Source organism: Rutidosis leptorrhynchoides, chromosome 3 (assembly GCF_046630445.1).
Source record: "Rutidosis leptorrhynchoides isolate AG116_Rl617_1_P2 chromosome 3, CSIRO_AGI_Rlap_v1, whole genome shotgun sequence".
Classification (NCBI taxonomy): Eukaryota; Viridiplantae; Streptophyta; class Magnoliopsida; order Asterales; family Asteraceae; genus Rutidosis; species Rutidosis leptorrhynchoides.
In genome coordinates, this window is record NC_092335.1 from 630,311,479 (window position 1) to 630,383,567 (window position 72,089).

Consider the following 72,089-nt stretch of genomic DNA (forward strand, 5'->3'; position numbering starts at 1 on the left):
TCTGAACAAGGAAAAATAAATTTTCCATGTCAGTATGTCATAAAGCAAGCAAATAATAGGCCAACAGTTTAAATCATGTATAACAATAAGTAGCATGGCAATATCAGTAATCGTACGAAACTAGCATGCAATCGAAAGCAAGTAATAGCATGCAGTAGTGAAATCACGTAGTAGCATACGGCATATAGCAGTAACAGTAAGCAGCAGCATGCAGTAAGTTCAGCGGAAACAAGTAAACTAACAGGTTGTAGATTAGCCCTATTAGTGAATCCTACTCGGGTCGGTCTTAGACTCACTAATGCATCCTAATTCCCTACAACCAATGCTCTGATACCAAATGTGACGCCCCGTACTAAATCATCATGTACGGACCATCATCAACAGGATCATTACAAGGTTAAGTACTATATGCGCTTTAAAAACAGAGTTTGCATTCATTAATAAAAGTGACGTCATAACATACGTCAATTGTTTTACAAATCAAAAGTATGCTTCACTAAGTAGAAGCATTAAATAAGGGTACGTGACCATAATGCTCGTTACATAACATAAGTTCATAAGTAAAAAGTTTGAATGCAACATAAGTAGTCATGCGATAACAACTCTAGGCAGCGGGTTCTACAGCACGACTAGTAAGATAGCGGAAGCGACTTCAAGCACCTGAGAAAATACATGCTTAAAAAGGTCAACACGAAGGTTGGTGAGCTATAGTTTAAGTATAACAGTAATGTAAGTAGGCCACGAGATTTCAGTGCTACAACGAGCGTTTCAAAAGTATGTAAAAGTATATGCTTAACCGTGGGCACCCGGTAACTAACTTAACGTTTAATGTACCCCCTTAAAGTGCACTTGGCAAGTGCGTATAACCTCGAAGTATTAAACACTCGTTAAATGCTAGCGCTACTAGCCCGAGTGGGGATGTCAAACCCTATGGATCCATATCTAAGATTCGCGTTCATGGTTCAAAAACCAATGATTAAACGTTACCGAGCTAAAGGGAATGTTTATGCCGTTGTATAACCCACACATATATAAGTTTAAGTACTCGTTCCTAGTATGTAAAACATAAAATCCGCATGTATTCTCAGTTCCCAAAATAAGTTAAAGTAAAAAGGGAATGCTATAACTCACAATGATTAGTAGTAATGGTAAGGTAGTAGTCGGAAAGTGGTGTGCAAGTAACGGTCCAAACGTCCTCAACCTAAGTCAAATAGCACTAAGTCAATAAGTCGTCTCAAAAGGTTTACAAGTACGTAATTAAGGTCATAAGGGTCATCATCAATCATCATTAAACAAAAGGTAACAAGTAAGACTCGTTTATGAAAGTCGTTTAAAACAAAGGCTGACTTCGGTCAGTCACCACAGCCTCTACCCTTACTGAATTAAGGTGAGACCAGTGGTCATGGCTCCGTCTACGAGTCCCTTAAGTGTGGTAAAATTTACAGAAGCAAACTCGTCTTGGTTTGACCGTGGCGACGGTCTAAGTGCGAGTAGGTCAGAAATTTCTGCACAACGTTAAAGGACATGGTAACGATCGGAGGGCCATAAATCCTAAACCGTAACTCGGATTAAGACGAGTCCTATATGAAAAGTTATCTACTCGAAAAGTTCTATCTAAAAATCAAGGTTAGAACAGCCCAGGTCTACTGGTCTGTTCCAGAAGCATCAGGTCAGTAGGTTTTGGACAGAACAGTGGGTTTTGGAGAGTTCCGGTTGTCTCGGTGCTTGATGTTCATCACGGTTCTCATTCTTGATGCGTATAGCTTCAAGTGTACAACTCGTTGATGTGTTAACATCATTTTGACCAAGGTTTGTCCATCATAACTCAAGTGCAAGTGTTGTAAGTGTTTGATGAACCAAGGTTACATCAAGGCTTAGTTTCAACACTTACATGAACTTTAGGAGTAAAAACAAGTTATAAACTTAAATCAACAACTAGTAAAGTGTATGTAAGCTTTATAGCTTTTGTTTATGACAATTTAAGAAGACCATAAGCTAGATAACTTAGATCTTTCAAAGGTATTTGAAGTTGTAACTTGTAAGTTACACTTCTATGTTCTTGAAACTTATAAGTTAACTTTTAAGTTCAAGAGTATGAGATCAAGGCCAACTTGTAGTTCTTGACCAACAAACCAACAAACAAGTAATTTAAATGCATAAAGTACAGAAACAAGTTAATTAAACAAGTAGCTAGTTCAAGTGTTGCTCATACTTTAAAGATTCAACCAAAGTTGATCTTTAAGTAAAGTAAACCTTAAGTTTACTTCCATGACTTGCAAGTATGATTTTAACAACAAGAACTCATAATCTTTGAAATAAATAAAGTAGAAAGCTAACTAAACAAGAAGATGATTCATAGTTGCTCTTACTTTTAAAGATTCAACCCAAGTTGATCTTTAAGTGAAGTAACTTCAAAGTTACTTCAAGAACTACAAGTAAAGAGTTTATACAACTATGAACTTTAATATTTTGAAACAAAATATGTAGAACATAACTAGATAGATTATGTTCTTGAATGTTCTTGTTATAACAAGATAAAGATGAAGAAATCAAACTAGTAAGTTTGTTCTTGAAAGTTAGAAAGTAAGTAACATATAACTAGTAACTACATGTATTCAAACATTAAGTAAGAACAAGTAAACAAACAACAATTGATGATGATGTTTAAGGGGTAAAAGGCCACGGTTTTAGTAACCAAAAGAAGAAGAAGAAAAGTTCCTAGTAGCTTACAAGTATTAGAGAAAAAGAGAGGAAAGTTGAGAGGTTTTCAAGTGTGTGTGTTTGAAATGAAGATTGCAAGTGAACAAGTGAGTAAAAAAAAAGATTTGAATCTCTTTTGTGTACTCCTAGCCCACGGCCAGCAGCTCCCAAGGGGAGTAGAGAGTTGTTTGATGGTTACTTGGTGGAAAAGCTTACAAAAGTTGGGTAAAAGGGTGGTGTTCATGGGGATAATGAGCCAACTATATTCCAATTGAACAAACTAACTAGTTAACCTCCAAACTAATACTTACAAGTAGCAAGAGTGGGCTAATTAATCCATAATATAAGTAGGGTGGGCTTAGAAGCCCAAGTCAAAAGTCCATTATACTAATAAAGCCCAAGTGCAAGTAGTTTAACAATTAAATCCAATTAAAGCCCAAGTACTTAACTAATCACCTTAGTTAATTAAAATGATTAATAAAATTAATCATGAATGTAAATAATATCTTAAAATATTATTCGTGCAAGTTCCGGGTGTCACAAAGACGTTTCGGGCATTTAAAGTTCAAGTACGGGCAATTAAAGCAACATGTAAATGTAATAACATACATTCGTTTAATCAAGCGTATTAATAATAATAATTATTAATAAATAACGTTGGAAAAACCAGGGTCGTTACAGAATACATGCACAACTTTTATAACTATTTTACACGCTAGACACAAGTACCAACTTTAAACTACGCTATACCCGGCTATGTCCGACTAAGTCCCTAACCGACAAGTATAAACACAACTTGTCTTTGGGGTAAACTATGAACAACTTTTGGATCTACATGATCTACTAATTGGTCCCTGCGAGACCAAGCTTATGAATAACTTTTGGATCTGCGTGATCTACTAATTGGTCCATATGAGACCAAGCTTTTGAATAACTTTTGGATCTGCGTGATCTACTAATTGGTCCCTGCGAGACCAAGCTTATGAATAACTTTTGGATCTGCGTGATCTACTTTTTGGTCCCTGCAAGACCAACTTTATGAACAACTTTTGGATCTGCGAGATGTACTAATTGGTCCCTGCGAGACCAAGCTTATGAACAAAAATCTTGTGATCTAACACTATTACTGAAATCATTATTTATGACAAACCTATGAACACACTCAACCTAGTGTTGACTTTTTAAGCATGTTTATTCTCAGGCACTTAAATATTGCTTCCGATGTATATCTGCTGCTTTGATGATGTTTGCTTGCCATGCTTGGAGTCATGCATTTCATATCATATCAATTAAAGACATTTAATGCATTGTTTATTAAATACAATGTAATATATTTATCTTCCGCTGCAAAACTCAATAAAACGTCTCATATAGAGTCGTTATCGTTTATACAATTGTGATTTGATATATTTAGTGACGTTATTCTTCCAGGCCCTATCTGGAGGACGTCACAGATTGGTATCAGAGCAGTTTGTTGTAGAGAACCAGGATTTCATTTTATGTGTGCCTTATACAATTAAGTACCTTAGCAATGTAGGACTACAACTTTCCTTGACCATAGTGCCTTTACTTGTTGCCTTTAACTGATAAATGCTACACTATACTTTAGAAACTTTACTTATCTTAGAATGCCGAGTCAATCTAAGAACTCTGCTCACTTTCCTAAGTATTATCAAGTTACGCCACCGCATTTAAATACGACACCATGATTTCTGAAGTTCTTGACATTCCTATGTCATCTATCATGGTTTTGTGTATTACATATGTATTATCTGAAATATTATCCATGATTTTTGAAACTCCTATATTCGTTACTATTCATACTCAAACGTATATAACTCCCTGTTATATCACGTACTTATGTGCCTTATGCCTATATGCATCGGTTTGCGAATCGAAAAATGTCCTTGGGTTATCACAGTATAAAAAATTGAAAGTCTTAAATCGAAAGATTATCAGATTACATAGTTATCTTTTTATGATCTCGACACGTCATACTGCCATTATTGGAGTATAGACACATCATATCTTATTATATCTTATCATATCTATCTCAATAGACTTTGTCTAATACTTTTCCTAAATTTCCTCCGTAAATTACGAAAATCATGTTGCTACAAATACGTATTCAAGGAGACGAATATATCATTCAATATTCAACACCCATTTCATATCAAACCCTAATTCCAAACACATAATATGGATTCTTCGAACTCCTCGAGCTCCAATGGCAGCGTAACCGGAACAAACGAACCAATCAGACATCATCTATTCTGGATGAATTGGGGATGGGTTCATAGTCGACTTAATCAATGGAGAAGTGAAGAAGGAGATCCTTTCCACTCATCAAATTGCCCTATTGGCGAAGAACCTGAAGCACTTACCGGCGAACCAATCCGAAACACTATTTTCATCCTCATTTCCAGGATATCCCATCACGAATATATAATATCTAGAATCCTAGATCTTATTCATCCGCTAGTCCGAACCGCCAATCATCCCGGAGTAAGAGAAGAAGTCAACGAGCTTCGCGCTCGAGTAGTGGCTTTAGAAAATATGGTGCAAAACCCACGAACACCAGCAGCAGAACCAACAGCATAACCATCACCACCAGTACCATCAGCATCACCACCAACATCACCAGCTTCATCAACAACAACATCCGCATCTCACGCCTCAACATCACACTCGGTACCTCGGATATCAACATCATACGCCCCATAGATACCAAGGAATATTAGTAATAATGAGTTAAGATGTATTAACTCATTCTTCCTAAAGAATTATATATGTATACTTGATATATATATATATATATATATATATATATATATATATATATATATATATATATATATATATATATATATATATATATATATATATATGGATTGGAACAATAATAAATCTTTTCGTACTAAGCTATTACGTGTGAATCTTAACTAATATGTACTACTTGGTTAATTCATATCACTAATATGGTATGATGTACATCCTTCGTTAATGACTTAACAATCGTTAATCACTGCTTCAGCACAATAAACTCCATTTCATAATAAATCAAGTGTATTACTCAAATACATGATTGATTGTATACTTTCATTTTTGATGTACTCAAAACTTTCTAGAAAACATCATTCGTGCCTTGTAAATTTCACAAGAAATCCACGAGCACCAACATCATATACCGAGATATATCATTAACAATGAACGATGAAGTATTGATTCATAACTTCATTAAAGAAATATTTCGCGACGATTATGTAATCTCTCAAGTTTTGAAGATTATTTATTCTCGTTTCAACCGCAAATCAAATGAGTGTAATATTATATTAACTCGTTAAATCTATATATATCTGAAGGATACATATATGAACGTATATCTTCATAAAAATTGTAATTAAAAATTCTTTTGTACAAACTGTTAATTGTGAAAATATTTTAACGGGTAGGTAATACCCGAGAAATATTTATATCTCACATTATTATGTTACATTATACATTCTTCAATTCTGATTCAATAATCAGTAACTATACTACTTACATCCACATATGTATCCGTTCACTAAAGAACAACCATTTTTATACAAATTCAATTACATATTCTAATTTTGACATATCGGAATTTAAGTAAAGCTTTAGCAAGTGTTATCTTCCTAAAGATCACTACATTCATGAATTATATTCATTCGTATTCTATGATGAATTATCACATCAAACCACCGAAATTATCATTCATTACTTTTGAAATCAACAACGCCTATTCGTCAACCATTAGATCCGTTGACGATTACAATCAGCGGTTAATCATCTAAAAATAAAATTTCTTGAAACCATCTCAGATTGATAATCAATGATTCAGATTCGTTAACCTTGAGAATGCAGACGAAGCAGCAAAAGCTATAGATGGTCTTAATGGCCAAAAGTTTGATGATAAAGAATGGTATAAGCTCAGATTTAGAACTGGAAAACGGATTGAGCAAACTATGAAGGAGGCTGTGGACAAATCACAAGGACTAAACCTATACTTAAGGAATCTAGATGATTTGATTTCTGATGGAAATTACATAAGACAAATAATCTCCTTATGCATTCTAAATCCTTACAGAAGAATTTTCCTCATTATCATTCGATCTTAGAAATTCTAAGATATCATCGTATCTTTCGTTATAAATATCCTCTATATTTCTGAAGATATCTTCATAACGATGTTGTCCGCAATTAATTATCTCTTTGCGATATCTTTATTATATCATAAAGGAAACTGTATTAGTTTCTATATTCTGTAAAAAAAATTTAATGTTTTGAAGAAGTGTTGGGAATTGAAGCATGAGTTAGTATAATATAATGACGTCAAGCCAACGTGATTATATTACAGTAAGTCATGCTAAATTTTTAATGGAAGATGATGGTTCATAGACTTTATAAATCATCATTTGCGATGTTACATGACTCTTACATTCTATTTAACCTCTAAACATATCAAGAAAATATTTTTCTTGATGATTCGGTCTTTTCCGGATATTCTGGTAATTTGACAAATCAAATTGTGCTATTACCTTTCCTTTCTACTTTATATATTATGATCATTCGAAACTTCATACCTACGAATTCTGGACCATTACTTGCTTTACAAAAGCATGAAGCTCCGACATATAAGGAAAAATACAAAGCCCGATAACAACACCGAAATTACAAACCTTGTATATCAATGCGTATAGCAACATAAAGACACGGGAGAATTAAAAACACTATAACCCCAAGGTAATAGTAGAAGTAAACAGATTCCTCCGGGGGTAGATGAAAAAGAAGAAAGACAGAAGCGATAATCAGAAAAATATCCAGGATAAGAACTGGATGGAGCATTTTCACAATCTTTGGAAGTACGAATTGAGGAAGAAAGTATAGAAGTGGTGAAGATAATGAAACGAAAAAAGCTAATTTATAACGAAATTCCAGACACGGCAATCAAGGCAATTTACCGCATTTAATCAAAGAAAATCCTAATTTCCTTAATTACCGGAGAATCAAATCTTATAAAGATTTCAAAGATTTCTTTAAATCCCTTAAATTCCGGAAATCAACTTTAGCTATGTCAAAAGTTAAGGCGAACATTTAATTTTCTCATTCACTCTTTTATGATAGCTTCGTTTATACTCTTCCAATAATCAAATCGTTTTATCCATATTATTCGAAGGTGATAAAACTCTATTTTTCAACTCATATTCATCATTAAAATATTCTTGTTGTAAACAATGACGATCTCTATCAAATTTCATGACAGTGATTTCACGAACCGCTCTCTGTTTTGTCTGCCCTAATATTGTGGCATAAACGCTCACAGTTTTAAATGAGCTCAATACTATTCATAACACATTTCATGTGTTCAGTTTACTGAAATGCTTGTATAACACCAGCATCCCTTTTAAGGATAACCTAGTCAAATGACACTCTTGCTACTCCTTTAGATAACCTCCGCATTAATGATAAAATGCACTTCATAGAAGAACCTATAGAAATTATGGTTCGTATGATTTAAACGCTTGTATGATTTAAACGCTTGAAACAGAACAATATTCTATCCGTTGGAATTCACGAAAGGCCCCGAGCATACCTGGGAACGTGAAGACCAAATAAAACGGAAATATCCTCACATGTTTACAAAAAACGCCGATTGATGGCAACAACTAAATTTTGGGACGAAATTTCTTTTAACGGGTAGGTACTATGACAACCCGAAAATTTCTGACTAAACTTAAACCTAACTTTTATATGATTCCGACGATTCACGAACAATTTTATGTATATATATATATATATATATATATATATATATATATATATATATATATATATATATATATATATATATATATATATATATATATGTATATATATATATATATTAATTAAAAACGTTACGTGTTATAATAATTTCTATTATTTAAACGATTTTAAAATAAACTTTAAAATATAATTGATTTTGAAAAACTAAATATTAAATAAATATTTCAAATATATATTTTTTCAATGTAATAAATTAGAAAAAGAAAATAATACTTATCATGTAGTAAATGTAATAATAATAATAATAATAATAATAATAATAATAATAATAATAATAATAATAATAATAATAATAATAATAATAATAATAATAATAATAATAATAATAATAATAATAATAATAATGAGACTAAAAAGAATCCTAAACAAATACATCCTTATTTTGACTAAAAATAAATAAAAATTTAAAAAATGAAAGTATAAACTAGTACATCCTTATGTTGACTAAAAATAAAATTATAAATTAGTATACATATAGTCAATTTTGGTACATAAAGTATGTATTTTTATATTGAAATTTTAGGCTATAAATACTCATGAATGCAAGCATTAAACTTGCACCATTTCTCACACTTACAAAGTGTTTCTTTCTTTCTCTCCATTATCATCTTTGTTCGTACACTTCATTATTAGTATTCTTAATCAAGAATCAAACCACTAAAGGTAGTTATAAGCCTACTGAATTATAACATATTATTATTATTTATACATAAAATACTACGACGAAGTCATGAGCGGGTCATTTCAAAACGGGTTTTATGAGCGGGATAGAGCTAAGGAAAGTATAGGTTATAGCTATGGAGGTTATGGGTATTGTTCGTGAGGTCAACCTAGCATTTGTAATGTCCGTTACATCTGCGTACTTTTTCCAGCAATATTGAGTCACAATATTGATACGTGAGTGATGTTTCCATTTTCAATTATTATTATTATTACTATCGTTATTATCACCAAGGTTATGATCAAGATAACGTGCACTATATTTGAACCTCAACGCTACTTAAGGCCTAGGGTGATCCTTGGTACCATTATGGGACGCTTGTGGATCTCGAATGCCAAACATAGATTTTGGTCAAGAGATCCTGGGCCAACCGGTAACAACTGATCATTCAAGTGACTTGTATGATAGCAACGAGATTTGAGATTGTCGTACAACGTCTTGTTAAAGATTATAACCCGAACTTTCTATAATTGGAAAGTTACTAAAAGTGGAAACTTTCCATAGATAGTAACCTTTCCGAAAATGGAATTTCTTTCAGAAAACCATTATCATTGGTATAGTTACCATACTTATGTCTATTAGACAACATCTGATCTACATTCTATCTCTAGGTTGAGATCCTGGTCACTTATTTCCATTCATTTCATTCCTTTCAAGGAATACTTCAACTGCTATTTAAGGTGAGTTTTCATAGTTCCCTTTTTATCTATATTTTTGGGCTGAGAATACATGCGCTACTTTTATAACTGTTTTTATGAAATGAATACAAATACTAAAACTGATTTTTCGTGAGTTTTCATATGCTCCCTTTTACTCTTTATATTTTTGGGCTGAGAATACATGCGCTACTTTTATAACTGTTTTTATGAAATGAATACAAATACTAAAACTGATTTTTCGTGAGTCTATTTGATTCCCTTTTACTCTTTACATTTTTGGGCTGAGAATACATGCACAACTTTTATAACGGTTTTACACGCTAGACACAAGTACCAACTTTAAACTACGCTATACCCGGCTATGTCCGACTAAGTCCCTAACCGACAAGTATAAACACAACTTGTCTTTGGGGTAAACTATGAACAACTTTTGGATCTACATGATCTACTAATTGGTCCCTGCGAGACCAAGCTTATGAACAACTTTTGGATCTGCGTGATCTACTAATTGGTCCTTGTGAGACCAAGCTTATGAATAACTTTTGGATTTGCATGATCTACTAATTGGTCCATGTGAGACCAAGCTTTTGAATAACTTTTGGATCTGCGTGATCTACTAATTAGTCCCTGCGAGACCAAGCTTATGAATAACTTTTGGATCTGCGTGATCTACTTTTTGGTCCCTGCGAGACCAACTTTATGAACAACTTTTGGATCTGCGAGATCTACTAATTGGTCCCTGCGAGACCAAGCTTATGAACAAAAATCTTGTGATCTAACACTATTACTGAAATCATTATTTATGACAAACCTATGAACTCACTCAACCTAGTGTTGACTTTTTAAGCATGTTTATTCTCAGGTACTTAAATATTGCTTCCGCTGTATATCTGCTGCTTTGATGATGATTGCTTGCCATGCTTGGAGTCATGCATTTCATATCATATCAATTAAAGACATTTAATGCATTGTTCATTAAATACATTGTAATCTATTTATCTTCCGCTGCAAAACTCAATAAAACCTCTCAAATAGAGTCGTTCTCGTTTATACAATTGTGATTTGATATATTTAGTGACGTTATTCTTCCAGGCCCTATCTGGAGGACGTCACACAAGGACTATCGGTAGACTCTAGTCCAATTAGTTAGTCGTTAAAGTCCCGTTTAAGCCGTCCGTCCTCTTGTTATTCTGTGATTAGTGACCAGTGACTTAAGCTATGCTTGATGCTTATAGTGATGTCCATCTAGATATTTTCATTCACTTAACGGTGCGCTAATTCCTCCACAGTTTTTCTTTTGCAGGTTAGGTGATGCATGCTAGTTGGTTTGGGTGCTGAAGGAATTTGAAGTTATGTTAGACATAGTAGTGAACTCTGATATTTTGTATAAACAACATTACAATGGTTATGTCGTCACGTAACACATGTGTTTTGGATAATCGTATATATATATATATATATATATATATATATATATATATATATATATATATATATATATATATATATATATATATATATATATATATATATGATGTGTTTAATGACTTTCGATGTGGTTTAAAAAGAAAAACGTACGGTGTTGCATATATAAAAAAAAATCTACATTAAAAATATATTTTGTTTTAGAAAACTAGAAGTTTATTAAATGCTTTTTTACTTGTTGAAGTAAACATTTAATTTTATAGATAGGTATTAACATATGACATAGTGCACATTTTTTTATTATTTTTTAAAAAAAACTATTCCATTCGTTTCAAAATAAATGTTTTGCTTGATTTTTTAGGGTCTTTCTTTTGAAATTTTAGCTTGAAATATTTTTATTTGTGTTATATAAAATTTGATAAATTTTATATGAATAGATTTGATTTTAAAATGTGTTCTTATTGATATAATTTTTATTAAATATTATATAATACAGTGAAAAAATTTAAAGTCAAAGTATTAAAAAAAGATCATGAAAATTCAAATAAAACACTTATTTTAAGACGGATGAAATACTATGTATTAATTAGAGAGTATCAATTATCAATTATATGTACTAAAATATACACCAACATACAAATGTTGCTTGAAGTTATATAGAATGTACGTACTCGTAAAATGTAAAAAGAGAATATTACTTTTCATTTCACTCACTTCCAACAAGTTGGCCATCAATCATGGCACACGTTTTTTTTTTTTTTTTTAAGTACACACACAAATAACCACACTAATCTATAATAATAATAACACAATTTATTTAAATGTGTAAATTAACATGTAGTATAGGGACTTTTTATGTAATTTGTTGCAACTATATATATCAAGCAAATAAGCTTCATTTATATCATTTCATAAACAAAAACAAAACATATGGCTTTCACATATAATTTATCCCCTCTTAAGCCTGGCATCATTTTGCCAAGTTTTACAACTAAACCTTGTTTAGTTTCCAAACCAAATTCTTCCAACCCTATATTCTTCAACCAAGTGGCTCCATTAAATCATAAATATGTTTGTGCAACGATTGCAAATGTATCAACTGATTTAATATACAAAGATGTCAAACCGAATATTCGAAAAACAAAATTACCTGCGGGTCTTGTAGAAGAACTAATGCCAAAACATATAGCGTTTATAATGGATGGTAATCGTCGATGGGCACAAGAAAAAGGTTGGTCTCCGATGACTGGTCATACTGCCATGAGAAAGACACTCCAATCTCTTCTCCTAAAATGTAACGATTTAAAAATCAAATCCGTGTCGACTTATGCATTTTCTACTGAAAATTGGACTCGACCAATTGTAAGTATATCGATCCCTCTCTTCATAGTAATCAATTATAAGTTATTATTAGCTAATACAATATATTGTTGTGTGTTATATTCTATTTACGTTTTTTAATACAAGTTATATCAAGTGATTGTGTTATATAATAAAAAAATCTTAATAAACACAAATGTCTTAAGTTCAAACCTTACTAACAATAAATCTTGTGGTGGCAGACTGGCAGAGAAAGAGCTGGATACCATTACATGATAATCCTATTAGGCTGAATATATATGAGTAAAATTTGTCCACACCGAACATGAAAAATCTACTCCATTTTTTTCATTTTGGGTGCTGTTAAAACAATTGAAATCGAAATATTAACCTATACACTTTATTTTACAGTGTGTATTGTCATTGTAAAATAACGAATTAGAAAATAGTGATATATTTGAGATCGTAAGTATTTCATATTTATGAAGTGGTTAAGTTGTGGCTAGAAGATCAGTTTTGATGGGTTATGATCATGTGACAAGATCCCTTTAATCTTGATGGATCATGGTCACAAGTCACAACAATCCCAAAAGAGCCCATTTCTGTTAATGGATCATGAGTGAAAACAGACTCAAATCAGCCCAGGGTCAAAATATACCCAAACAGACCCAAATTAGCCCATTAATATGTTATTTACCCTAACCTTGATGAACTAGAATTCATAAATATTCCAAAATAAATAAATAACCACTATATATATATATATATATATATATATATATATATATATATATATATATATATATATATATATATATATATATATATATATATATATATATATATATATATATATATCATTTATAACTGCAGGAAGAAGTTGATTTCTTAATGGAGATGTATGAAGATTTATTGAGGACAGATGCAGAGGTGCTCTTGAGGTATAAATATTTAGTAATCACCATTTAGTTAAAATGAAAACCAGAACTATAACTAATAGATTTAAATTGTTTGAAAACGTTTTTTTTTTTTCTTGATTTTTCAGTCTTGGGTGTCAAGTAAATGTAATGGGAAGAAAATCTGATCTTTCGGAGTCATTTCAAAAGCTCTGCGTCGAAATAGATGAGAAATCAAGGTTGAATTCAGGGATGCAAGTTAACTATGCAATCAACTATAGCGGCAAATACGACATCATTCAAGCTTGTAAAAGCATTGCTGCGCAAGTTAAGGATGGTGTTCTTGTTCCTAACCAAATCAATGAAAAATGTTTTACACAAGAATTGTGTACAAAAATGAATGATTTTCCGTACCCTGATTTGGTTATACGTACAAGTGGTGAAATTAGGCTTAGTAATTTTATGTTGTGGCAAATGGCGTATAGTGAGCTTTATTTCACGAAGAAATATTTCCCCGATTTTAAGGAAAATGATCTCATTGAAGCGATCGTTGCATTTCAAGAAATTCGTAAATGACTGTAACCTGTTATTGTTTCGACGAATATGATATAATAAACAATTAGTTTCATTTGACAAATGTTGAATTGAAGTTGGTTAGCTAATATGTCTCTAAGGATATAATAAACAATTAGTTTCATTTGACAAATGTTGAATTGAAGTTGGTTAGCTAATATGTCTCTAAGTACCTGTTTACTTAGGCATTAATGAGCTTAATGTTTAAAATAGATTATTCGGTCACCCTCCTTACTTGTTTACTTGCACCTTATTCATTCACCAAAACTTAAAAGTGACTTTATCGGTCACGAACAAAAGCCTACTACTCCCCATTTAGTCATTTTATTTCCAAATTACCCATCCCCTTTTGCCTTTATTTTGCACATATTCTTCATATTTTTTTTGGGTAAGCGAGGAAACACTCCTATGAACGAGCATATTGGCTCCCCCATAGAAGGTAAAACCTCGGGTAATTAAGCCCCACGAGCGCGAGACCTGGTACCAGGTGAATTGCGCATTATGCGCACCCTCTAGTCACACTCCCTTTTGGAACAATCTGGCGTAGCCATGAATTGAACCCGGGTGGTGTGCTTCATTGGGCAACTCGGTGCATATTCTTCATATTAGTGAAAAATAAAACAAATCTATTGCTCAATCGTTGGTAAAGTGTCGACGTTTGTTTGATCGACTACTACAGTCTTTAATGAATCAAATCAACCGTACTTCTTGATGAACGAAACGCACCTCTGGTCACACTTCTTGCTCAATGGTTATGAATATTGAAAAATTGAATCGGGCTGAATCGAGGTAGAAGGAAATGAAAAAGGTTTTCATCCATATGATTTTGGTTTTTTAATATTTTGGAGGATGAATTTCTCGAATTGTTTTGTAGGAGGATGAATTTCTAGAAAGGTTTTGGTGAAAACAAATACTGATTACGGAGTATTTATATATATATAAATTGTGATAAATGGTGTCAACCTATGATTGATTGGCACCATTTGTTAATAGTAACTTTTTTTTTTCTTTTCTAAAACATGATTTGCCAACACCCCCGAACCACTAACCCAATACCATCCGGATCCCCTGACCCGCTCCACCTACCCGACCCGAATACCCGCTACTGTAGCTACATTACTTTTTTTTTCGACGAAACCAACCCGCAGCGAAAGCGCGAGCCAAAAGACTAGTTACATTTAAAATTAGGGGGAAGAAGTTTCTAGATATACATATTTGTCAAAGAAATGTTTTTCATTATCTATAATTTCTATTAAAATGATGATGTCATTATTAGACTAATTCCTTTGTTAAGAAAAAAAAATCTAGATTACTTAAATGATGTCATTAATCCTAAATATTTTATAATTAAAAAAAATTGTATTTATAGTAACTAACTTGATGATGTCATAAAAATAATTAACTATTTTAAATAAAATTATTAACATGTTAATTGTATAATATATGAAGCATTATGTACAACTTTATGATAAAATACTCTCATGACCATATGTACAATATTTGAAGCAATATGTACAACCTTATGGTAAAACATGTAACGACCCGCCTTTTTCGACTTATATTGTTTTGCTTATTACTTTCACGAAACTGCGTATTTGTGCGTACTGAGCTATATTATATTCTGGGATCTTAATTCATGTTAATTACTTTCGTTAATACCTTACAACGTGCCATTAAGTACGTAATTACTTAACTTGATCCCCGAATACTTTTACGACCGTTAGTGTCACTTGACGTTGAGAACGAGCTATGTGTTTTGGTACACGTTTAACTTTTGTCGTAATTGGAATATTACGACTACGTAATACTAATTGTTATTTTCTAATGACAATTACTTGGGCTTTTGGTTTCTTAATTAGGCTTAGTAATTTACTTATGCTCACTAGTTAGTCTTGTTGGACTTTCTACCTTGTTGGACTCAAGCCCACCCTACTCTAGCTAATGGACTATTTAATTAGCCCAATTTTAATAAGTTTATGACGCATATAAATGTAAGACAAATACCCATTTATTAGAGGGAACATACTAGCATTTTTGTTAACCATAATCACAATTGTTGCATGGGATCCCAACATAAGCACCAACTTTAAACCACCATTAACCAAAAAGCAAAAGTTGTCCCCCCTCCCCTTGTCCCCCCTAAACCCACGGTCACCACCACCTCACCACTCTATAAACACCAAGCAAATCTCACCCATTTCACACTTAATCTCATTCACATTTTACACACTGATATTACTCAAATTACTCATATCTTTAGTCGTAATATCGCGTGCTATTGTTGTTTATTTCATATGTAAACATAGTAATTCCGTTTGTATTTCATATTATTGTAATGTAGTCTAGAATCATTGTAAACTTGAAGAAATATGGAAGATTATATATAAGATACAGCTCAGAGATCGAAAACAAGACCAGAGAGCCAAAGACAGAAGGGTGCGCTCAACGCACCACAAAGTGTGCGCTCAGCGCACATTGTATAATTTTGATCAGAAGATTTCTTGGCCAAAACCAAAGTGCGCCAAGCCTAGTGCGCGCCGCGCACAGTAGTGCACTCAGCGCACAGTAGTGCGCTCAGCGCACAGTAGTGCGCTCAGCGCATCCCTCCGCGCACTTTTACCAGAAAAGCAGATTTGAACGTGCGATGTCGAGCTGTAAAGAAAAAGTGGGTTAGGTGAAGAGTTCGCTCAGCGCACCCTTACTATGCGCGCCGCGCACAGTGCTTTTCACCAACTGTTCAGCTTATTTAATTCCATTTCCAGTTTCATTTCAAGGGTACCAGTTTCCTTTATGTTCAGAGACGAAAACATACGATTCAAAGCAGTTCTTGAGCTTATCAAAGTGCATCTAAGCACTCAAATCATTGAAGAATCCAAGATCATTCAAGAGCTTCATCCAAGATTACTCCTAAAAGGTTAATCTTGTATTTACAATGAATTCTATCTTTGTTACTGTTGTGTTTAAGTTTTCAAGAATGATTGTTAGCTAGTCCATTTTATATTCATCTAGATAAATAACCGAGATGTTGAATGTTTACTATTGATTGATTGTTATTATGTACGATAGTTTGATGTTTGAATACAAGAACCATTCTTGTTAAGTTTAATCCTTTCGATTCAACTAGTTGATATGTTCATTTGATTAAGAAACATCATCTTGTTAAGTTAATGTATTAATTTACACCTAGTGACATGTGTTTATCCGTCTTTTACCAAAAGGGATAAGTTGAGTTCAAATGGTTAATTTACATAAGAATGTAAGAACGACTCTTGTAGATACTTTGGAATAGCTTAATTAGTATGTGTAATTGTCTAGGAGAATGACCAATTCCTTAGAATCTGTTATACACACTTTCAACTACCTAGTTCCATCAATTAACATGTGTTAGTGATTTGCCTTATCTAGTGACGTTTATAGGGATCATATTATAACACTTAGTTAATTATTTGGGTTGGGTGAATTGAGCATTTAACCAGACCAAGGGAATGAACTACGTTAAACCTTTAGTTGATATAGGAGTGGATCATGTACAACACACCATTGACTTGATCATTCTTCAAGTCTTCAAACTAGTTGAATTAGTTGATTACAAATAGGAGGTCTTAGATGACAAGAACATCACTTGCGTCGTGTAATCCCGTTTGAGTGTTTGCGCAAGACTACTCTTGGTGAACCAATTAATTAGTTCTCGTGCATAACCAATCAATTCGATCTTAATCCTAAATAACATTCAACATTAAGGGTAAAAAGTCTAGATGAGCATATTTCTTTAATTTGATATCAAAACTATCTTTCTATTTTCATAAACTAAAAATACCAAAAATATTGTCTTTTTAATCTTATTCATCACTTGATTCGCCCATCGTAAAAGGGCAAATCAAAATATATCTTGTACTTGTAATTTTCTTAGTTAATCACAATTTAGTTTATAATCCTAATTTGATTTAGATATTGTCCTTGGAACGATACACGGATTTTACCATTTACTATACTACTACACGATCGGGTACACTGCCCGTTAGTGTGTAGCAATCTCTAATCGGTATTTTTCCATACTATTTCATACAACAATTCATATACCACGTTTTTCATATCACACACATTTACTCTCTAATTCTCTCTAGTCTTTCTCACTCTAAAAAGTGTAAGTTTTAAATTTTCTTCTTCTTCTTTTCTTCTTCATAAAATCGACATCATCATCATCATTTAAAGGATCAAGCTTTTAGCTTTTGTTCTTGTTATATCTTGTAGATTCAAACTTTGGTTTGAATCCTTCAAGAACATGAAAGATTCAAGCTTTCTAGCTTTGAATCTCCATTACTTTGTTGGATCTAGGTTTTCTAGCTTATGATTCCTTTATTTTGTTAAAAAGATCAAAACTTGTGTTTATGATCTTCATAAAGCTTGAAGATCTAGCCTTTTGCTTTAAGGATCTTCACGAACATTAAAGATCCAAGCTTTCTAGCTTAGGGTTTCATTATTTTTTTAAAGATCTTAGCTTTTTAGCCTATGGTCTCATTACTTTCACTAGATCTTAGCTTTCTAGCTTATGGTCTCATTAATCTTGTAAAGATCCAAGCTTTCTAGCTTAGGGTTTTCTTAATACTTGAGATCTAAGTTATCATTGTAGATCTCACTTACTTGGAACCTTTTTGTGTTTGTTGTGATGATAAAGATCAAGTCTTCATCATCTCATATGATGAAAATGCATAAACTTGTGTAAAAATGACAAAGGTTGAAGCTTTATTGAGTTTATGCAATAAAGAGGCAACCTTGATGTTCAAAACTTGTAGAATGTTAGCTTTTACTCTTAGTTGTGTGTTTATGGTTGAAACTTGGTCAAAGTTATGCTAAAACATCAAAGAGTTGTACACTTGAAGCTTACACGCATCAAGGATGAGAACCGTGATGAGCATCAAGCACCAAGAAACCCACCGGAGCACTTGTTTGCTATTTTTTGGAGTCTGATCAGGCTCTTAGGACTTCTGGAAAACTGATTTTAAGATAGTTCGTTTCGAGTAGATAACTTTTCGTTTAGGCCTCGCCTAAATCTGATATACGGTTTAGGATTTATAGCCTTCCAAAAGTCACTACGCCGTTATAACGACGTGCTGAAAAATTCTGACCTACTCGCGCTTGAACCGTTGCCACGGTCAAACGACATCAAGTTAGGATCTGAAAATTGTATAGCGGTTAGAGGACTCATATACGGAGCCTTGGCCACTGACCACGCTTCTTTTCGTTTTGTATAGAGGTCGTAGCAGCTGTCCGAAATCAGCCTTTTGTTTCGATCTCTATTCTTGTTGAAAACTTACTTTATCTTTTACGTATGATGATAATGATGATGATGATGATGATACTTAAGACTTAATTTATTTACTTTTAAACTTTTGGGGACAATATACTGACTTAGTGACCTTTGACTTAGGTTGACGACCTTTCGGACCGACTTACTACCTACATACTTTTCATATCGACTTTTACTGCTTATTCACTGTGAGTTATAGCTTCCCTTTTTACTTTACTATTTTTAGAACTGAGAATACATGCGCTTTTTATGTTTTACATACTAGACATGAGTACTTAAACTTTATATATGTGTGGGTTATATAACGGCACAAAGATTCCCCTTAGCACGGTAACGTTTAATCATTGGTTTTTGAACCGGTGAACGCGAATACTAGATATGGATCCATAGGGTTTGACATCCCCACTCGGGCTAGTCGCGCTAGCATTTAACGGGTGTTTGATACTTCGAGGACATACGCACTCGCCAAGTGTACTTTTAGGGCGTGATATTTACTTTACGTTAAGTTAGTTACCGGGTGCCCACGGTTAAGCATATACTTTTCATACTGTTTTGAATATGAAATCTCGTGGTCTACATTTTGTTACTGATTACAAACAAACTATAGCTCACCAACATTCGTGTTGACCTTTTTAAGCGTGTATTTCTCAGGTGCTTAGACGTTGTTGCTTCCGTTGTTAGAATTGCTGTTTTAGTCTTGGTGTTATAGACTTGCTGTTACAGACTCGCTGTGTTAGACTTCCGCTGCATTGTTTAGAGATGTCTCAATCATGGAACTTTTATTTTGCATTCTCAACTTATGTTATTTTGAATAATGGCTTTGTAACGACCTTTGTGTCACGTCATCTTTTGTAAAACGTTATCTTTTCATGAATGCAAAACTTGTTTTAAAACATTATGTAGTATTATACCGTGTAATGAACCTGTTGTTGACGATTCGTACATGATGGTTTTGTACGGGGCGTCACAAAACACTGACCATATGTACAACATTTGAAACATTATATACAAGTTTATGATAAAACACCCCATGAACACATGTACAAACTTTGAAGCATATTGTACAGCCTTTATATAATAATTGTATTTTAGTTTTTAAAAAAATAAAATTAAAGAGACATTTGTTATTACTAATAATTATTATTATTATTATTATTATTATTATTATTATTATTATTATAAATATAAATACTCAATTTTAGAGCAAACTTTATTATTATTATTATATTATTATTATTATTCAAAACTGGGTCATCTTTACGGAATTAATTACGTTACATATGTATGCGAAATACATGTCTCAATAAAATGTTGTAATGTAGCTTTTATGACAAAAAATAATAATTGTGATGAAAATTGAAATAAGGTGGTGGGAGAATAAATGTATTCTGACCAAGTTTCTTAGTCGGAATCTGTAGTTTTACGGGTCATTAAACTAAATGACGTTAGCATTTACATTCACTTAATGCCTAAAACATATCATTAAACTGTTTCGTTGAAACAAACCCGTAATTTCACGGGTCATTTCACTAGTTGCTTTTATTTGATTTATTTTTACATAGTACGATGATGCATATAATTATAGTTACGGAGATTTTTTTTTTTGTATAAATATATAAATATAGATCTTTGAATAAGAAAATAAAATATTTTAAGTAAGGGTATATTTGTCATTTACATCATTCAGATAATTCATTCAGCAAAAAAGTAAACAACATTTTAATAGTATCAAATTATTTCATACTGCCATCTGTATCCATATACCTATCTTTACCAATAACATGACTTAACAGAAAAAAAGTAAACAGACCCTAAGATCATATATATTACATATTTTTTTATTCTATATGCTAACTGAGGTAGGACAGTTGGTCGTTCCCAACCCAAACTCACCCAAAACGGCATATCCAAAAAAGAATTAAATCCACCCCTTAAATTTTACCTCATGTACAACAACAACCCTCAAAACAAGGGGGTAAAATGTAAAAACATAAAATTATAAAAAAAAATTAAAACTAACTTCACCCAAATTTTTAACGGGCTCCATTTTCCCGCTCACTTCGAGTTAAACTTTTCCGACATCACCGTTCAACCCGGAATAATTTTACAAACACAACGCAACTAACTACGCGCGAAACGAACTGTTTTTAAAAAACGTTAAATATTTCGAGCTACTTTTATACATATACATACACGTATAATAAACAACTCAAACTAACCACCTCATATCGATGGTTCCGATCCCTTTTCTACGAGATTTTCCCGGCGTAAAAAACGCGTTGTAGATTGGGTATACTAGGTACTAACCAAGTGTTTCCAAAAAATACCCGTTGCAATGCGTTTTAAATTCTGTAAATACATAACGCTACGTTAAATATAAATATGGAACCCGAAAGGCTCTGCCGCATCACGCAGGCCGGTATTATTCTCGAAAGGCTGTGCCGCATCACGTAGGCCGGTATTTTTCTAGTTACATATATATTCATTTGGAAAATGAATGAACATGTAATCCAATTCAATTTCAATTTTGAAATTCATTTCTTTTCAATATATTAAATATTACATATCATAGTCATGGCTATAACTCAAGTCAAAGATTGGTGGAGTGTCTTTACGTGTTTGTTGGTGATCAAAGGGTATGTGTTCAAGTCTTGTTTGTACCCCTTCTTCCTTTACTTATTTATTTTATATTTCACCCTTTTAATCCTCATTTTAATTACTTTTTTATAATACACCCCTTAACCTTTAATCCTTATTTTTATTTAATTTTTCATAATAACCTCTTTAATAATTATTTTTTTAAAAATTAATCCTCCCACTCTCATTCTTTTATTTTTAAATTCTTTTTTAATGTAATCTTTCTTACAATATTTATATAACTTATTTTAAATTTTCTTGATCACTTTTTTTTATTTAAAATCTTTTTTTATCATTACAATATTTTCTCTACTCTCACACTTTACTATTAAATAAAAAAAAATATTAAATTATGTTGATTTTAATTAGTGATTTGAAACATATTGGATCTTTAAAATCTTTTTAAACTTTTTTTTTTCTCTTTATCTTTACAATATTTTATCTACTCTCACACTTTACTATTAAATAACAAGAATATTCAAATTATGTTGATTTTAATTAGTGATTTGAAACATATTGTATCTTTGATTTTGTTAGGGTTTTTAACGTTTAAGTATTTAATGTAAAACGTAAGTTGTGTACAACGAAAATCTAGCTAATTATGTTATATAAAAAAAAAAATAAGGAGTCCGTCGCCGCAGCGTACGGCTGACGTCAAAACTTGTTTAAATTAATTTAGAGTTGACTATTGACTATTCTAAAGATCAAATAGTAGTGTTAAGATTGTTTTTCAAAGACCACTCATATTATTTTATCTTATACTATCACTTCTCTCTTATATATAATAAAAATGAATAATCATTTTGAATAATTAAACCATTAAATAGTGAATTTAGCTAATTAAACCATCACCATTGTACTCTTACACTAAATATGGAAACGTTTTTATCGTTTGTGGGTAATTACGTAATTTCACTTCTACTTTTTTGTTTTTTTATTAACCTACTTATTAGCCAGAGGTCTATTCGAAAGCAATCTCTCTATTCACAGAACATTGAGAGGGAGAACTTTCTTTACTCTTGGGGTGTTTCACTAGAAATGACTTGTCTTTATTCTATGATAAGGGAAAAGATTGTCTACATCTTACCTCTCTTATACCTCACTTATATGAGATTGAGTTTTGTTGTTGTTAATTTGTTATATTTACTAAATCACTACATAAATTAAACTGATGGTATACGAAACAATAATTTTCACCACCACAAGTACATTTCAATTTTAATCCATGTTAAAAGCGGAGTATTTGTTAGTCAACCAGCCTGACTTGACAAATTTGCACCCTTATGTGTAAATTTACTGTACGACCTATTTACAAGACTGAATAATACACTCTGATTGGTCCTCTGCTATTGTTCACGTTTTTTGTTTTGCTTTTCTTTTTCAACTACAAACTTTAAGGGTGAAGAAATGTTTTCGTTGGTCAAATAATGTGGGCGACTATATCATTGATTATTGGAGTATATACTACGCATGTATTATTTGAGGTTCAAATTTTTTATTATCATTATATTAGAAAAGATGCGTAGCAAATATGTTTGATATATCTCCAAATGAAATATTCATTTAAATAGTTAATTTTGCTTGAAATCTTACGATCACATGTGATTGTCATAACAATCACATGTGATTGTTTCGCGTTTTTGATCTTAGTCAATCACATGTGATTGTCTCGCGTTTTTAATCCTAGCCATTAATTTTATTGATCAAAGAGTTGAGATTTGTCCCCTGGTTTTGAAACAAAATTAAGGATGCAAATGAATATTTCTCATATCTCCTGACATATGTTTTTATATTTATTTTTCTTTTGTATCATTTATTTATAAAGGTGATGTGACTTTTATTTTTAGAGTTTACTGGAGTATGCTTTGGTACCTCATTTTTATGTTGCAAGTAAATAATTTTATCTTAATTCTAATAACATTTTTGACAATGAGTTATATGCTAATTATTTATAACAATTAATTTTGATACATCTAAAAAATATATTATACAATTTACAAAGTAATTGAGACAAATCTGACAATTAATTTTTTACAATCCAAAAATGAATATTTATTTCGTAATTTTCGCGCAGCTTAGCACGCTAACCTCTTCTCTTGTTTGAAATCAGTTGTATACTTGTATCTATCAATTTATTTATAGTTCTATTCCTTTATCAATTATCAATTTATATTAATTTCATATTTCATATAGTACTAGTTAAAGACCCGCGATTTCACAGGTTTTATGAAATGATAAAATTTGATAGAGTATTTGTTAAAAGAATATGTTATATTAGGATGATTTAAAAAAATCTATCTTTAACATGTTTATAACTAATTCATATGACAAATAAGACTAATAATTTTTTTTATCATTACAATAGTAATTTACGAATTTCATGATAGGGCATTACAAAATACACTTTGTGTAACTTGTGATAAGTTCACATGTTTCCCCGCTCTCTTATACGAATATATACATGTCCAAAGGGTAATTTGCTTGATTGCTTTTTTTGATTTAATTTTCAAATTACATATTTAATTAGTAAAACCAATGTACAATTACAGAACACTTATGAATATATGATAATATTAGGTAATCCTAACCTAAACCCTAAACTCCATAATCTAAACCGTAAAATCTAAACCTTACACCCTAAAATCTAAACCCTACACCTTAAACCCTAAACTCTTTAAAATCATTTGATTTAAAAACTAAATCTAAACCCTAACCCTAAACCCTAACTAAACCCAAAATCTCAAAACCTAAACTCTAAACCATAAACTCTAAACCCTAAACCCTAAATCTAAACCCTAAACTTTAACCTAAACCCTAAACCCTAAATTTAAACACAAAATCCTAAACCTAAACTCTAAACCCTACAGCCTAGATATAAACCGTAAACCCTAACCTAACCCCTAAAAACTCTAAACCCTAACCCTAAACCCTAAAATATAAACCCTAAATCCTAGAATCTAAACCCTAAACCTAAACCCTAAACCCTAAATCTAAATCCAAAACCGTACACCCTAGAATCTAAACCCTAAACCCTAAATCTAAACTCTAAACCCTAAAATCTAAACCCTAAATCTAAACTCTAAACCCTAAAAGCTAAATCTAAACCCTAAACCTAAACTTTAAACCCTACACCCCAAATCTAAACCCTACACCCTAAAAACTCTAAACCCCAACCCAAAACCCTAAGCCCTAGAATCTAAACCTTAAACCTAAACTCTTAACCCTAAATCTAAATCCAAAACCCTACATATTGTAATAAATTACTTTCAATAATAACACAAATAAATAATATAACATTTCAAATGTTTAAAAATATAAATAAAAAAGCACCCATATTGACACATATAATAAGAATCTTATCGTAATAGATTAATCACTTGACTAATTATAAGTATCTAAAAACTTGACCACATAAATCATAGGTGTAAATTTTGACCCATTCACTTGATATTAAATTTATGATATTTTGTTATATTTGACAAAATCAACTGTGTAAAAGTAAAAAAATTGAACAATAAAGGGAAACTAAAACAACTTAAGAGTGAATCAATTGTTGTATTCTAAGGCGGATAATCGTAAAATCATAGCTAGTGTGCAACATCACAACATAAAATGATTAACATTTAAAAGAGTTTCAAGTGTATTTGACCCAAGCCCTTTGACCTTTACAATAACGTAACCAATTTGTCAATTTGACTATTAACCAATTAGTCAATTTGAATAGGGTTAAAGCCACTATATACTTTCTCAAATGTTCCGATGTCGTCCATATACCTATTTGCGTCCCACTGTCGTCTACAAACTTTCAAAAAATGTACCAATGACATGAAACTTTTAGAATGTGATTTCGTTAGTTTCTTCTCAGGCGATTTGTGTAACTCTGCAGCTTACAAAAACATGAAGTTGCATCGCCACATGAAAGCTCGTGCATTTGTTAATCAGTAATTGGGGCTGGTTGTTCGATCAATGAGTGATGTGTGACTTTAACGAAACACTCTCCGTCTTTGAAAATTCAGCAATTGGAAAACTGCTTGAAGAATTCATTTGGTACATAATTTGCAGAATTGACTATTTTGCCCATTGCTAAAGCTTATGCAGTTGTTCGTGCTTGCATTCAAGAACACTTTGTAACTGTTAAAAAAAGATCAAATTATCAAACGAATCATATGAATGCATAAGTTAATTAAATAGTATTTAATGAATTTTAGAAGACATTTTCTTTTGATGATTGCAAAGATAATGAACCACCAAATGGTTTTTGCAAACTTTCCATTGCTGAATTGTAGGAAGAGACAAAAGAGATATCATCTATATCATCTCATCATCTCATTGAATTAAAATAACATCTCATTGACTTTCTTAATCTTCCTCAACCCCGTCAAAAGTTTCATTGGCTCTTCCATACATAGAAATTACATAGTAGTAAAAGTGTGAGGATTCATTATTATTTAGATACATGAACTGGGCAAAATATGGATCAATTTTATTACATACTTTCTTTCTAAAATACAAGTAACTCAAATATATGGATAAATGTTCCAGAAATGTGGCTACCGGTGTATAGTTAGGTTTACGGTGAACATCACAAAGTAGTAACCTAATTTCACAGTTGAACTACTCAACTACTTAGGTAATTAACAGTCAAACTTTATTTTAAGTAGTTTAATTGCTCAATGTTTAATTATGTATTGCTTGATCATTCAGAATATAGAACATGACACATTTTAGAGCTGACACCAACCCTAATAATGAACATATACTCATCATACAATATATTTCAGTAACCAACACAAATTAGATGGTAAGATATTATCATAACAATTCACAAATTAGATGCTAAGATATTTCTAGGCAGAATTTAAAACCCATGAAAATTTGATTCAACCATTTTCATAGCGTCTTAATTTTTATTCTCTATTTCTAATTTTCAATTTTTATTTTTTAATTTTTAGTTTTTAATTTTTGTTTACTTCTTTAAAAATTTTCCTACTTATTGGCCAGAGGTCCACTCGGAAGCAATCTTTTTATCCGGCGAATAGAGAGAGGGATGACTTTCTCTACTTGTGAGAGTGTTTTTACTCTGGGTGGAGAAATGACTTGTCTTTATTCTCGGATAGGGTAAGGATTGTCTACATCCCACTTCCCCCATACACCGCTCAGGTGGTATAGGGTTTTGTTGTTGTTGTTGTTGTAATTCACATTTCTAAATAATGACGGAAATTAACAGCATATAAATAAATAAAACATACTACGTACCATGCACTGGGATACAGCCAGGGTCGTTTCAATTGATCATTAGGTTCCTGTTCACTAAAAAAAATTCATTATTGGCAACATTATGGTTCAAGAAATCAACCTCTGCTTCAATACTACAAATTCTCTGATTTAACATTATTGAATAAACAAACCTTTTGGTTTTACATCGACAACCTGCAAGCAAAGCAATTCGGAACGAAAAATACCCATTTAAAGCAACATAATGCAAAAAAGGAATACATCTAAAAAAAATTCATAAACAAACAATAAATACAATGTTAATATTCATCGAGGTTCGGGGGCAATAAATGGAAGATGAAGGGCCTGCAATGGTACATATTTATCATTCATAAGTGCGTACTACAGTAGCCACTAGATGTATTAAAAACTCTGAATGTTAGTCCACATTTGAATGTTTCCTGATATTTCCCAATCACGAGTTTAGTCTTTAAACTTTTCATCTTATGCGAACAACTATTAGGGTTTGCCAATCTTGCTTAGTTTGGTTCGGGTCAGTCCATGATTGAAAGATTGACAAGGTCTGACGATTCGGTTGACCCAGTTTTCAGCAGATATGTAGCATAATTGACAGCAAATTAAGTCTTAAACACACAGCATACTTGCACCATAAATAAAACAGCGTACAAAAGACTAAAAGAGTAAACTTGCAAGTAAAGAAAGATCAAGTATGAGACAACATTCAGCACTAATACTGCACTAGAAACAGTTATTGTGCAATCAAAAACAGCAGTAAATTTCCAGTAAAATAAACAGCAAAACACTGCAAATCAACACGTAGAATCCATCGAGTATTCAACTAAAGAAGTTTCAAACTTCAATACAAAGGTAGAAGTGAAGAACATGTTTAGGACTAGGTTGTTAGGGTTTACAAAGTCAAAAAAGGGTCTATTTTCTGAAGTTAAGCGGTAAGACCAACAAATAAATAAAAAAAAGTCTGATATTGAACAAGGTCAGGGTCAAAATGGGTGGGTCACTATTCGGGTTAGCCAGCTTCATAATCTGTTGATAATATTATCCTTGGTCATTAACACTTATTTTAACCTCAACACAATCGATTGTAACTTAAATCCCATAGTAACATGTATAAATTTACCTATTGAACACACTATACTTTGTAAACTTAAAGATATCAATATTCATAACACAGAAAAAAACACAAACTCAATCTTCCATAATTAACATATTAAATAACCGCTCATATCAATATTTCCTAAATCTCTACCAAAATCTGAATCTGTGTTTAAAAGAACAATAAAGAAAACTAAATGCAGGTATAAGTCAACGTTTTTAACAGAGAGAAACAATAAAAAAAATATGAAGACACATACCTAAACACAGTCCTAATCTTCTTCAGAATCCTCATTTAGCCATTGGATAAATTTTTCAGCTTGCTTAACAAAAAACCTTATCTGATTCATCTGCATTTTTTTTTTTCACTTGACCAATTAAGAACAGCTTCTTCTTGTATAATATCTTTATCATACAAAAGATGCAAAATTTGTACAAACAACTGGGCGTACTCTTTTCCCGATTCCAAACATTTCTCTTCAAACTTCATTATCACTTCAATTTCATCATCTATACCTTGAAGATACGTTGAAGAAAGATTAGGTTATCATCATCTATACCCCTTAACGGTTAAGAAAGATTAGGTTATCCCGAACGTGAAAAGAACGAACGTGACATAATGAAAGGGCTTAGGTAATCCGTGTTTTTTTAGTTATTAGAAAAGGGTATTTTAGGTATTAGCATTTTAACAATTAATTTATTACGTAATATTTTTAGGGGGTGATTAATTTGATCAAGAATGTAGATAGACAAGCGGGACGCTTAAAAATTTAAAAGTATAGAGGTTGATTCTACCTGAAGGAACATCCGGATGTTGTGACGAATGAAGCATACTTATAATAGCTACTGCAATATCAAGAATGCACGTAAGTTTTGTTCAACAAATAAAGTCAAAAGTAAATGTTAACGCACCTGAAGAAGAAGCGAACGGTTGTGCAGGCTGAGGTGCAACTTTTACCATACCAGAATCATCTCAGGCCATTTATGTGATATCTGACAACTCTGATGAACAGTAATATACATAAATAAACAATATCAAAATGTCAATATTGAGATTCTCATAAGAATGCATGTTCAGAAATATCTTGAAAAATTTCTACAATGACTTTGTAAAAAACACGGTTGCTAAAACTACAATTATACACGCAAGCTGTGAGACAAGGTAGCAATCAATTAACATACCATAAACTTCTAATAAGCCATATCAGTGAGTTTATCAAGACAATGTTGTTCAAATTCCCTGCAACACACAAGTTATCATATTAGAATCATCATGTGTATAACGGCAACACACGCACACACACACACACACACACACACACAAAAGATGATTGGAAATTCCTTACTTATCTTGGAGCTGTCACGCTACATTAGTGGACTCCAAAAAACATCAAACCCTGTAGCAACAGAGCAGATAATTACTTCTCTTGCTTCATTAGTTACAACTTTTATACAGAAAAACTAAATTCTAACTATAAAACCAAATAATAGAAAAATAACCTGCATATTGCATTATAATTAAGATGATTTTACACTGTATAACCCATTCCATTAATCATAACATCAAGTGACTTCTCAACCGACTAATCCATCTAGTCCACCTGCAAACACAACACAACACAACACAACAAAGATCTAACATAAAATAATCAGATATGACTCAATACAAAAAAATTTAACCGATAAAAATAAAATGATCACTTGAAGTAATGAAGTTTTCAATACAACCCGAATTTAGTCAATAAATTTGACATCTCGTCTTCTTCATACGTTTGACAAATTCAATTCTTAATCTAATCAATATTTGAACAAAAAAGAACAATAACGAAACATCAAATTAACTAATAAGTATTATATTCAATCATCATGACAAGTGTGTTAATTCACCAACAATAAGAATACAAAAATCACCTCGACGGCGATAACAGTAGAGGAGGCGACGTTGGCTACAACAACAACGGTGATCATTTAATCGATTGATACCCTTGCATCCAAATCTTAGAACGAAGTAGATTAATTGATTACTGATTGTTGGTGAGATACAACGAAATCGATTAAATGTTATACTATTCCGCCCTAATTTTTTTAACAGCTACCGTGGTTTTAGAAGGGTAATTTAGGGATGAATTATATCTAAAATTGATTTATTAGCTAATTTTTTTGGTGGATGATTAAGAAGTGAAGTGAATAGTGATATAGTATAAGTATATTTTTCTTGTATGTTTTCATGAGTTGGAAAAATCAATATTGAGGTAGTGGGCCGGACTTATAGAGGCCATGTTTTATAGTCCTAATGTTTTAGGCTCGTACTGGACTGGTTGAATTAGTTTATAATTTATTGATACAATTTTTTATAACTAGCAACATCAATTTAAGATACAAACTTAATACATTGATTCAAGTAGCCATTTTACCTATTTTGGAATCTCATTTAATTTCTACATACTGAGTTACTGACTGACCTTTATTAACCAGTGAAAGAGCTTTAGCATTCAATTTAATTTTAACACCATTTAAACAACCAACAACTTATCACTGAATAAGATATAAAGATAAAACATTTGATCATGAGTTTCTAAACATTGTTTGTCTTGGATAATAATAAAAATTGAAAAGTTTATCCTTAGTTAACTACAGGGTGAACTAAGTTTAGAGAGCGAGAACATGAGGGTAATTTGAATTTCTTTAATAGATTTTTGACATATTTTCTTTGTTTACTAAAATTTCAGTTTTGATTTTTATTGTGTAATCGTAAGAAAACTTCAGTTTTAATTTTTAAGTGTGTTGGTAAGCCTTATTGTTGCAGTGATATTTGTTGCAAGTTAAATGTCAATGAATGTGGGGCCGAATTATTAGCCCAATAATGGAGATGTGTTCTGGTCTTAGTTCAAATGTAAAACTTGTGCTATGAGGTATAAATAGGACAAGCCCACCTCATAAGTAACCTAACGCTTCGCAACCCTAATACGAATACATCCCACCATGGCCGTCTTAATCATACGGAATAAGAGCAAGAATCACCACCGAGATCAAGTAAGTTGTGGAACAATAATTGAACCGCGTAATCGTAGAGTTCATATTCAATATCAGTTACGGAGTATATGTTTGGTTACTGCTTATGTTATTATTATATTGTTTATTCATATAAGTGTACTTCATCATACATACAAATACCTAGGTTGAAGGGGTCATCTCGATACCGCTAGGCCAATAGCCCTTTGGTTACAAATACCTATTATCACCAGTTAAGCCATATTGGATGGGAGATGATACTCACACACTCAATATTGATCCATACACACCTAATTGACTCTTATATCCTTACTTACAATAATAGAGGTGCAAGTCCCTAGATAAATTTAAGGATATAATAGTCAATTTTATGGTAAAAAGTGTGTATGGATCAAAAACTGTTGTGTGAGTATCACCTCCCATATTAGATACATCAAGTGGTATCAAAGTCGTACTAGATATTCATCTAGGCGATCCAAGGCTTGATTCATGTTCGTCACTGTAGTAATTAAACCTCAGTTTTGACCAAAAACAAAAAAGTCAAACTTTTCAAGTTGAATAGTAATCTCTTTATGTTTAGATCCAACTAGATTTTTTGATTATCGCGTTTTACAAATCACAAATAATCAAATATCAGTGTTTGACAAACAAATGGTGAAATCTGATTTTTTGCGTTTTTTCCTCTTGAAAACGCTGATATCCAACAGTAGGTAAGGTGGTACTGCAGTGAAAACGTGATTTTTCATAAGAGTTCCAGCCAATTTGATTTACCAATATACCCTCTTTTTTATGGGGAGTAATAACTCTATTATACATAAGTCCAAAATTATATCTTACTTTTTGAAGACTACTCTTTTATGCTTCTGTATTACTCCGTACTGGTAACTGGTAAGTGGTAACCTCACACTCCTCACCTTTCTTTGGGCTCTATAAATTTCTTTGACATTTTTATCTTCATTGATCGATTGTGACGATTTAAAGATTCTTAAACATGACCCAAAATGCATATAACTATTATCTTTATCTACCCGACACTTTTACTGGTACCGAGAAGTAGTTTATTTGTATTTCACTCTATACCTAATTGGTACTCATATAATTAAGTAGTGTTAACAGCTATAAAAAATAAGTTATTTTTACATATATTTTACTAACATTGTATATAATACACCGATGTGTGTATATTAAAAATTCAACTTAGAACACTGAATAATAATTTGTTAAAACTCATAAAAAATGTATTACGGAGTATTTGATATAGATATTAAAATTATACATTAAATTAAATTATTACTTCAAAAGAATGTCCCTTTTGGTAATTTTACAAGTTAAGTTATCAAATAATTTGATTTTCACAAACACTCAAAGAATTAATTATCTGATTATTACGATATCAAACAACATAATTAAATCCAAACACTATTTTTTAAAATCACGTTTTGCTACAGCAGATTATTTGATTATAATTATTCAAAACGCATAATCAATTCTCAAATCGCATATACAAACACCCCTTTATAATGAATGAGAGGTTTTATGGTTAAATTATAAAATGTGAAAAGTTTGTGGTAAGTTTATAAAAGCTATAAAGTTAACTATTATAAAGGGTGTGGTTGAATTTGAAAAAGAAAAAGAAAATTGTTGTAAGTTTGTGAACCTTATGAAGTTCACTATTCATTTCTCCTATATCTTTTAGGTATATATAGTAATAATAGTAATAGTAATGATAATAATTATAATAATAATGAATGGTTATTAGATATGAAAAATTATGTGGTCGATTTATAATGAATGAGAAGTTTAATAGTTAACTTATAAAATGAGAAAAGTGTGGTAAGTTTATAAAAACTATAAACTTAAATATTAGAAAGAGTGTGTGTGAATTATAAAAAAATAAAAAGTTTGGGGTAAGTTTATGAAAATTGTAAAAGTTACTATTCATTTTCAAGATGTCTTTTAGATATGTAGATATAATTAATAGTGTGTTTTTCATGAAACTATCATTAAAACTATTTTGATTATCAATTTTAACCAAAAGTATTGTTTCAGCCCATGTTTTCAGGTACAAAGCAGAAAGAATCAATTAAACATACCTGAAAACCGTTTATCCTCTGCGTTATCGAATAGTTGAATCCATGGATAAACAATGGATCGATTATACATGCGGTTATATGAATTAGAGGAATTGAAACGAATGGGTACTAATTGAATCATGATTAAATTAGTAACGAAGGAGACAGGACGTGCGGTAAATTAAGGTTTCTCAAAACCGGTGGGAAACGGTTTCCGGCGACAAAAGCATACCGGCGGTTGAAGGAGATGAAAAAAAGGGAGAGGAATCGGTGAAACATAATGTGGAACGGAGGGTAGTCCTTAATTTTTGATGTTTTAATTTAAAAAAAATAAGAGAAAATCAGAGAAGGTAGACACGTGGCGTATGGAAAAGTTATGGGATTGTGGGTCTGACACATTGGATGTAAGCATCATGCTTTATGTGAGGAAGGGATAAATATAAATATTTCTCTCACTCAAGAATCATACTTATAAAAAGGAACTGTGCATTAGAACTTAAATGTTAAAAAGATTACAAACGTAGCGATGTGTTTGATATAATTATTTTTATGTGGGTTTTTAATTTATGTTTAATTTAATTTAGATTTACTTTTGCATTTAGATTTAGATTTACTTTGTGTTTGATTTAGAGGAATTTAATTTGATTTGGGTTTCTTTTAGATCAAAGTGAAGATGAAGATGAAGGTAGTGAAGATGAAGATGAAGTTTGAAATGGTTTGATTTAAGTTTTTGTTAAATCAAAGCAGGTGTTAAATCAAAGAGGTGTTTGTATTAGGTGTTTGATTTAAATCGAAGCAGGGTTTTTGGTTTCATTTATGTGATATAAAACTGAAGTTACAAAGGAATTGACGATATTACCCGTCACGTGATCAGCACATGATATGTTTTAACGGAGCAAATACACTTCTGTGAGACTCTGTGATTAAAATTGTAATTTTTTGAAACCACAGTGACTAAACTTGCAAAAAAAACTATAGTGACTAAAGTTGCAATATTTGACAAACCACAGTGACCAAACGTGTAATTAAGTCTTCATGGAAAAACCATAATCGAAATCTTTTCATAGATTCAATCGAAATCATTGTTGATCACAACAATTCGGTCACAACGACCGAAACGCACGATTGAAATCTTTGATTTCAACTGAATTGTTGATCTCCAACATTTCGATCGCATCATCTTCTCAAACCTCTACTATTCGATCAAACATTTCGATCGACCAACATTTTGGTCCAACTTCTTGGTCCATAACATTTCAGTTGGTTAAACATTTCGATAGATTGCATATTGTATAATTGTCTTTTATGCTTCATTTTCTTTTACTTTTGCACCATTTGACATTGTTCATAGTGACTTATGGACCTCGCCAATTGCAAGTACTGAAGGCCATAAATTTTATATACTCTTTCTTGTTGACTATACAAATTATTTGTAGACATACCCTCTTGGCCAAAAATCCAATGAATACTCTATATATACCACCTTTCATGCGTAAAACGACACATTTTAGAACATCGATCAAGACTTTCTAATGTGATAACGGAACCGAGTATAATAATAACTCTTTTTACACCTTTTGTCGTCAAAATTGCATGGTTTTCCGCTTTTCTTTCTCTTACACTTCCTACCAAAATGGGAAAGCGGAGCTCAAGATTCGAGCAATAAATAAGATAATACGTACTCTTCTTGCTCATTCTCATATTCCACCCAAATTCTGGCACCACGCTCTCATTATGGCTACATATATCTTAAATATTCTACCAGATAAAAATTTTCATAACCATTCACTTACACAACTTCTCTATAACCTCACACCAGCTTATCAACACTTACGAGTGTTCGGGTGCTTGTGCTATCCACTTATCCCCTCAACTCAATGAAACAAACTTCAACCTCGAACTTTTCCTTGCGTTTTTCTTGATTATCCTTCAAACCACCCTGACTACCTCTGTTACAATATTTCCTTTAACAAAATAATTAATTAGATATCGTCATGTAATATTTAACGAGACAAGTTTTCCTTTCTCATATATTCACACACCAAATCTTGATAACTATATATTTCTCCATCCATGATTTAATCCCACTTTTTGTCTTAATAAACATCATATACCCCCTCATCTACTCATTACCATTTTGTATGATTCTTCAAGAACTAGAGATGCACGGGCTTCATAAAATGAAGAGAGAGATTAATGTGAGATAGTTGGGAACATACATGATCTTATTTATCTTTCAATTAGTAACGAGTTGTAGCACAATGTGATCTTCTTCGAGAGGAAGGCCAACATTTGCGTGTTAATCGGACAAGACTTTTAGCTCTTGTCAATAGGCGGAAACATTTGGAAAATTGTCTTGGAGAATGTTGGCAAACTTATGTTGTAGATGAACTGCATGAAATTTTATGTTGTCTTGAAAAATGAATTTAATGCGTTCCGACGCATCAAGTGCGGTTTTATCCGGTGCAAGAATGGTGTGTAAGAGGTCAGTGGAGATTGTCCCATAGATCCACTGTAGCATAATTGTGTCAGTCGATCCCCATGTTTCTGTTGCGACAGGTTGATCAGAAGTAGTTGTTGAAGGTCATAGTTGTAGGATTTGGTATGATGTGGTCGAGGACTTGATAGGCTCGACAATGGATTTTAAATAACGCTACCCATGATACATACTTGTTGGTTTCCATGTCAAGAGTGATAGGTATGAGAATTTTTATGTTAGTTATGATGATTGCGGGATGGAACTTGCTGGATTCGGCCATTAGAGATGAAGAAGAAAAGTTGTGGTGTAGAAAAAAAATAAGAAATGGAAAGAAAGATTACAGATCTTATTTTGTTAGGGAGACACATGATCACCACTAGAAAATTGACCTTTTGGGATGACACTCTTTCATACGACATTTGTCGTCCGAAAAAAGCCACTACGAGGCAAAAAAATCTGCTTTTCTGTCCCACTTTTTCTGAATTGTTGACCAACTTTTCCCGGATGATACCATGTCGTCCGGAAAGAAATAATCAATTTATTTTTTTATTTTCCAGAATAAAAATGGCTCCAAAAAGTGGAAAATTTTCACGCCTTTTCCTTCCTGGACGATACCTTGTCGTCCAGAAAAGAATAATCAATTTATTATTTATTTTCCAGAAAAAAATTGGCTCCAAAAGTGAAAAAATTTCGCGTTTTTTTCTTTTCAGACGACATGTCTTCCTGAATAGTCTTCTGGGACGACATGTCGATCTGAGTATCTTCCCTATTTATAAACCATTATTAAACTCCTCAACTCAAATCTTATTAAATTTCTCAACTTAAAAATGTTAACAATTCAACCGATTATTGTCTCATTTGACGTGTATTACGATAGTAAATTCCGTAATGAAAATAAAGCTTACGATTATACGCGTGCTTCGAAAGCTTCGTTAAAAGAAATTGACGTTTGCGACCTTGGTTTAAAGGACTTGTTATAATTCTTGAAAGAAATGTACAATTTGAACACATTGATGTACTGTATTTTGAAGATGATTGTGTTCCAGAATTGTCCGTTACGTACCTTCGTACCGACGAACAATGGTGCGGTATAAAAGAAACCGTCAATTGGCGTACAAATCGAATTTCTCTTTATTTAGTTTTGGAAGATGAAGAAACTTTTATTGTGTTTTAGTTTAATTATGTCATTTTTTTATATTTTATTGTGTTTTAGTTTAATTATGTTGTTGTTTTAATATTTCATTGTAATCTCTTTTAAGAAATGAAAAATCGCAGTTATTTTCGATTTTTAACAGAGTTACTTAAATTAAAACTTTTCAACTACGAGCAACATCATACAAAGTTACTGAATTAAATCACATTACAACGACGAACATTAAATGAAAATGCGGTTAATGTTACTGAAATTAAATCACACTGATAACGACAAGCATCCGAACTAGCTGGAAAACTTATTAATGAAACACTAGTAACGACGAGGTGGATATCATACAAAGTTACTGAATTAAACACACATTTCAACGACGAACATAAAATGAAGATCATACAAACTTACTGAAATTAAATAACACTAATAACAACAAGCATATGAAGTAGTTGAAAAACTTATTAATAAAAGACTACTAATGACGACGAGGATGACTACTAATGCTAATCTTGTCTATTTATTTCCATCCCAATTTGTACAATGAATAACATGGCTATTTAAGGAATGCTATCAACTACATCTCCAATATATTTTGGGAGAGAGATTACAAGGATATGCACTATCCTAATATAACACAAAGGTATTATGTACATTTACCCAAGTCAATAATGTCTATCCATAGTTTCTATTAAAATTCTAAAATGATGATATCATTATTAGGCTAATTTCTTTGTTAAGAAAAAATTAAAAATAAAAAGAAAAAAAATCTAAGCTTGGTGGGTGATGTCATTAATTTAAATAATTTTAAATTAAAATTAAATTTTATTAAATAATTATTATTATTAAATCTTATTAATTAATTATTATCATTAAATCTTATTAATAATTATTTTAATTATTAATTAAATAATTTTGAATTATTTTAATTAATTATTTTGAATTGAGTACGAGAAGGTATAAAAGCTAGGCAGAAGGAAACAAATTCTAGATTTATATTTTAATTTACACTTTAAATGACAATCAATATTATCCCTTATGATTGGATGTGGATTGTTTAATATCATTTTAGGTGTTTGATGAAATGTTCAGCTGACAAGTTTCTTAGTCGGACTCTGTAGTTCCACGGGTCATTAAACTAAATAACTTTAGCATTTACGTTCACTTAATACCTAAAACATATCATTAAACTGTTTCGTTTAAACAAACCCGTGATTCCTAAGGTCATTTCACTAGTTAATCATCATTACATGATTTCAGAGTTTCAATTCTAAAGTACTCGATCGACATTAAATAAAACGTGCATCATACTCTTTGCTTTCGTCTCTTAACTTAGTTTGGAAATTTAAGATATCTTGAAATATGGAGTATCAAATTTTATTTGTCGTGGTCACTTTGCATGGATCGTATACTGGTAACCTATGAAGCAAGAAATCGTTAGAGAAACATCAATTGTTAAAGTTTGTAAAGAATCACAATGCACGTACCAAATTTTTATAAGAAAATACAAGAGGAAAAAATAAATGAAATTAGAGGATACAAATAATAGGAAAAACTAGTGAAATGACCGTGAAATCACGGGTTTGTTTAAACGGAACAGTTTAATGATATGTTTTAGGTATTAAGTGAATGTAAATGCTAACGTCATTTAGTTTAATGACCCGTGGAATCACAGATTCTGACTTAGAAACTTGGTCAGAATACATTTATTCTCCCACCACTTTGTTCCAATTTTCATCACAATTATTATTTTTTGTCATAAAAGCTACATTACAATATTTTATTGAGACATGTATTTCGCATACATATGTAATGTAATTAATCCCATAAAGATGACCCAGTTTTGAATAATAATAATAAAGTTTGCTCTAAAATTGAATATTTATATTTATAATAATAATTATTAGTAATAACAAATATCTCTTTAATTTTATTTTTTTTAAAACTAAAATACAATTATTATATAAAGGTTGTACAGAATGCTTCAAAGTTTATACATGTGTTCATGGGGTGTTTTATCATAAATCATAAAGTTGTATACTAGTATAATGTTTCAAATATTGTACATATGATCATGAGTGTGTTTTACCATAAAGTTGTACATATTGTTTGAAATATTTTACATATGGTCATGAGGGTATTTTATCATAAAGTTGTATATAATGCTTCATATATTATACAATTAACATGTTAATAATTTTATTTAAAATAGTTAATTATTTTCATGACATCATCAAGTTAGTTACTATAAATACAATTTTTTTAATTATAAAATATTTAGGATTAATGACATCATTTAAGTGACCTAGATTTTTTTTTTTTTGATTTTTTCTTAACAAATGAATTAACCTAATAATAACATCATAATTTTAGCATTTTAATAGAAACTATTGATATTTTTCTAATATTTTTCACCCTCGAATTTGAAGGAAATGAAAAGAAAAAAAAAAGAAAAGCAAATTACAAGTTTTGTTTTTCTGAGTAGCAGATAAACAAAATAAAATGTCATTGTGTAACAAGTTCATTATTGCTTCATTTAGATTTTTCTCAAAATTGAAATAAAGTTGAAGAGAATAAATAGTCCAATTATCTTTATATATGCTCATTTTATTTTGACAAAATTGCGCGAATGGTCCATCAACTTTGTAACAAAAAGCACGGTAAACCTTTATCTTTTTTTTTTCGACGTAGATGACCCTCATCTATCGAACAATTGCACCGATGACCTTCAGGCTAACTTTTGTTAGTTTAACTCCGTTAAATTGACACATGTGATAGTCACGTGAGGGCAAAATCATCCAGCCTAATTTCCTTCAGTTTTTATAAATAATAACCATACAGTGTTCAATTGACCAATTGGGCGCCTTTCAAAATAATAATTAATAATAATAATAATAATAATAATAATAATAATAATAATAATAATAATATAATAATAATAATAATAATAATAATAATAATAATAATAATAATAATAATTTATCAATCTGGTGAAAACGGTGCTCAATTTACCAATTTGAGTCAAAATAGTCCTAATTTGACCTTTTGGGTCAAAACAGTGCTATTTGACCTTTTAACATCGTTTACAACGAGGTGGCAATTTCAAGTATCTAAAAACATCAATTTAGCACCACTTAGCACCTTATACTAATTCTAGTTTATAAAAAAATCTCATATGACACTATTTTATGCTTGGTAGACAACAATTTCAGTTCAAATGTTCAAATACTTAAAAATGGCTCGAATCAGTTACAATTTAACCATAACAAGTCAACTAAAAAAATAAAAAAATACTGGCTTAACGAAAATGGGTTGAAAGTTGAAACTTTCCCACATCATCTTTTATTCGGAAAACCTCTTAAACCATCCATTTGAAAAACATTTAATCTGCTTATAAACATATTTTTTGAGATTAAATTTGGAACACTGCGATCTAAACTTTTGAAATAAATAAACAAACTAGGTTAACAGATTTCCAGGTCAATCAACTCAATCCCTGTTCCCACTCATACAAAATTTGAATTTTTTTACCCAACCGGTTAAAGTTCCTACCAAGTACCAACCCAGCAATCTGAAACCTCCATCCAGAATACTTACATAAATTGGACAGCCAAGTATGTGAAGCAAATTACTCAAGAAAATAAAAGAACGTTGAAATATTAGTTACATCATATAAATTAGTAAATTACCGAGTGCCAAAGGAAAATACACCAACATCGGATTACACTTACTCAATACAACTGAAAAATATGACATTAAGAGAATACAATGCCTCAATTGGACATCTATAAAACCACACCTGAAAGGACCCGTTCATATACATTATAAATGATTCACAATAGTTGATTACATCGCGAGGTACTTGACCTCTATATGATACATTTTACAAATATTGCATTCGTTTTTAAAAGACAAACTTTCATCACATCGAAAGTTGACAGCATGCATATCATTTCATAATATATCCAACTATAACTGACTTAATAATATTCTTGATGAACTCAACGACTCGAATGCAACGTCTTTTGAAATATGTCATGAATGACTCCAAGTAATATCCTTAAAATGAGCTAATGTACAGCGGAAGATTTCTTTCATACCTGAGAATAAACATGCTTTAAAGTGTCAACCAAAAGGTTGGTGAGTTCATTAGTTTATCAAAAACAATCATTTCCAATAATATAATAGACCACAAGATACTCATATTTTGAAAACAATCTGTGCAGGTATGCTCTCTGCTGGAAAATCATTCATATGATATATAAACACCTGGTAATCAAACTTAACAAGATGCATATAGAATATCCCCCGCATACCGGTATTCCGCACAGTCATGCAAAAACATACAAACAGGCCACTCTTTTAAATATGATGGTTGTGTACACCTCACAAACAGATCATATCTTTTAAAGCTGGCGGTTGTATACCTATTTCGAAGTACTAAAGCAGTTCAAATTCTCTGACTGGGGCTTGAGAGTGCCCACAGATCTATCTTTAGAATTCGCGTCAATTAGGAGCTCGGTTTCCTAATTCTTAGATTACCAGACTATAAAGGAGTGATATCCGGTGTACTCGTAACTCAATCGTAGAATGTTTTTAAGTACTTGTGTCTATTTCGTAAAACAGTTATAAAACAGCGCATGTATTCTCAGTCCCAAAATATATATATTGCAAAAACATTTAAAAAGGGAGTAATGAAACTCATGGTACAATATTTTGTAGTAAAAATATTCATACGGCGATACTGAACAATGCAGGGTTGACCTCGAATTTCACGAACCTATATCAGTTATATATATATATATATATATATATATATATATATATATATATATATATATATATATATATATATATATATATATATATATATATATATATTAAAACGTATATTTAACATGTAATAATAATCTAACCAATTTATATATTAATTATATAACTCATTATTTATTATAATATATTTTTTATTTTCAAATGTTATATATCTATATAAGTTACTTTTATATTACAATAGTAAACTAGATAGTTTTATGATATATGTAATAATTATATTTTTATATAAATATCTTCTATTTGTTAAAATAATAGTTATAATAATACTAAAATAATGATAATAATACTAATAATGATAAAAATAATAATACTTTACAATAATAATCATAATAATAATGGTAATATTAATAATAACAATAATAATGAAAGTAATGATATTATGATCATCCTTTTCCTATTTGTATTATATCTACATCATAATCATAATTATAACCATATTCTTATATTATCATAACCACAATTTTAATGACATATTCATGAGCATATTATACTTTCATTTTATCAATACCCATATCTTAGTATCTCGATATCTAGATCATAATCAAAATCACAATCTTTTAGAGTATTATTATCATGTAAGTGTTTAGGTTTGTAAATTTATTATAACCATAAATTACTTCATTTTTTTCATAGTATAAATAGCATATTTTAACTCTTAAAGTTTATGTATATACCTCATCATCTCATGTCATCCTTTATCATCATCAAGTGATCAATATTCTTATTTCATCATCCTCATAAACTAACATATGATTATCTTCATACCATGATCATCATTATCAATAACTCTTCATCATCATCCTTTCCATCTTTTAAACATCATCGTAGTTTGTTTGGTTATTTAAATAGAAAACGTAATATGGCAGCAGTCCAACAGCAAAGCATAAACAGGCTCTCGGCCTAAAATAGAAATAGCCTTCGGCCCAACATAGCTTAATAACTATCCAGTCTAAATTGTTCATTCGGCCCAAAGAAGAAAAAAAAAGAAAAGGAAACACAGGCCCAACAAAGAGCCCGTTGTCCTCTTTAACTAGTTCGGTTCCTAGGTTACCAGCTCACTTCATTCCTCCCCACATCAGATCTAGAATGGCAGGAGATACGCAGAGAAGAAAAAAAATGGTATCCTCATCGCACCATCACTCATCAATCATCATCATTGTTAATAGATTAATTGAGCAGTAATCATCTATAATTATCAGGTCATCAATTCATCATCGTTCTTGTTCAAATTCATCATCCGTCTACTTCTTTCTCGTTAATCATCTTCCTTCATCAATCGATTAAGAAATGGGTTCATTAATTGGTGAAACAGGTAATTGATTCATTGATTTCCTTTTTTTTTTTTATATTCTTCGTCCCTCTATATATATATATATATGTTCTGTATTTTTAAATTGATTGAACACCACAGTAATGAATGAAAATAGAACGGCTATTTAGTGGTAGAGGTTACAGGTCGATTAGTAACAATACCTGATAGCAAAGGTTTATGATGGTGGTGTTTCATGGTGATAGGTAGAAACAGAAGGAAGTAGTAGCAGTGACAATAAACAGCAACAATTTACTCATCATCATTCGTTGTTGTAACAGGAAACAAGAGAACATCAGAATCGTACATCAATCTTGTTCGAGCTGCACAACTAAAAGGTGTTCGGGTTTGAGCTATTTGGAACAGAATCAATAATAGTTGCAGGTGCATAAATAGTTAAATACTTATTATGTAACTTAAATTGTTACAGGTAGTTTGTGGTGGTGTTGATTTCATCGTATAACAGATGTAGAAATCGAAATCAAATTGCAGCTATTGAAACAATTGGGTTTGATGATGGTGATCGGTGGAAGGTGATTTGGGTGTTTGGTGATGAAAGGTGGATTTTCTATTATGCAGTGTATGTGTGCATAAAGTATAGGATAAAGAGGATGATTGGTGATGGAATAAGGACACTAATATAAATCAAGTCCGTGAATCATGTAGTCGTTCAATCATATATTTGTAAAGAGTATTAGCTTTATTAATAGTTGTTGATGTTACAAGTGATGTGAGTGTGCTTGTGGCATTTTGTATTTGGTTAATGGATAAGCGATAAGTGAAGATCCCTTTATATAACTTTATTATTGAAATTGTGATTTGTATATATATATATATATATATATATATATATATATATATATATATATATATATATATATATATATATATATATATATATATATATATAACAATAGATGGTGTTGTTGTGTGTTAACCGGACAAAGATAGAACCATTAATTAGAAGTAGTAAAAAGAATTTACCAAGTGGGTTTTTAATTCAATTTCAATTGCAGGATATGATATATAGAACGAATTATGATTGGAAAGTGACTTGTAACAAATTAGAGACACAAACAAAAATTATGTACAGATGATGGATACGTGAAACAAACTTTGATTCTAGTTCCATATGTATAATTTTATATAAATAATATTAATAATTACTAATTATATTAATAATAATCAAAATACTACTACTAATAATAATAATAATAATTATAATAATAATAATAATAATAATAATAATAATAATAATAATAATAATAATAATAATAATAATAATAAGAGTAATAATAATAATATGATGATATTAATAATTAGAATAATAAGGATCTTAATATTCTTAATAATGATAATAATATTATTAATGATACTAATAATGATATTAGTTATAACAATATTAATATTATTAAGGATAATAATAATAACAATATTAATAATGACAATATTATAACAACTTATACATATCAAATTTTTATATACATATTTTATATTAGAAGTAATAATATTACTAATACAACTATTAATATTAACAATAATAATTATAATGAAAGTAATGATAATAATATTAATATATCAATTTTTATTCAAACTTGTAATTTAATATAATACTATATTATTATTTATGTAATATTATATTATATAATGACATTTACTGAATAGTTAATATTTATATATTTTATATGTATTTATTAGAAATCATATATAGACTCATAATATATATATATATATATATATATATATATATCAGTAATTTATTTATTTATTATTATTACATATTTAATTCCTAATGATTCAATAACATTTTTATTATTTCCAATACTTACATTTATATATATATATATATATATATATATATATATATATATATATATATATATATATATATATATATATATTTATTTATTTATTTATTTTCAAACAATTGTTCATGAATCGTCAGGAGTAGTTAGAGGTTAACTGAATCCATGTAAAAAGTTCAAGAATTTTGAGTCTCGGTTTGTAGATTTTGCTTATCGTGTCGAAATTACAATTTTAAGTTTAAATTTGGTCGGAAATTTCCGGGTCGTCACAGTACCTACCCGTTAAAGAAATTTCGTCCCGAAATTTGATTGGGATCGACATGACTGACAATAAGTATATTTTTATGACGCATACGAGCTGATAATTAGAGTTTTATCATCCTTGAGTAATATGGATAAAACAATTCGATTATTTGAAGCGTATAAGTGAAGTTATCACTAAAGATTGAAATGAAGAAATAGAGATGCGTCTTAACTTTTGACGTAGTCTCAGTTGAATTCCGGAATCCAAGGGATTTAAAGAAAATCTTCGAAATCTAAAAGATTTGATTCTTCGATGAATAAGGAAATTAAGATCTCTATAATTAAATACGGTGATCTGCCCTAATTGCCCTGTCGTATATTTTTACTATAAATTAACTTCATCCGTTCCATTACTTTCACCATTCCTATACTTTCTTTCTTAGTTCATACATCCAAGAGAGTGTGAAAATGCTTAATCCCGTTCTAATCCTTGATATTTTTCTAATTACCACTTCTGTCATCGTTCTTTTCAATCTTCCACCAGAAAAATCTGTTTACTTCTACTATTACCTTGGGGTGATACTATTCTTAATTATACCGTGTCTTTATATTGCTATTCGTATTAATATCCACGGTTTGTAACCTCCGTGTTGTTATTGGGTTTTATATTTTCTCTTATATTTTGGAACTCTTTACCTTTTTATTCTCCTCTCGACCTCTAGTAAAGCGTGTAATGGTCCAAAATGCTTAAGTATGAAGTTTCGAATGAACTTAATGTTCTAAACAATAAAGGACGTAATAGCACGATTTGATTTGTCAAATGAAATGTCCCGTTCTTATTGATTAAAAACGTTCCATATTAATTGATTTCGTTGCGAGGTTTTGACCTCTATATGAGACGTTTTTCAAAGACTGCATTCATTTTTAAACAAACCATAACCTTTATTTCATCAATAAAGGTTTAAAAAGCTTTACGTAGATTATCAAATAATGATAATCTAAAATATCCTGTTTACACCCGACCATTACATAATGGTTTACAATACAAATATGTTACAACAAAATAAGTTTCTTGAATGCAGTTTTTACACAATATCATACAAGCATGGACTCCAAATCTTGTCCTTATTTAAGTATGCGACAGCGGAAGCTCTTAATAATCACCTGAGAATAAACATGCTTAAAACGTCAACAAAAATGTTGGTGAGTTATAGGTTTAACCTATATATATCAAATCGTAACAATAGACCACAAGATTTCATATTTCAATACACATCCCATACATAGAGATAAAAATCATTCATATGGTGAACACCTGGTAACCGACAATAACAAGATGCATATATAAGAATATCCCCATCATTCCGGGACACCCTTCGGATATGATATAAATTTCGAAGTACTAAAGCATCCGGTACTTTGGATGGGGTTTGTTAGGCCCAATAGATCTATCTTTAGGATTCGCGTCAATTAGGGTGTCTGTTCCCTAATTCTTAGATTACCAGACTTAATAAAAAGGGGCATATTCGATTTCGATAATTCAACCATAGAATGTAGTTTCACGTACTTGTGTCTATTTTGTAAATCATTTATAAAACCTGCATGTATTCTCATCCCAAAAATATTAGATTTTAAAAGTGGGACTATAACTCACTTTCACAGATTTTTACTTCGTCGGGAAGTAAGACTTGGCCACTGGTTGATTCACGAACCTATAACAATATATACATATATATCAAAGTATGTTCAAAATATATTTACAACACTTTTAATATATTTTGATGTTTTAAGTTTATTAAGTCAGCTGTCCTCGTTAGTAACCTACAACTAGTTGTCCACAGTTAGATGTACAGAAATAAATCGATAAATATTATCTTGAATCAATCCACGACCCAGTGTATACGTATCTCAGTATTGATCACAACTCAAACTATATATATTTTGGAATCAACCTCAACCCTGTATAGCTAACTCCAACATTCACATATAGAGTGTCTATGGTTGTTCCGAAATATATATAGATGTGTCGACATGATAGGTCGAAACATTGTATACGTGTCTATGGTATCTCAAGATTACATAATATATAATACAAGTTGATTAAGTTATGGTTGGAATAGATTTGTTACCAATTTTCACGTAGCTAAAATGAGAAAAATTATCCAATCTTGTTTTACCCATAACTTCTTCATTTTAAATCCGTTTTGAGTGAATCAAATTGCTATGGTTTCATATTGAACTCTATTTTATGAATCTAAACAAAAAAAGTATAGGTTTCTAGTCGGAAAAATAAGTTACAAGTCATTTTTGTAAAGGTAGTCATTTCAGTCGAAAGAACGACGTCTAGATGACCATTTTAGAAAACATACTTCCACTTTGAGTTTAACCATAATTTTTGGATATAGTTTCATGTTCATAATAAAAATCATTTTCTCAGAATAACAACTTTTAAATCAAAGTTTATCATAGTTTTTAATTAACTAACCCAAAACAGCCCGCGGTGTTACTACGACGGCGTAAATCCGGTTTTACGGTGTTTTTCGTGTTTCCAGGTTTTAAATCATTAAGTTAGCATATCATATAGATATAGAACATGTTTTTAGTTGATTTTAAAAGTCAAGTTAGAAGGATTAACTTTTGTTTGCGAACAAGTTTAGAATTAACTAAACTATATTCTAGTGATTACAAGTTTAAACCTTCGAATAAGATAGCTTTATATGTATGAATCGAATGATGTTATGAACATCATTACTACCTTAAGTTCCTTGGATGAACCTACTGGAAAAGAGAAAAATGGATCTAGCTTCAATGGATCCTTGGATGGCTCAAAGTTCTTGAAGCAAAATCATGACACGAAAACAAGTTCAAGTAAGATCATCACTTGAAATAAGATTGTTATAGTTATAGAAATTGAACCAAAGTTTGAATATGATTATTACCTTGTATTAGAATGATAACCTACTGTAAGAAACAAAGATTTCTTGAGGTTGGATGATCACCTTACAAGATTGGAAGTGAGCTAGCAACCTTGAAAGTATTCTTGATTTTATGAAACTAGAACTTTTGGAATTTATGAAGAACACTTAGAACTTGAAGATAGAACTTGAGAGAGTTCAATTAGATGAAGAAAATTGAAGAATGAAAGTGTTTGTAGGTGTTTTTGGTCGTTGGTGTATGGATTAGATATAAAGGATATGTAATTTTGTTTTCATGTAAATAAGTCATGAATGATTACTCATATTTTTGTAATCTTATGAGATATTTCATGCTAGTTGCCAAATGATGGTTCCCACATGTGTTAGGTGACTCACATGGGCTGCTAAGAGCTGATCATTGGAGTGTATATACCAATAGTACATACATCTAAAAGCTGTGTATTGTACGAGTACGAATACGGGTGCATACGAGTAGAATTGTTGATGAAACTGAACGAGAATGTAATTGTAAGCATTTTTGTTAAGTAGAAGTATTTTGATAAGTGTATTGAAGTCTTTCAAAAGTGTATAAATACATATTAAAACACTACATGTATATACATTTTAACTGAGTCGTTAAGTCATCGTTAGTAGTTACATGTAAGTGTTGTTTTGAAACCTTTAGGTTAACGATCTTGTTAAATGTTGTTAACCCAATGTTTATAATAACAAAAGAGATTTTAAATTATTATATTATCATGTTATTATGATGTACGAATATCTCTTAATATGATATATATACATTAAATGTCGTTACAACGATAAACGTTACATATATGTCTCGTTTCAAAATCATTAAGTTAGTAGTCTTGTTTTTACATATGTAGTTCATTGTTAATATAATTAATGATATGTTTACTTATCATAATATCATGTTAACTATATATATAACCATATATATGTCATCATATAGTTTTTTTACAAGTTTTAACGTTCGTGAATCACCGGTCAACTTGGGTGGTCAATTGTCTATATGAAACCTATTTCAATTAATCAAGTCTTAACAAGTTTGATTGCTTAACATGTTGGAAACATTTAATCATGTAAACATCAATCTCAATTAATATATATAAACATGGAAAAGTTCGGGTCACTACATCAAATTACCTGAATCACTGAGAATATAACTATCAAGAATATACTTTCTTGATATGTTCAGAAGTTAAGCAGAATGAAAGAGTTATGTAACATGGCACATGATGCTGTTATGATATGTGAATCATCATGTCCCATTAGAAACTCAGCATGACTTACTGTAATATAATCACGTTGATCAAGTGTCATTATATTATACTAACTCATACTTCAGTTCCCAACACTACTTCAATAACATTCATATTTTATGATGTAACACAGATAACGCGAAGAGATGAATAATTTTGGACAAGAATATTTATGAAAATATCCTTAGAAATATCGAAGATATTTATGATGATATTTTGGAATCTCTAAGATTGAAGGTTGATAAAGAAAGATTTTTCCACAAGATTTAACATGAGTATGGAGCAAGATATTTTTTAAAGATTTCATCGGATACAGAATCATCTGGATTCTTTGAATATACGGTTTGGTTCTTGTATTTGTCCTCGGTCTCCTTCATGATTTGCTCAATCTGTTTTTCAGTTCCAACTTTTCTGAGCTTTGCCAACATACTATTCTTTATCATTAAACTTCTGATGATTGAAGTTGTTTACATTTTTTTTTTACAGTTTCTGCTACTTCATTCAGCTATTTACAAAATTTGGAGTATTGTTTCATAGACTGAGTGATTTTTAGGGTTTTAAAATGGAAGATCATAATTATAAGAGATAAATGTTATATGTATACTTATAATTGTTGATGTAGACATGCTGCGAGATTTCAAAATACTGATTGCTAATCCCAGATAATTGATGTGGTAATTCTCGTTATAAGATGTGGATGAATATATGAATAGGTTTTAACGAACAAATATAATGGTTCTTTAGAGAGACTTAAGCCAATGAGTAATGAAATTGCTGTTAAGTTTACTGCTAATGTGATGGAATATAAACGGTTCTCCGGTAACGATGATGAAGAGCAAACTTATATGTCGAAATTATAATAAGGCTTATTCAAATGAAAGTCGAAGTTGATTTGCTGGAGCTGTGGCTACTTTTGAAAGGGATTGCATGGTTATTTTGGGTAATAATAACACTAAAGGGAGTAGCACATCTACGTGTTAAACGTTTACTCAGGTTCCAAGAGTTTTTCAGGTGCATAACTATATGCATCAATCTTTTCTTTCATAGATGAAGTGCGGTTGGTTCATCCTCTCGATTGAGGTGTTTTCAAGATTCATGAAAGGTTTGAAAGCAGATTGTAATCGTCAAGATACGAATGAGGTTTAAAATGAAATTAAGTGGCAAACTTGAAGAATTATTTAGTTTCATATGTTATAATCAATATTTTAATTCATTTTAATTGTTCAATATGGCAGTCCACAGTTAGCAGTCCACAATTAGTAATAATAATTCATATATAGTTTAATATATATAATACTCGAATTAATTAATACGTATCGTGACCCATTGTATACATGTCTCAGACTCGATCACAACTCAAAGTATATATATTATTATAGAATCAACCTCAACCCTGTATAGCTAACTCGATCATTACCGCATATAGAGTGTCTATGGTTATTCTAAATAATATATATAGATGACTCCAATATGATATGTCAAAACATTGTATATGTTTCCCGATCTATACGATGATATTTAAAGTGCGTAAAAATAAATAACAGAAATTAAATGACGATAAATAAAATTGCGAGAATTAAAATTGCGATAAATAAATTGCGATGTAATACGGAATTAATAGTTAGCTAGGAACAGTTAGCTAGGATTTTGTTAGCGTGGATCCTTAACAAAATTCCTCATAGTTAATTTATCTTTTTCTAACAAATTTTATTTTGTCAAATGTTTTCTTCCTTATGCCACTTGTTGGATTCTGAAAAGTAAAAATCCAAATATGAAATTGAATGAAAATGGTTATTCTGTGGTGAACGGATTCGTATATCGGTGGATGTAAGTAGGAGAGTAAGTGACTGTTGAATCAGATTCGAAGAATGTACGGTGTAACTCATTAAGGTGAAATCTAAATATTCCTCGGGTATTACCTACCCGTTAAAATATTTTCACCATTAAAAGTTTGTACAAGAGAATTTTTAATTACAATCTTTATGAAAACATATATACATATATATTTTCTTCAGATGTAATCATGGATTTAATGAGTTAATATGATATTAAACTCATTTGATTTACCGTTATAATAAGAATATATAATCTCTAAAACATTAAAGATTACATAATCGCCATATCGAATGAAGATAAATGATGTAGAACGTCATGTAGAACGATGATTATGCTCGAGGTATAGATTGCGATGTTGAGGCATGTGATGTTGAAACTTGGGTTGTTGGTGGTACTGGTGTTGATGTTGGTAGTACTGTTGGTGCCGGTGATGTTGTTGAAGCTGGTAAGTTTTGCACCATATTCTCCAAATTGATTACTCGAGCACGAAGCTCGTTGACTTCTTCCATTACTCCAGGATGATTGTCGGTCGGAAAGAGCGGATGAATAAGGTTTAGAATAATGGATAGAATATAATCGTGTCGAGCTACCCTGGAAATGAGACTGAAAATGGTGTTTCGGATAGGTTCGCTGGTAAGTGCTTCATGTTCATCGCCAAGAGGTAAATTCAGTTGGTGGAAGGGATCGCCTTCTTCGTGTCTCCATTGATTAAGTCGATCACGAACCCATCCCCAATTCATCCAGAATTGAAGATGGCTAATTGGTTGATCCATTCTGGTTACACTGCTTTCGGAGCTCAGGTGGATATCCATATCGGAATAGCTGTCGGAATCTGAGGAATTTGAACTAGTTGCGAGTTCCATCTCGTACGATAGAGTAAAGGATTTTTTGATATGAAATAATTTTCGAATATTGGATGATATTCTAACTACATAAAATATCTATATATATGGTACTAAAGATTTCGTAGAGTACGGAGGAATTTACGGCATATGTCAGGCAAGTCTACAATAACAGATGCGCTAAGATATGAATTTTGTCTATACACTATTCATGCAGTCAATGCAGTAAAACGTGTCTAGACTAAGAATGATAAGCAGGTAATTTCCTAAGGATAATAAGCAGGTAATTTTCGACACGAAATGATAAGCAAAACTTTTGACATGCAGACACGGTCGAAGTCCAGACCCACTAATGCATCTAAACAACTATCAGTTAGACGCACTAATGCAAGACCTGGTTTGCTAAGACCACCGCTCTGATACCAACTGAAAGGACCCGTTCATATATATTATAAACGATTCACAATAGTTGATTACATCGCGAGGTACTTGACCTCTATATGATACATTTTACAAACATTGCATTCGTTTTTAAAAGACAAACTTTCATCACATCGAAAGTTGACATCATGCATACCATTTCATAATATATCCAACTATAAATGACTTAATAATATTCTTGATGAACTCAACGACTCGAATGCAATGTATTTTGAAATATGTCATGAATGACTCCAAGTAATATCCTTAAAATGAGCTAATGCACAGCGAAAGATTTCTTTCATACCTGAGAATAAACATGCTTTAAAGTGTCAACCAAAAGGTTGGTGAGTTCATTAGTTTATCAAAAACAATCATTTCCAATAATATAATAGACCACAAGATACTCATATTTCGAAAATGATCTGTGCAGGTCTGCTCACTGCTGGAAAATCATTCATACGATATATAAACACCTGGTAATCGACCTTAACAAGATGCATATAGAATATCCCCCGCATACCGGCATTCCGCACGGTCATGCAAAAGCATACAAACAGGCCACTCTTTTAAATATGATGGTTGTGTACACCTCACAAACAGATCATATCTTTTAAAGCTGGCAGTTGTATACCTATTTCGAAGTACTAATGCAGTTCAAATTCTCTGACTGGGGCTTGTGAGTGCCCATAGATCTATCTTTAGGATTCGCGTCAATTAGGAGCTCGGTTTCCTAATTCTTAGATTACCAGACTATAAAGGGGTGATATCCGGTGTACTCGTAACTCAATCGTAGAATGTTTTTAAGTACTTGTGTCTATTTCGTAAAACAGTTATAAAACAGCGCATGTATTCTCAGTCCCAAAATATATATATTTCAAAAACATTTAAAAATGGAGTAATGAAACTCACGGTACAATATTTTGTAGTAAAAATATTCATACGGCGATACTGAACAATGCAGGGTTGACCTCGGATTTCACGAACCTATATCAGTTATATATATATATATATATATTAAAATGTATATTTAATATGTAATAATAATCTAACCAATTTATATATTAATTATATAACTCATTATTTATTATAATATATTTGTTATTTTCAAATGTTATATATCTATATATGTTACTTTTATATTACAATAGTAAACTAGATAGTTTTATGATATATGTAATAATTATATTTTTATATAAATATCTTCTATTTGTTAAAATAATAGTTATAATAATACTAAAATAATGATAATAATACTTTATAATAATAATCATAATAATAATGGTAAAATTAATAATAACAATAATAATGAAAGTAATGATATTATGATCATCCTTTTCCTATTTGTATTATATCTACATCATAATCATAATTATAACCATATTCTTATATTATCATAACCACAATTTTAATGACATATTCATGAGCATATTATACTTTCATTTTATCAATACCCATATCTTAGTATCTCGATATCTAGATCATAATCAAAATCATAATCTTTTAGAGTATTATTATCATCATGTAAGTGTTTAGGTTTGTAAATTTATTATAACCATAAATTACTTCATTTTTTTCATAGTATAAATAGCATATTTTAACTCTTAAAGTTTATGTATATACCTCATCATCTCATGTCATCCTTTATCATCATCAAGTGATCAATATTCTTATTTCATCATCCTCATAAACTAACATATGATCATCTTCATACCATGATCATCATTATCAATAACTGGTCATCATCATCCTTTCCATCTTTTAAACATCATCGTAGTTTGCTTGGTGATTTAAATAGAAAACGTAATATGGCAGCTGAAATGTCCCGTTCTTATTGATTAAAAACGTTCCATATTAATTGATTTCGTTGCGAGGTTTTGACCTCTATATGAGACGTTTTTCAAAGACTGCATTCATTTTTAAAACAAACCATAACCTTTATTTCATAAATAAAGGTTTAAAAAGCTTTACGTAGATTATCAAATAATGATAATCTAAAATATCCTGTTTACACACGACCATTACATAATGGTTTACAATACAAATATGTTACATCGAAATTAGTTTCTTGAATGCAGTTTTTACACAATATCATACAAACATGGACTCCAAATCTTGTCCTTATTTTAGTATGCAACAGCGGAAGCTCTTAATATTCACCTGAGAATAAACATGCTTTAAACGTCAACAAAAATGTTGGTGAGTTATAGGTTTAACCTATATATATCAAATCGTAACAATAGACCACAAGATTTCATATTTCAATACACATCCCATACATAGAGATAAAAATCATTCATATGGTGAACACCTGGTAACCGACAATAACAAGATGCATATATAAGAATATCCCCATCATTCCGGGACACCCTTCGGATATGATATAAATTTCGAAGTACTAAAGCATCCGGTACTTTGGATGGGGTTTGTTAGGCCCAATAGATCTATCTTTAGGATTCGCGTCAATTAGGGTGTCTGTTCCCTAATTCTTAGATTACCAGACTTAATAAGAAGGGGCATATTCGATTTCGATAATTCAACCATAGAATGTAGTTTCACGTACTTGTATCTATTTTGTAAATCATTTATAAAACCTGCATGTATTCTCATCCCAAAAATATTAGATTTTAAAAGTGGGACTATAACTCACTTTCACAGATTTTTACTTCGTCGGGAAGTAAGACTTGGCCACTGGTTGATTCACGAACCTATAACAATATATACATATATATCAAAGTATGTTCAAAATATATTTACAACACTTTTAATATATTTTGATGTCTTAAGTTTATTAAGTCAGCTGTCCTCGTTAGTAACCTACAACTAGTTGTCCACAGTTAGATGTACAGAAATAAATCGATAAATATTATCTTGAATCAATCCACGACCCAGTATATACGTATCTCAGTATTGATCACAACTCAAACTATACATATTTTGGAATCAACCTCAACCCTGTATAGCTAACTCCAACATTCACATATAGAGTGTCTATGGTTGTTCCGAAATATATATAGATGTGTCGACATGATAGGTCGAAACATTGTATACGTGTCTATGGTATCTCAAGATTACATAATATACAATACAAGTTGATTAAGTTATGGTTGGAATATATTTGTTACCAATTTTCACGTAGCTAAAATGAGAAAAATTATCCAATCTTGTTTTACCCATAACTTCTTCATTTTAAATCCGTTTTGAGTGAATCAAATTGCTATGGTTTCATATTGAACTCTATTTTATGAATCTAAACAGAAAAAGTATAGGTTTATAGTCGGAAAAATAAGTTACAAGTTGTTTTTGTAAAGGTAGTCATTTCAGTCGAAAGAACGACGTCTAGATGACCATTTTAGAAAACATACTTCCACTTTGAGTTTAACCATAATTTTTGGATATAGTTTCATGTTCATAATAAAAATCATTTTCTCAGAATAAAAAATTTTAAATCAAAGTTTATCATAGTTTTTAATTAACTAACCCAAAACAGCCCGCGGTGTTACTACGACGGCGTAAATCCGGTTTTACGGTGTTTTTCGTGTTTCCAGGTTTTAAATCATTAAGTTAGCATATCATATAGATATAGAACATGTGTTTAGTTTATTTTAAAATTCAAGTTAGAAGGATTAACTTTTGTTTGCGAACAAGTTTAGAATTAACTAAACTATGTTCTAGTGATTACAAGTTTAAACCTTCGAATAAGATAGCTTTATATGTATGAATCGAATGATGTTATGAACATCATTACTACCTTAAGTTCCTTGGATAAACCTACTGGAAAAGAGAAAAATGGATCTAGCTTCAATGGATCCTTGGATGGCTCGAAGTTCTTGAAGCAGAATCATGACACGAAAACAAGTTCAAGTAAGATCATCACTTGAAATAAGATTGTTATAGTTATAGAAATTGAACCAAAGTTTGAATATGATTATTACCTTGTATTAGAATGATAACCTACTGTAAGAAACAAAGATTTCTTGAGGTTGGATGATCACCTTACAAGATTGGAAGTGAGCTAGCAAACTTGAAAGTATTCTTGATTTTATGAAACTAGAACTTTTGGAATTTATGAAGAACACTTAGAACTTGAAGATAGAACTTGAGAGAGATCAATTAGATGAATAAAATTGAAGAATGAAAGTGTTTGTAGGTGTTTTTGGTCGTTGGTGTATGGATTAGATATAAAGGATATGTAATTTTGTTTTCATGTAAATAAGTCATGAATGATTACTCATATTTTTGTAATTTTATGAGATATTTCATGCTAGTTGCCAAATGATGGTTCCCACATGTGTTAGGTGACTCACATAGGCTGCTAAGAGCTGATCATTGGAGTGTATATACCAATAGTACATACATCTAAAAACTGTGTATTGTACGAGTACGAATACGGGTGCATACGAGTAGAATTGTTGATGAAACTGAACGAGGATGTAATTGTAAGCATTTTTGTTAAGTAGAAGTATTTTGATAAGTGTATTGAAGTCTTTCAAAAGTGTATAAATACATATTAAAACACTACATGTATATACATTTTAACTGAGTCGTTAAGTCATCGTTAGTCGTTACATGTAAGTGTTGTTTTGAAACCTTTAGGTTAACGATCTTGTTAAATGTTGTTAACCCAATGTTTATAATATCAAATGAGATTTTAAATTATTATATTATCATGATATTATCATGTATGAATATCTCTTAATATGATATATATACATTAAATGTCTTTACAACGATAATCGTTACATATATGTCTCGTTTAAAAATCATTAAGTTAGTAGTCTTGTTTTTACATATGTAGTTCATTGTTAATATACTTAATGATATGTTTACTTATCATAGTATCATGTTAACTATATATATATCCATATATATGTCATCATATAGTTTTTACAAGTTTTAACGTTCGTGAATCACCGATCAACTTGGGTGGTCAATTGTCTATATGAAACATATTTCAATTAATCAAGTCTTAACAAGTTTGATTGCTTAACATGTTAGAAACATTTAATCATGTAAATATCAATCTCAATTAATATATATAAACATGGAAAAGTTCGGGTCACTACAGTACCTACCCGTTAAATAAATTTCGTCCCGAAATTTTAAGCTGTTGAAGGTGTTGACGAATCTTCTGGAAATAGATGCGGGTATTTCTTCTTCATCTGATCTTCACGCTCCCAGGTGAACTCGGGTCCTCTACAAGCATTCCATCGAACCTTAACAATTGGTATCTTGTTTTGCTTAAGTCTTTTAACCTCACGATCCATTATTTCGACGGGTTCTTCGATGAATTGAAGTTTTTCGTTGATTTGGATTTCATCTAACGGAATAGTGAGATCTTCTTTAGCAAAACATTTTTTTAAATTCGAGACGTGGAAAGTGTTATGTACAGCTGCGAGTTGTTGAGGTAACTCTAGTCGGTAAGCTACTGGTCCGATACGATCAATAATCTTGAATGGTCCAATATACCTTGGATTTAATTTCCCTCGTTTACCAAATCGAACAACGCCTTTCCAAGGTGCAACTTTAAGCATGACCATCTCTCCAATTTCAAATTCTATATCTTTTCTTTTAATGTCAGCGTAGCTCTTTTGTCGACTTTGGGCGGTTTTCAACCGTTGTTGAATTTGGATGATCTTCTCGGTAGTTTCTTGTATAATCTCCGGACCCGTAATCTGTCTATCCCCCACTTCACTCCAACAAATCGGAGACCTGCACTTTCTACCATAAAGTGCTTCAAACGGCGCCATCTCAATGCTTGAATGGTAGCTGTTGTTGTAGGAAAATTCTGCTAACGGTAGATGTCGATCCCAACTGTTTCCGAAATCAATAACACATGCTCGTAGCATGTCTTCAAGCGTTTGTATCGTCCTTTCGCTCTGCCCATCAGTTTGTGGATGATAGGTAGTACTCATGTCTAGACGAGTTCCTAATGCTTGCTGTAATGTCTGCCAGAATCTTGAAATAAATCTGCCATCTCTATCAAAGATAATAGAGATTGGTATTCCATGTCTGGAGATGACTTCCTTCAAATACAGTCGTGCTAACTTCTCCATCTTGTCATCTTCTCTTATTGGTAGGAAGTGTGCTGATTTGGTGAGACGATCAACTATTACCCAAATAGTATCAAAACCACTTGCAGTCCTTGGCAATTTAGTGATGAAATCAATGGTAATGTTTTCCCATTTCCATTCCGGGATTTCGGGTTGTTGAAGTAGACCTGATGGTTTCTGATGCTCAGCTTTGACCTTAGAACACGTCAAACATTCTCCTACGTATTTAGCAACATCGGCTTTCATACCCGGCCACCAAAAATGTTTCTTGAGATCCTTGTACATCTTTCCCGTTCCAGGATGTATTGAGTATCTGGTTTTATGAGCTTCTCTAAGTACCATTTCTCTCATATCTCCAAATTTTGGTACCCAAATCCTTTCAGCCCTATACCGGGTTCCATCTTCCCGAATATTAAGATGCTTCTCCGATCCTTTGGGTATTTCATCCTTTAAATTTCCCTCTTTTAAAACTCCTTGTTGCGCCTCCTTTATTTGAGTAGTAATGTTATTATGAATCATTATATTCATAGATTTTACTCGAATGGGTTCTCTGTCCTTCCTGCTCAAGGCATCGGCTACCACATTTGCCTTCCCCGGGTGGTAACGAATCTCAAAGTCGTAATCATTCAATAATTCAATCCACCTACGCTGCCTCATATTCAGTTGTTTCTGATTAAATATGTGTTGAAGACTTTTGTGGTCGGTATATATAATACTTTTGACCCCATATAAGTAGTGCCTCCAAGTCTTTAATGCAAAAACAACCGCGCCTAATTCCAAATCATGCGTCGTATAATTTTGTTCGTGAATCTTCAATTGTCTAGACGCATAAGCAATCACCTTCGTTCGTTGCATTAATACACAACCGAGACCTTGCTTTGATGCATCACAATAAATCACAAAATCATCATTCCCTTCAGGCAATGACAATATAGGTGCCGTAGTTAGCTTTTTCTTCAATAACTGAAACGCTTTCTCTTGTTCATCATTCCATTCAAATTTCTTCCCTTTATGCGTTAATGCAGTCAAGGGTTTTGCTATTCTGGAAAAGTCTTGGATGAACCTTCTGTAGTAACCAGCTAGTCCTAAAAACTGGCGTATGTGTTTCGGAGTTTTCGGGGTTTCCCACTTTTCAACAGTTTGTATCTTTGCCGGATCCACCTTAATACCTTCTTTGTTCACTATGTGACCGAGGAATTGAACTTCTTCCAACCAAAATGCACACTATGAAAACTTAGCGTACAATTCTTCCTTCCTCAATACTTCTAACACCTTTCTCAAATGTTCACCGTGTTCTTGGTCATTCTTTGAGTAAATAAGTATGTCATCAATGAAAATAATGACAAACTTGTCAAGGTATGGTCCACACACTCGGTTCATAAGGTCCATGAACACAGCTGGTGCATTAGTTAAACCAAACGGCATGACCATAAACTCGTAATGACCGTAACGTGTTCTGAAAGCAGTCTTTGGAATATCATCTTCTTTCACCCGCATTTGATGATACCCGGAACGTAAGTCAATCTTTGAATAAACAGACGAGCCTTGTAGTTGATCAAATAAGTCATCGATTCTCAGTAGTGGGTAGCGGTTCTTGATGGTAAGTTTGTTCAACTCTCGGTAGTCGATACACAACCTGAATGTACCATCTTTCTTCTTGACAAACAAAACAGGAGCTCCCCACGGTGATGTGCTTGGTCGAATGAAACCACGCTCTAAAAGTTCTTGTAATTGGCTTTGTAGTTCTTTCATCTCGCTGGGTGCGAGTCTGTAAGGAGCACGAGCTATTGGTGCAGCTCCTGGTACAAGATCTATTTGAAATTCAACGGATCGATGTGGGGGTAATCCCGGTAATTCTTTCGGAAATACATCGAGAAATTCTTTTGCAATGGGAACATCATTGATGCTCTTTTCTTCAGTTTGTACTTTCTCGACGTGTGCTAGAACAGCATAGCAACCTTTTCTTATTAGTTTTTGTGCCTTCAAATTACTAATAAGATGTAGCTTCGTGTTGCCCTTTTCTCCGTACACCATTAAGGGTTTTCCTTTTTCTCGTATAATGCGAATTGCATTTTTGTAACAAACGATCTCTGCTTTCACTTCTTTCAACCAGTCCATACCGATTATCACATCAAAACTCCCTAACTCTACTGGTATCAAATCAATCTTAAATGTTTCGCTAACCAGTTTAATTTCTCGATTCCGACATATATTATCTGCTGAAATTAATTTACCATTTGCTAATTCGAGTAAAAATTTACTATCCAAAGGCGTCAATGGACAACTTAATTTAGCACAAAAATCTCTACTCATATAGCTTCTATCCGCACCCGAATCAAATAAAACGTAAGCAGATTTATTGTCAATAAGAAACGTACCCGTAACAAGCTCCGGGTCTTCCTGTGCCTCTACCGCATTAATATTGAAAACTCTTCCACGGCCTTGTCCATTCGTGTTCTCCTGGTTCGGGCAATTTCTAATAATGTGGCCCGGTTTTCCACATTTATAACAAACTACATTGGCATAGCTTGCTCCGACACTACTTGCTCCGCCATTACTCGTTCCGACACCATTTGTTCCTTTCGTTCTATTAACCCCTGGTCCGTAGACCTCACACTTCGCCGCGCTATGACCATTTCTTTTACACTTGTTGCAAAATTTGGTGCAGAACCCCGAGTGATACTTTTCACACCTTTAGCATAACTGCTTCTGATTGTTGTTGTTGTTGCGGTTATTATTGTTGTTGGGATGATTGTTGTAGTTGCTGTTGTTGTTGTTGTTGTTGTTGTTGTTGTTGGGCCGTTTGTTGTAGTTGCGATTGATGTTGCGATTGTTGGGATAATTGTTGCGATTGCTGTTGTTGTTGTATTGGTGATTCTTATCACCATTTTCCTCCCACTTTCTTTTGACTTGCTTCACATTGGCCTCTTCAGTAGTCTGTTCTTTAATTCTTTCTTCAATCTGGTTCACTAGTTTGTGAGCCATTCTACATGCCTGTTGTATGGAGGCGGGCTCGTGTGAACTTATATCTTCTTGGATTCTTTCCGGTAATCCTTTCACAAACGCGTCGATCTTCTCTTCCTCATCTTCGAATGCTCCCGGACACAATAGGCACAATTCTGTGAATCGTCTTTCATACGTGGTAATATCAAATCCTTGGGTTCGTAACCCTCTTAGTTCTGTCTTGAGCTTATTGACCTCGGTTCTGGGACGGTACTTCTCGTTCATCAAGTGCTTGAATGTTGACCACGGTAGTGCGTACGCATCGTCTTGTCCCACTTGCTCTAGATAGGTATTCCACCATGTTAACGCAGAACCTGTGAAGGTATGCGTAGCGTACTTCACTTTGTCCTCTTCAGTACACTTACTTATGGCAAACACCGATTCGACCTTCTCGGTCCACCGTTTCAATCCAATCGGTCCTTCGGTTCCATCAAATTCCAAAGGTTTGCAGGCAGTGAATTCTTTGTAGGTGCATCCTACACGATTTCCTGTACTGCTAGATCCAAGGTTATTGTTGGTATGTAGCGCAGCCTGTACTGCGGCTATGTTTGAAGCTAGAAAAGTACGGAATTCCTCTTCATTCATATTCACTGTGTGTCGAGTAGTCGGTGCCATTTCCTTCAAAATAGTTAAATGGAACAAGTTAATCATACAGAATATTAAGAGTAGTTAATAGTATTTCGTAGCATAATATGAACTCATTTATAAAAGCTTTTTCTTCATATTAGCGTTTTATAAGTTTAAATTCGGGTAGTACCTACCCGTTAAGTTCATACTTAGTAGCTAATATACAATTCAACTACTACAATTCTATATGAAAAACTGATTATAATAATATTTCGCGTTCAAACTTTTATACAATATTTTACAAACTTACAATACCGCTTATTTTACATAAAGCATGAAATATAGCACACAATAACTTTGATACAAGATAGTTGTGAAGACAATTCTAGCTAGTACACAAGTCATTCAGCAAAGGCAATAAAGACACGTAATTCATACGTCCAGAAACAAGTCATGCATTCTGGTTTTACTAGGACTACTTCCCATCCTTGGTCTTGTGCAACATAACCGTTATGGCCGTTGATAAGACAGCGTGTTGTAACGTCATCAAAGGGACGAGGGTTACGTAATGTCCAACAGTCCCGTAACAATCTAAAAACCTCATTTCTTACCCCAATTACCGACTCCATCACTTGTGGAAACGTTTTGTTTAATAGTTGTAGCCCGATGTTCTTGTTCTCACTTTGGTGAGAAGCGAACATTACTAATCCGTAAGCATAACATGCTTCTTTATGTTGCATGTTAGCCGCTTTTTCTAAATCACGAAGTCCAATATTCGGATATATTGAGTCAAAATAATTTCTTAACCCGTTGCGTAAAATAGCATTTGGGTTCCCCGCAATATATGCTTCAAAGTAAACACATCGTAACTTATGGGTTTCCCAATGTGATATCCCCCATCTTTCAAACGAAAGTCTCTTATAAATCAAGACATTCTTGGAACGTTCTTCGAATGTCTTACAAACTGATCTCGCCTTAAATAGTTGTGCCGAGGAATTCTGACCGACTCTAGACAAGATTTCATCAATCATGTCTCCGGGTAGGTCTCTTAAAATATTGGGTTGTCTATCCATTTTGTGTTTTTATACTGTAAAATAGACAAGAGTTAGATTCATAAAAAAAATACTTATTAATACAAGCAATTTTTACATATATCATAAAGCATAAGCACACTATATTACATATATTACACCACATAAATACAACTATCTTATTCCGACTCGCTTGTTTCTTCTTCTTCGATTTTGGTTCGTTTTGCCAAGTTTCTAGGGATATATGATTTTCCCCTAATACGAGCCGTCGTTATCCACATTGGTTTAGAAAAACCTGGTGGTTTAGAGGTTCCCGGGTCATTGTTACAACTTAAGGACTTCGGGGGTTGACGATACATATAAAGTTCATCGGGGTTGGAATTAGATTTCTCTATTTTTATGCCCTTTCCCTTATTATTTTCTTTTGCCTTTTTAAATTCAGTTGGGGTAATTTCTATAACATCATCGGAATTCTCGTCGGAATCCGATTCATCGGAGAATTGGTAATCCTCCCAATATTTTGCTTCCTTGGCGGAAACACCTTTGACCATAATTAACCTTGGTCAGTTGGTTGAGGATTCTCTTTTACTTAACCGTTTTATTATTTCCCCCACCGGTTCTATTTCTTCTTCCGGTTCCGATTCTTCTTCCGGTTCCGATTCTTCTTCCGGTTCCGACTCCTCTTCCGGTTCCTCTTCGGGAACTTGTGAATCAGTCCACGAATCATTCTAATTTACATTTGACTCTTCATTATTATTAGGTGAGTCAATGGGACTTGTTCTAGAGGAAGACATCTATCACATAATATCAAACACGTTAAGAGATTAATATATCACATAATATTCATATGTTAAAAATATATAGTTTCCAACAAAAATGTTTAGCAATCATTTTTAAAGAAAACACGGTCGAAGTCCAGACTCACTAATGCATCCTAACAAACTCGATAAGACACACTAATGTAAATTTTCTGGTTCTCTAAGACCAACGCTCGGATACCAACTGAAATGTCCCGTTCTTATTGATTAAAAACGTTCCATATTAATTGATTTCGTTGCGAGGTTTTGACCTCTATATGAGACGTTTTTCAAAGACTGCATTCATTTTTAAAACAAACCATAACCTTTATTTCATAAATAAAGGTTTAAAAAGCTTTACGTAGATTATCAAATAATGATAATCTAAAATATCCTGTTTACACACGACCATTACATAATGGTTTACAATACAAATATGTTACATCGAAATCAGTTTCTTGAATGCAGTTTTTACACAATATCATACAAACATGGACTCCAAATCTTGTCCTTATTTTAGTATGCAACAGCGGAAGCTCTTAATATTCACCTGAGAATAAACATGCTTTAAACGTCAACAAAAATGTTGGTGAGTTATAGGTTTAACCTATATATATCAAATCGTAACAAAAGACCACAAGATTTCATATTTCAATACACATCCCATACATAGAGATAAAAATCATTCATATGGTGAACACCTGGTAACCGACAATAACAAGATGCATATATAAGAATATCCCCATCATTCCGGGACACCCTTCGGATATGATATAAATTTCGAAGTACTAAAGCATCCGGTACTTTGGATGGGGTTTGTTAGGCCCAATAGATCTATCTTTAGGATTCGCGTCAATTAGGGTGTCTGTTCCCTAATTCTTAGATTACCAGACTTAATAAGAAGGGGCATATTCGATTTCGATAATTCAACCATAGAATGTAGTTTCACGTACTTGTGTCTATTTTGTAAATCATTTATAAAACCTGCATGTATTCTCATCCCAAAAATATTAGATTTTAAAAGTGGGACTATAACTCACTTTCACAGATTTTTACTTCGTCGGGAAGTAAGACTTGGCCACTGGTTGATTCACGAACCTATAACAATATATACATATATATCAAAGTATGTTCAAAATATATTTACAACACTTTTAATATATTTTGATGTCTTAAGTTTATTAAGTCAGCTGTCCTCGTTAGTAACCTACAACTAGTTGTCCACAGTTAGATGTACAGAAATAAATCGATAAATATTATCTTGAATCAATCCACGACCCAGTGTATACGTATCTCAGTATTGATCACAACTCAAACTATACATATTTTGGAATCAACCTCAACCCTGTATAGTTAACTCCAACATTCACATATAGAGTGTCTATGGTTGTTCCGAAATATATATAGATGTGTCGACATGATAGGTCGAAACATTGTATACGTGTCTATGGTATCTCAAGATTACATAATATACAATACAAGTTGATTAAGTTATGGTTGGAATATATTTGTTACCAATTTTCACGTAGCTAAAATGAGAAAAATTATCCAATCTTGTTTTACCCATAACTTCTTCATTTTAAATCCGTTTTGAGTGAATCAAATTGCTATGGTTTCATATTGAACTCTATTTTATGAATCTAAACAGAAAAAGTATAGGTTTATAGTCAGAAAAATAAGTTACAAGTCGTTTTTGTAAAGGTAGTCATTTCAGTCGAAAGAACGACGTCTAGATGACCATTTTAGAAAACATACTTCCACTTTGAGTTTAACCATAATTTTTGGATATAGTTTCATGTTCATAATAAAAATCATTTTCTCAGAATAACAAATTTTAAATCAAAGTTTATCATAGTTTTTAATTAACTAACCCAAAACAGCCCGCGGTGTTACTACGACGGCGTAAATCCGGTTTTACGGTGTTTTTCGTGTTTCCAGGTTTTAAATCATTAAGTTAGCATATCATATAGATATAGAACATGTGTTTAGTTTATTTTAAAAGTCAAGTTAGAAGGATTAACTTTTGTTTGCGAACAAGTTTAGAATTAACTAAACTATGTTCTAGTGATTACAAGTTTAAACCTTCGAATAAGATAGCTTTATATGTATGAATCGAATGATGTTATGAACATCATTACTACCTTAAGTTCCTTGGATAAACCTACTGGAAAAGAGAAAAATGGATCTAGCTTCAATGGATCCTTGGATGGCTCGAAGTTCTTGAAGCAGAATCATGACACGAAAACAAGTTCAAGTAAGATCATCACTTGAAATAAGATTGTTATAGTTATAGAAATTGAACCAAAGTTTGAATATGATTATTACCTTGTATTAGAATGATAACCTACTGTAAGAAACAAAGATTTCTTGAGGTTGGATGATCACCTTACAAGATTGGAAGTGAGCTAGCAAACTTGAAAGTATTCTTGATTTTATGAAACTAGAACTTTTGGAATTTATGAAGAACACTTAGAACTTGAAGATAGAACTTGAGAGAGATTAATTAGATGAAGAAAATTGAAGAATGAAAGTGTTTGTAGGTGTTTTTGGTCGTTGGTGTATGGATTAGATATAAAGGATATGTAATTTTGTTTTCATGTAAATAAGTCATGAATGATTACTCATATTTTTGTAATTTTATGAGATATTTCATGCTAGTTGCCAAATGATGGTTCCCACATGTGTTAGGTGACTCACATAGGCTGCTAAGAGCTGATCATTGGAGTGTATATACCAATAGTACATACATCTAAAAACTGTGTATTGTACGAGTACGAATACGGGTGCATACGAGTAGAATTGTTGATGAAACTGAACGAGGATGTAATTGTAAGCATTTTTGTTAAGTAGAAGTATTTTGATAAGTGTATTGAAGTCTTTCAAAAGTGTATAAATACATATTAAAACACTACATGTATATACATTTTAACTGAGTCGTTAAGTCATCGTTAGTCGTTACATGTAAGTGTTGTTTTGAAACCTTTAGGTTAACGATCTTGTTAAATGTTGTTAACCCAATGTTTATAATATCAAATGAGATTTTAAATTATTATATTATCATGATATTATCATGTATGAATATCTCTTAATATGATATATATACATTAAATGTCTTTACAACGATAATCGTTACATATATGTCTCGTTTAAAAATCATTAAGTTAGTAGTCTTGTTTTTACATATGTAGTTCATTGTTAATATACTTAATGATATGTTTACTTATCATAGTATCATGTTAACTATATATATATCCATATATATGTCATCATATAGTTTTTACAAGTTTTAACGTTCGTGAATCACCGATCAACTTGGGTGGTCAATTGTCTATATGAAATATATTTCAATTAATCAAGTCTTAACAAGTTTGATTGCTTAACATGTTAGAAACATTTAATCATGTAAATATCAATCTCAATTAATATATATAAACATGGAAAAGTTCGGGTCACTACAGCAGCAGTCCAACATCAAAGCATAAACAGGCTCTCGGCCCAAAATAGAAATAGCCTTCGGCCCAAGAAAGCTTAATAACTATCCAGTCCAAATAGTTCATTCGGCCCAAAGAAGAAAAAAAAAAGAAAAGGAAACACATGCCCAACAAAGAGCCCGTTATCCTCTTTAACTCGTTCGGTTCCTAGGTTACCAGCTCACTTCATTCCTCCCCACATCAGATCTAGAATGGCAGGAGCTACGCAGAGAAGAAAAAAACATGGTATCCTCATCTCACCATCACTCATCAATCATCATCATTGTTAATAGATTAATTGAGCAGTAATCATCTATAATTATCAGGTCATTGATTCATCATCGTTCTTGTTCAAATTCATCATCCATCTACTTCTTTCTCGTTAATCATCTTCCTTCATCAATCGATTAAGAAATGGGTTCATTAATTGGTGAAACAGGTAATTGATTCATTGATTTCCTTTTTTTATATATATATTCTTCGTCCCTCTCTATATATATATGTCCTGTATTTTTAAATTTATTGAACACCACAGTAATGAATGAAAATAGAACGGCTATTTAGTGGTAGAGGTTACAGGTCGATTAGTAACAATACCTGATAGCAAAGGTTTGTGATGGTGGTGTTTCGTAGTGATAGGTAGAAACAGAAGGAAGTAGTAGCAGTGACAATAAATAGCAACAATTTACTCATCATCATTCGTTGTTGTAACAGGAAACAAGAGAACATCAGAATCGTACATCAATCTTGTTCGAGCTGCACAACTAAAAGGTGTTCGGGTTTGAGCTATTTGGAACAGAATCAATAATAGTTGCATGTGCATAAATAGTTAAATACTTATTATGTAACTTAAATTGTTACAGGTAGTTTGTGGTGGTGTTGATTTCATCGTATAACAGATCTAAAAACCGAAATAAAATTGCAGCTATTGAAACAATTGGGTTTGATGATGGTGATCGGTAGAAGGTGATTTGGGTGTTTGGTGATGAAAGGTGGATTTTCTATTATGTAGTGTATGTGTGCATAAAGTATAGGATAAAGAGGATGATTGGTGATGGAATAAGGACACTAATATAAATCAAGTCCGTGAATCATGTAGTCGTTCAATCATATATTTGTAAAGAGTATTAGCTTTATTAATAGTTGTTGATGTTACAAGTGATGTGAGTGTGCTTGTGGCATTTTGTATTTGGTTAATGGATAAGCGATAAGTGAAGATCCCTTTATATAACTTTATTATTGAAATTGTAATTTGTATATATATATATATATATATATATATATATATATATATATATATATATATATATATATATAACAATAGATGTTGTTGTTGTGTGTTAATCGGACAAAGATAGAACCATTAATTACAAGTAGTAAAAAGAATTTACCAAGTGGGTTTTTAATTCAATTTCAATTGCAGGATATGATATATAGAACGAATTATGATTGGAAAGTGACTTGTAACAAATTAGAGACACAAACAAAAATTATGTACAGATGATGGATACGTGAAACAAAATTTGATTCTAGTTCCATATGTATACTTTTATATAAATAATATTAATAATTACTAATTATATTAATAATAATAATCAAAATACTACTACTAATAATACTAATAATACTAATAATACTAATAATAATAATAATAATAATCATAATCATAATAATAATAATAATAATAATAATAATAATAATAATAATAATAATAATAAGAGTAATAATAATAATATGATGATATTAATAATTAGAATAATAAGGATCTTAATAATCTAAATAATGATAATAATATTATTAATGATACTAATAACGATATTAGTTATAATAATATTAATATTATTAAGGATAATAATAATAACAATATTAATAATGACAATATTATAACAACTTATACATATCAAATTTTTTATATACATATTTTATATTAGAAGTAATAATATTACTAATACAACTATTAATATTAACAATAATAATTATAATGAAAGTAATGATAATAATATTAATATATCAATTTTTATTCAAACTTGTAATTTAATATAATACTATATTATTATTTATGTAATATTATATTATATAATGACATTTACTGAATAGTTAATATTTATATATTTTATATGTATTTATTAGAAATCATATATAGACTCATGATAATATATATATATATATATATATATATATATATATATATATATATATATATATATAATAGTAATTTATTTATTTATTATTATTACATATTTAATTCCTAATGATTCAATAACATTTTTATTATTTCCAATACTTACATTTATATTTATATATATATATATTTATTTATTTATTTATTTTCAAAAAATTATTCGTGAATCGTCAGGAGTAGTCAGAGGTTAACTGAATCCATGTAAACAGTTCAAGAATTTTGAGACTCGGTTTGTAGATTTTGCTTATCGTGTCGAAATTACAATTTTAAGTTTAAATTTGGTCGGAAAGTGAATAGTTTAGGGTCATCTACGTCTAAAAAAAAAAAGATAAAGGTACCATGCTTTTTGTTACAAAGTTGTTGGACCATCCATGCAATTTTGTCTTTTTTTTTCCTTTCTCATACAAAATTCTAGAAACAAATGTCAAATTTCTTATTCATTTTTTCTTTTCAAAGCTCAAAGAGTTTCCAACGATTCATCTCCTTTGGTTGCCTTCACTGCTAGCGAACCCCTTCTATTTTTATTTTTTCCAAGTGATCTTATGTGATCTAGTCTGCGAATTAGTTTAAGCCAAGTTAACTCTTACATCACACACAAATTTACATAATTTTTTTTACAGATATATAGATTATAGATTATGTCCATCTTTAAACTTAAACTAACAATTTCCTTGTTAGAAAGTCACGTAGATACGGATTGATCAATAGGTAAAAGGTAAAAGGTAGAAGGTTTTCCCTGTTCGGGCTACCCGGGAGGGCGAGTAATCCCACCCATACGGATTGATCAATAGTCCACTCATAATATATAAAATTAATAAAATAAAGTAAAATGATGTATATGCCCCTGTGAACAGTGAAAAGGTTCATCATAAATAGTACAACAACAACAACAACAACAACAACAACAAAATTCAATACCACATAAGTAGTGTATGGGGGAGGTGAGATGTAGACAATCCTTCCCCTATCCCTAAATGATGTAATGTCAATGAGAAGAATTCTAGGGATCATGTCATTATCTTGTTCTTGGTGGTGACAAGGTTTTTGACCTATTAGGAGCGTTTCGGCCCAATCATTAAGGTAAATAGAAACTGGTATGCATTTTAGACAGAGTAAACTTACCTTGTGGACTTACTAGGCAATCCTTCACTTGTATATAAATCATCTAGGAAAATTTAGAATACAATATCTATATGAAATGTCAAGTACTAATCACAAAATTTTCAAATCTCTAACGCATATGTTCCAGAAATCAAAGCAATTAGCCATAAACACACGTCATTTCTTCACCCAGAGTAAAAACACTCTCAAAAGTACATCCCTCTATTCGATGAATATAAAGTCATCACATTTTTCATTCATACACCATCTTGATTCCTTTATAACATTAGTTATTTACGAATTACTCACTTAAAAAACATAATTACCTATGATCGATTTACAAATCAAAATTTTTTAATTTTGTTATACTACTAATGCATAAAGTTGTTAATTGTTTAGCACAATATTTACGTATAATAGTTTCTTTCGGTCAATTAGATTATATTTAATACTAGTGAAATGAAGGTGAAATCACGGTTTTTTTTAAACGAAACAGTTTAATAATATGTTTTAGGTATTAAGTGAATGTAAATAACAAAGTCATTTAGTTTAATGAACCGTGGAACCAAGGATTTCGACTAAGAAACTTGTCGTTATTTTTACAAAAATATTGAATATTTATATTTTTAATAATAATTATTAATAATAACAAATGCTTCTTGAAATTGTTTTAAAAATTAAAATACAATTATTATATAAAGGTTGTACAATATACTTCAAAGTTTGTACATGTGTTCATAGAGTGTTTTGTAAAAAAAATTGTACAATTTGTTTTAAGTTTGTACATATGGTAATGAGGGTGTTTTATTATAAGGTTGTGCATAATGCTTCAAATATTGTACATATAGTTATGAGGGTGTTTTACCATAAGGTTATACATAATACTTCTAAGATTGTACATATGGTCATGTGGCGTTTTATTATAACGTTGTACATAATCCTTCATATATTATACAATTAACATGTTAATAATATTTTTTTATCAAATTCAATTAATTAATTATTTTAATAACATTATCATGGGGCTTAAATTTTTTGCTATTTATTTTTGAATTTTTTTTAAGTTTGAAAAATCTTATTTATGATATCATCATTTTAAAAATTTATATGATACTATAGATAGATAGATAGATTGTTCAATATGCTAAAAATAACGTCCACTTATGTTGGATTTTGGTTAAATTTAATCGACATTTATCTTCTTTAGAATGTTGCTAAGGTGTGTCACGTGATAGTTGATAAAACGTACTGTATATATTGA

At 31.3% G+C, this 72,089-nt stretch overlaps 1 protein-coding gene and 1 long non-coding RNA gene across 4 annotated transcripts; one reads left to right on the forward strand and one right to left on the reverse strand.

Moving 5' to 3' along the window:
- Window positions 1-12,346: 12,346 nt before the first annotated feature.
- On the forward strand, window positions 12,347-14,148 carry LOC139899022 (dehydrodolichyl diphosphate synthase 2-like). Its single transcript, XM_071881830.1, has 3 exons — window positions 12,347-12,714; window positions 13,546-13,613; window positions 13,718-14,148. Exons 1-3 carry the CDS (start codon window positions 12,526-12,528, stop codon window positions 14,142-14,144), a joined length of 684 nt encoding a protein of 227 aa, XP_071737931.1. The 5' UTR covers window positions 12,347-12,525; the 3' UTR covers window positions 14,145-14,148.
- An 11,480-nt stretch (window positions 14,149-25,628) lies between these two features.
- LOC139899023 (uncharacterized) lies at window positions 25,629-30,512 on the reverse strand. Of its 3 annotated transcripts, none has more exons than XR_011777279.1 (9): window positions 30,343-30,512; window positions 29,932-30,032; window positions 29,778-29,828; window positions 29,614-29,671; window positions 29,344-29,433; window positions 29,227-29,277; window positions 28,884-28,947; window positions 27,343-28,781; window positions 25,629-26,217 (listed from the first exon to the last, which is right to left on the reverse strand). It is a non-coding gene; the product is annotated as an uncharacterized lncRNA (long non-coding RNA). The 3 variants fall into 3 exon arrangements; XR_011777278.1 differs by having other exon boundaries at window positions 27,343-27,516; window positions 28,692-28,947; XR_011777277.1 differs by having other exon boundaries at window positions 27,343-28,947.
- Between the last annotated feature and the right edge of the window lie 41,577 nt (window positions 30,513-72,089).

Coding starts and splice junctions, on each gene's coding strand:
- LOC139899022 (XM_071881830.1), top strand. CDS start 12,526: ATGCCAAAACATATAGCGTTTATAATGGATGGTAATCGTCGATGGGCA. Junction 12,715..13,545: donor AAAATTGGACTCGACCAATT/GTAAGTATATCG, acceptor TTATAACTGCAG/GAAGAAGTTGATTTCTTAAT. Junction 13,614..13,717: donor GATGCAGAGGTGCTCTTGAG/GTATAAATATTT, acceptor TTGATTTTTCAG/TCTTGGGTGTCAAGTAAATG.